General features: G+C 48.1%; 1 protein-coding gene across 2 annotated transcripts; it reads left to right on the forward strand.

The window, feature by feature from the left end:
• Positions 1-349: 349 nt before the first annotated feature.
• YWHAG (tyrosine 3-monooxygenase/tryptophan 5-monooxygenase activation protein gamma) lies at positions 350-43,205 on the forward strand. 2 transcript variants are annotated; one of them, XM_037880237.2, is made up of 2 exons: positions 350-622; positions 39,770-43,205. In XM_037880237.2, exons 1-2 carry the CDS (start codon positions 536-538, stop codon positions 40,424-40,426), a joined length of 744 nt encoding a protein of 247 aa, XP_037736165.1. In that variant the 5' UTR covers positions 350-535; the 3' UTR covers positions 40,427-43,205. The 2 variants fall into 2 exon arrangements, with proteins under 2 accessions (XP_037736165.1, XP_037736166.1); XM_037880238.2 differs by lacking the exon at positions 350-622 and adding an exon at positions 28,800-29,165.
• Positions 43,206-71,389: the final 28,184 nt, after the last annotated feature.

Genomic DNA, 71,389 nt, shown 5'->3' on the forward strand with positions numbered 1-71,389 from the left:
GTGGCGGGTTACCCCGCGTGGGGGCTGCTGGGGTCCCTGAGCCCCGGGCTGTGGGGGGAGCGGCTGCAGCCGGTGAGTCAGCGCGCGGGCCCCGATGCCGAGCCCCACAGCCCGGGGGTGCCACTGCCAGGAGAGAGAGAGAGAGAGAGAGAGAGAGAGAGAGAGAGGGGCTGTGAGCGTTTGGAGGGGGGGGCCCTCCCACTCCTCCAATGCGCCCCTGAGCGGGGTGCGCTGGGAAATGGAGTCTTGCGCTGCAGGCTCAGGCTGAGGCCCGCGAAGGGGGGGCGGGGAGAGAACTACAACCCCCACAATGCCCAGCGCGGGAGAGACCGGGGCGGGGCCGGAGCGAGGCGCGCGTGCAGGGGGCGTGGCCGCAGCGGGGTTGTCCTGGTCGCGGGCGGCGCGCGCACAGCAGCCGGGTGTGCAGCCGCCGGAGCCGGAGCCGCCTCAGCCGGAGCTGCCCCGCCGCCGCCGCCTCTCCCGCCGCGCCGCTCCGCCCGCCCGCGAGCCCAGCCCCGCCCGCCCGGCCGGGAAGATGGTGGACCGCGAGCAGCTGGTGCAGAAAGCCCGGCTGGCCGAGCAAGCCGAGCGCTACGATGACATGGCGGCCGCCATGAAGAACGTGAGTCCTGCCTCCCCTCCCCCCGCGGGGCGCGCACCCCCGGGTGCGGGGCCGCCCCCGCTTTCCCCCGGGGCTGCGCCCCCCCCCTCGGGCGGGGCGCCCCCGAGCCTGGCGCCGAGGGGGCCGGGGGCTGCCCCGAGGGCTGAGCGTGGGTCGTGCTTTGGGGGGGGGGTCCCCCGCTAACGGGGTTCTCCCCCCCACAAGTGGCCTGCCAGGGTTGTGCCCCCCTTTGCTCTTCCCTTCTACCCCCCACCCCCCTTTCTGGGCGGGGCTGCCCCGCGAGGGTCCTTGTACCCCTTCCCGGGGCGGGGGGGGGGGTCGCTTGCCCTCCCTCCCTCCCTCCCTGTTTTCGGGGTTCGGTCTGCGGGGCTGGGGGTGTCGTGGGGCAGCGGGGGCATGCCTCGGAGAGGGAAACCTCCACGCCTTGCTCCTCGGTGGGGGGCTGATGGCGAAGCGATTCCGTCCCGGGGGGGTGCGGAGGGCGGGTCGGAGGGCTGGCTTCCCCAGCGGGGTCCGAGGAGCCCGGGAGCTGTGCCGGCGCGGGTCGCTTTTCCCCCTTTCTCGCCCTGCCTTGTGTCTGGGCGGTGCCGCTCCCTGCCGGCTTTTCCCATTAACTCAGCTCGTCTGCGGCCCCCCCCCCACTACACACATCCACCTCCATCCTCTGCCACCTCCCTTACCCTGCTTCTCCTGGCAGGTCTCAGGGAGCCTTCTTCTGGAACCTGAGATCTTTGGATCCTACCTATAAAAACCTCATCTTAGAGATTGACGCGTATGTTGTCTCTAGCACCCGATCTCACTGTTTCATTTAAATTGCTTTCTTAGAGGTCGCGGTGCTGCTCAGGGGAATTCACGATTGTGTGTGTAATTTATAAATAATCACACTGAGGGACTTTTATGCATGGCTTTCCCTGTAGCTGTTAAACATCTCTCAGTTTCTCTAATGCATCCCTTTTTCATGTCTTCTGTCCTGTATTGTCCTGTATTTGGGAAGAGCGTATGCCTGTCTCTTCAATGATCTGAGTTTATTTTTATTACATTTGTTTCAAGATTTATGGATTTAGCCTTATTTTCGTTTTACACTCTTAAAATAAAGACTGCATTTATCAGACTGATCTGATTTGTGATACTTAATGTCCCTTATTAATAAATGCAGACATCATTTGGAAATCAATAAGTAAGAAATCACTCTGATCTGATCTTGCAAACAAAGCAATCGTGGGAGGTAGTATCAAGTCATTCCAGAAGATTCTGCATTTGTCATATTGCAGAGAGGCTAGACTGGGTGGAGGGAGGGAGGGGTTGCTTTAAAGGGGAAAACTGTTCTTTATATTTGCCTTGTTAGTCAGGTCTGAGCCTTTAAGAGAAGCTGGGGTGTCCTCCCTTGCTGAAGAAAAGTGAATGCTGATCTTGGAATGTCGCAGTCTGTCTAGGATGCAGCTCTCTGCCTATATTGCACCATTTTGTCAATAGTCTTCAATTTTTCAAATAGACAGAGTTGTCAAAACCTGACTGAGAATGGGAAAGGAGGAGATATATCAAATGAAAATATGGAAAAATCAGAATAAGATAATAGCGTGACAGTACTCAGGGATTCTAATATCTGATGTTCCTCTCTACTGCAATATGAATTTTATACAGTTCTGTCTCTATACTGATCGCTTCAGTTATCAGTTCAGGGCAGCTGCTTGCTATGAGTGCAAGTATTAAACCTTATTTTATATGGGTAATGTATCTATTACTATTGCAAAGCAGAGTGTAATATGGCTGAGGACATAACAAGGAGTAGCCTTATTGCAATATTTCCATTCTTGCAAAAACTTGACTAGCACACTTATACCAGTTCTAGATTTAAAAGAAAAATTCTCATTTAATCAAGGAGAGGGTGAATCTTCTATTGACCATCACTGAAACAGCAATCTGGGATAATGCTGCATCTCCAGTTGATGCAGTTCAGCCATTAGAAACTGATTCACACTAGGACTGTTTGTGCTAAAGCCTCTTACTTCAGCAAACAAAAAGAGGAGCTTTGTTCTTACAATACTTGTAAAGTACTGCTTAAATTTGAGCACAATTCCATCAGTGGATGTGTCACATTTAGTTATGCCTGGTATTTGTCCCATCCCATCCCCCAACTCCAGTTGTGCAGGAGGCTTGTGACCTCACGCTCATTTCCGTAGCAACACATATTGATGTCTCTCAATGAAAGAAGCTGCAATGCACCCAGGTGGTAGCAAAGAGGATGCAAATTGCATATATTCAAGGTAATGCTGAAATGTAATAGTACAGTGATCCAACTGGCTTGATATTCCCTGCAGAAAACTACTATTAGGTCTTTTTCAGTTGTCCTTCCACAGTTGGTGCCTATCACTTCCTGACAGGCAATTAACGAGCTTTATTACATCAAAATTTCATATTTGCTTCCTGTTGTACAAAGCAGTTTTATGATAAGACGTTAAATATTTGCAGTGGCTCTTCTGTTAGCGGAAACTCTTTAAGGAGAGAGCAATAGCTAAGAGTGAACAACAGATACTTGAAGTATAATTGCCTTTTTAAAATGATAATTCAATTTTTGAATTGTCATCAGTAACTTAATGACTGATTGTATGTGATGCAGCTTCCAGTTACCTAATTAAATGAGCCCAACACATCCTTTTGGGAGTTCTTAAATGCAGTCATTCTATTAAGGGATTCAGAATCAGTTTGATACAGTAGAATTCTTCTGTACTCTTGAAGCCTTCTGAAAAGACTTAAAATAGAAAAAATGTACTGAATGAAAATGCAGTCATCTTATTATTCAGTGTTTCAACACTTGACTTTCTAGTAGGAACCATCTTTATTAAAAGCAGGATTTTTAACTTGCTAAAACCATTTAACCCATTGGTGCACTTAGGGCATATGCAAACAGAACTTATTAGTGATTCTGTTTAAGCAGGTTAGTAATAGTATTTAGTCTTTGAGCTCATTAGGCTTATTGAGATGTCCCAGTAAAATGGAGTATACTGTGTTGCATTTGCCATGGAGGATCAGGATAAAACTATATTCTTATAAGGCTCTTGATCGGTCTCTCTCTGGAGTAGTCTCTGTATTCTTCTAACTATTCAGTCAGTCATAATGTCAACTTATAGCTTGATTTCTAAAAAGCCAGCTAGAGAAGGTTGGTTGTTCTCCCTGAATAGGCTACTAAGACTCGGAACAGATCGTCAGTATGGGCACTTAGGAACCCTGTCAGTGCCTTAAGTGGAATGAGCTTTTTTTGTCTGAATTGGGCCTCTAGGAGGCTAACCTAACTTACCTTAAGGCTTACTGTTGTACAGCTGCTTATGCCATGATGGATCGATCAGTACCCATTAGGTGTAATGGAGTGGTGATGCCTTTGCAGGCTTTTCTGAGGTGGAGTCTTTCCAGCCATCCAAGTCATGTGATGGTTGGGGAATTGTCTGCTTTTGGGTGCGTACATCTATACTACAGTTTTCAGCCTGATCATTCCACCTGTCCTGCCAGACGGGAGTGTCTTTCAGTGAACACTGACTATCTGTAAGAAACTCACTTTTGAAGGACAGTGTTTGGAAGCATTTTAAGGCTTCAGGACTGTGGTCTTTGTATTCTTCAGTGTTCTGTGAGCAAAATTTTTATAGGGACTGCATTTATGCAGCATGTAATAAGAGCAGTCCAAACTATCTCCCTGGTTCTGTCTAGCTTCAGTCACTTCTTGTCTCCGATAACATTTTTAATCTCCCAGGAAATTCAGTTATGCCATTTTAATACTGAATCACCTTCATATTTGTTACATTAAGAGAAATTTACCTGTCTTCACTTACTAAATTAACAAATCCAGCAATAGACTTTTCAGGGGATGGAAAGTTTGGGGAAACTAATAAACCCTATATGAATGTTTCTCTTAAAGCAGGTGTCCAGAATATTATTGTTACAAGAAATCATTAAGCTGTGTCTAAAACTACACACACAAGTTGATAGAAAGAATGGATTTAGGGATGGCTTTAAAAGTTTTCAGCAAATGTCTCTTGTTCGCTGATGACTCCCTGGTTACTTGATTGCAGGTATCTAAATGTCTGTATTACATAATAGTATTAGGCTATAGTGTGATAGTCTAGTGGTAATCTATAGTACTATAACTGTACATGCAGCATTATACAAATAAATACTAGAGATTACTGCTGCTTGGAGCTTACAATTGCTACTGGATCAAGAACATAACACTAGTAGATCAGTGTGTGGGTAGGACATCAGTAAACATGAAGTACAAATTGTTCTTGGGGAGAGGCTTGTACCTATGTACCTGCTGTACTCAGCTTGAGTGAATAATTTCCAAGTTTCTCATTGGTCCTGAAGAGCTCAAATTTTAATTGTGCAACAAGTGTTTGGCTTATCGGAAGGCCTCACGGAAGAACAAAAATACTAGAAAGGGATATGGAAGAGTGGTTGACTAATATCATAGAGGCTGTTCCAGTCTTAAGGGTCAACATGGAAAAAACATACTAAGTGTGGAATGACTAGGCAGGAGTAAATTGGTAGGCATGGGGAAGGAGAAACCTAGAGCCAGTATGTGCTCTGGAATGGAGCTGTGCAGAACCTGGACTGTGAGGGTGACTAATTTTTAAATCTTTTTGGCTTCACCAAACTCAAGGGAAGTGAAAGAATGCAGGAGGTGATTTTAGCCACACCTTGGAGGGGAGCACAATGAGAAGTAGGGAATTCAGAGGGGAAGTGGCTTTAGAGGATAAAACACGAGGTGAAATAGGAACTGTTCGTGGTATCTGAGTAGCATCTACTGACGTATACTGAAGCAGTAAGATTATAATGCATAGGCACCAGGGGCAGAATCAAGGTTACAGTATAGCAGACAGCAAGTAGTCTTAATATGACTTCTAGAGAAATCTAGACCATTATGGTTGTGTAGCTAAAGTCTTAAATGTGAAAGAGCCAAAGCTGTTTGCATAGGCACAAGGGGCATAGTTAAAGTTCTGTGTATTGCAACTCTTCCCTGTAACCTTAGCGTCTGTTAACGTGTACTAGTTTGTTAGGATTTTGTGAATACCATTGATCTTTTTTTATACACACGGTATCCACAGCATTCATTGTGGATAGCTCACCGGTGAGTGAACTAATGTTACTATAGACCATAGTTGAAGTTCTCTGAATTCTGCAGATGCAAAAATCCTCTTGTGGCTCTTTTTGCTGAGATGATACAGGTGTTGGCCATCTTGGTTCCTGTCTGCCACAAGAAGGAGTCTTTCAGCAGGCATGCATCATAACTGAGTGAGGTTGCTATGAGCCCTAAGAAGGAGCTTCCAAATAGTTAGGCTTCTGACAAGGCACTGAGCTTCTGAGCCTGATATGCCAGCAACCCACTCCCTGCGAATTGTAAGTTTATCTGAAGGCTTCACTTCTATGCAGCTGTCTTTTTTTCTCTGAACCCCTTTGAATTTCTGGTCCCATCTTTTCCTGCTGTTGCCTTGCATGATTTCAGTGCAGCCACAAAAGGGGTCATGGTACACTGACCCTAAATGCTATGGCAGAGCTACCTAAGTCTTTATGGAACTCCAGTATTGGATGCTATGGCAAATTGGGCAGCAGCCTGAACTGCGTGGGGCATAATTTTACTGAACTAGCTAAAAATGAAGAAAAATCACTTTCTGAATGTTTGGCGACCTATTTTATGCAGCTGCAGAAATTGAGAGACATGTTGGTGGAATCTGCGTGTGGAAAGCTATGCCGTAATTATAGCCTCTTTCACTTCCTGTTTTTTGTGCACTTACATTCGTAATACTGATGGTAGACTGACATGAAAAAAAAGTCCTGTATCTAGATGGGATCTGCTAATTTGTTATGTAATTCCCTCAAGTTGTAGGCAATAACACTCATGTAGGTGGTAGTTGGTATTGCTCAGACAGTTGGAATAAGTTGTAATATGGAAAAAACAGGTGGGGCAACACTCAAACTCTACAACCTAATTAATGAAGTATTTGTTTGCTTTAATGTAGCAAAGACGTACAAAAAGAAGCAAAGTAGCCCAGTAGAGCCACAGACCATCCTACTGTCATTGAATCATAGAATGTCAGGGTTGGAAGGGAACTCAGGAGGTCATCTAGTCCAACCCCCTGCTCAAAGCAGGACCAATCCCCAACTAAATCATCCCAGCCAGGGATTTGTCAAGCCTGACCTTAAAAACTTCTAAGGAAGGAGATTCCACCACCTCCCTAGGTAACGCATTCCAGTGTTTCACCACCCTCCTAGTGAAAAAGTTTTTCCTAATATCCAACCTAAACCTTCCCCACTGCAACTTGAGTCCATTACTCCTTGTTCTGTCATCAGCTACCACTGAGAACAGTCTAGATCCATCCTCCTTGGAACCCCCTTTCAGGTAGCTGAAAGCAGCTATCAAATCCCCCCTCATTCTTCTCTTCCACAGACTAAACAATCCTGGTTCCCTCAGCCTCTCCTCATAAGTCATGTGTTCCAGTCCCCTAATCATTTTTGTTGCCCTCCGCTGGAAGTTTTCCAATTTTTCCACATCCTTCTTGTAGTGTGGGGCCTAAAACTGGACACAGTGCTCCAGATGGGGCCTCACCAATGTTGAACAGAGGGGAACGATCACGTCCCTCGATCTGCTGGCAATGCCCCTGTGTATACATCCCACAATGCCATTGGCCTTCTTGGCAACAAGGGCACGCTGTTGACTCATATCCAGCTTCTCGTCCACTGTAACCCCTAGGTCCTTTTCTGCAGAACTGCTGCTGAGCCATTCGGTCCCTAGTCTGTAGCGGTGCATGGGGTTCTTGAGGGTTAGTCTATATTTTTATAACATTAAAATAGGTAAATACAACCCATGGGTTAGTAGTGATCTTGTCTGTGCCCAGTCCACAGATAATGTGGTTGTGTTACAAGTCTGCTTGAAAGCCTGGCTCATAGCTCAGGTAGAGACAGACTTTTAGTTTTGGAGTCCTAGGGTCTACCAAGATGTTTGCCTCAGCAAACATAGCTACTCTATTGCATGTCTGCCTTAAGTACTTTGTTCAAAGCTGCGTACTGTGTGGCTAGTCGACACTTTGATTTTTGCCCATGTTCAAATCCTTTTCCAGGTGTACTAACAGCTCATTTCACAGAATAGGTAACCACACACCACTGCATAAATAAAATGGGGGCAGGAAATCTCTCTACATAAAAATACAAGATCTTAAACTGGCCATCTTCAGCAGCCAAAGCCTGGAGTCTTCTACACTTGCTTACCTCCCAGCAGAACTCCCCTGACTTTAGTTATTTAACATGTACATCTTGGGAAAACCTACAGATTTATTTGCAAGACGGAAGAAACACACTGGGTTTGCCTTTGAAGACTATACCTGGCTGCCATACTCAGCAGCACTTCAGTACAAGTAGCTCAGCTAACAGTAATATTATAAAACAATAAGTGGTTATGATAGAGTTCATAGATTTTGAACCTGAATAACATTGCAGCATAGCAAGGCAGGGCTAGATGTAGACAATGTTGCCTTAGATAAAGGAGACTCCGCAGGTAGTCAGGTGCTGTTGGTAGTGACTGGGTGCAAGAGTGAGGAGGCTCTGTCAAGGTGACTGTAGCATTACTCATGGGACTTGCTGCATCAAATCACCCTGCCAGTTAAGGATGGCTGGTTTACAAGAACTGGAGACTCTTGCAGATCACTGCAACAAGCTTCACCATGACATGCATATAAAATCACTTCTTGGTGTATGGACCATGTGAAGATGTGGAGATCATCCCAATGTACCCCCCGCAGTCAGGTGCAGGCCGCAGGTGAACCCTGCCTCTGTTTTCTTTCATCTGGGTATAAACAAGTCCAAGCAGGCTTTCCAGTATTAAAGGGCTCTCTTTAGAAGGTCATCTTACTTAATGGAAAATGACAACACAACAACCAAAAGCTTTACTCAGTTACTCCAATGACAGTGCACCAACCTTGATCACTCTTAGGCTGGATTCCCTGCCTGGAGCTTGGGTTTCAGCTAGGCATTCAGCCACATGCCAGTCTTCCCCTACCAGTGTGTTTTGCTGAGCAACTCCCTAGTAGCTCCTCGGGGTTCCACACCCACTTCATTCTCCTGGACTGCTTTGGTCCCTTGTCTTGGGAGCACCTTCTCTCTGGACCTGTTGCTCTGTTCTACAGGGAGACACCGCGGCGAGTAGTTTCCTGACTAGCTCCCCTGAGGAGGAACCTCTCTGCTCTGGGGCTAAACTGAGTTCTCATAAGGGGATAACTCATTGGTTTGAGCATTGGCCTACTAAACCCAGGGTTGTGAGTTCAATCCTTGAGGGGGCCATTTAGGGATCGGGGCAAAAATTGGGGATCGGTCCTGCTTTGAGCAGGGCGTTGGACTAGATGACCTCCTGAGGTCCCTTCCAACCCTGATGTTCTATGATTCGCTGCCCAGCTGGTTAGGCAATTAACTATCCATAGGTGGATCTGAGTTGGCTCATTCTCCTTAGAGCCTGTCACAGGTCAGCTGGATGCTGCTCTCCCCTCCCTACCCATCAGACTCTTTTTGTCCTTGCCGTAGTCTTGACTGGCATACTGGTGGCACATTGGTGCATATTCCAGAACAGCGAAGTTACAACAGAGGTTGCTAAATGCAAATCAAGGAAAAATGTACGATCAAACACTCAGTCCTACAAACAGCTATAGAAACAGCTATCTAAATTGATCACAGAATTCCTTATGCAACCTTAACACCCTACTTCAACACAGACTGTTAAACTGAAAACTCCCTGCCAGTGGACCACTAAAGCACATCCTATTGAGTCTTCATGCTATCTTGAAACATGCATTATTTGACACCTTTGCTGCTGTTGGTTTGTCTTATCTGGCTTAAACTGAGGACTCCATTTTGCCCCTTGGCTTTTGGCCAACCTGGTTTCACTAGCCACAAAACAGGCACTGTGGATGATGCCTACAAGAGAAGTTAACGTCCAGTACCCTGCTGAGAGACCTAATGTACACCACTCTAAGTGCAGGAAAGCTGCTCTTCATGTTGCTAGCATGTTGTTTGTAGACCCTGCTTGTGGTAGGGCCTAGGTGGTGTCAGGCAGGATAAGGGAAAGCATCCAGTTTATCTTGGGCTCAGCTGCTGGGACTAGGAATCCTTCTCTTAGGCTTCTGTCTTCCCAGTTGTTGTCTCTTTGGCGAAGACACGTCTCTTGCAGCTGGCTGAGGGTTTTCCATGCTGCACAGTTGCCTTCCTGCACTGCGAGTACCCCAGCAAGTCAGACCATGTAAGCAGACCGGCTTTGCTTTCACCTCAGAGGCTATAAACAGCATAATTGCCCATAGCTATAAGGTACCACACAGCTCTTTCTAAGCAAGCATGTTTATTCTTAAGGTGAAAGCATTACAGAGAAAATATAGTAAAACAATAAAGAACCTACATGCATGCTAATCTTACCAGAGATTGTCCCACAAGGACTCTGGTAGGAGTCAATCCTTCAACCCCACATAGAGGATTTTCCTCTTGTTACAAGTTCATAACACCTTTTGCTCAGAACAGAAACCCATCATGAATCAGAGTCCTTCCTTTATACAGTTTGGGCCTTCAATCTTGGATCCCTGGGAACAAGTAATCTGTACACAATGCATGTCTCCTCAAGCATAGCTTCAAAAGGTTGGGTCTGAAGGTGGGAATTTGCATTTAACTCCTCCCAAGTATGTCCTGGGAAACCCACTCAAATGTTCATTCTTGTCTGGCACATTGGGTCCCAGAATTTAACATTTAATCACGTCTCCCCACTAGATGTTGCATACAATGACAATAACAAACATTTGCATTTTTCATACTAGGTCACGCTAGGGGGAATCTTACAGCTTTCTTTGTCTTTCTGCTTTGCTTCTCTTCAGAATACTCCTTTACCTGGACTTTCATGTCTCTTCCTCCCTACCCATGCATTTTTGGATGTCTTCAGATCCCTTCTCTCTACTGCCACGCAAAGCTTTCCTAGATGTGGAAGAGTGAAAATGGTTCAATCCTGGTCAGTTTCACCACTGCTGTTAATGCAGTCTAACAGCATTTTTGAACAAAAAATAGCAATATTGAGGGAGTCTTTTGTTTAGTCATTTGTAATTCTCACAGTGTATTTCCTCAGCATCAGTAAAAAAAAAAAATCCATTCTTCTGTTATTTGGTGCACTGGATAGAGAAGAGGAGAGACTCCTCTTACTGTGATCTTTTTCTTGAAGTGACAAGGAGCAGTAGAGTGAAATGAATTAGGTGGCTCAACTTTAGAGCTGTTTTGTTGGGAAGCAGTGAAACTGACCAAGATCATGCTTGTTTCAAGCTGCTGCTGCTCTCCAACTCATGGGCCGGAGGTCTGTTACTTGCTATGGACAAAAGGTTTTCAAGACCTGATATTTATCCAAGGACTTGATGTGCTTCATAAAGCACAAACGAATTCTCTCAAGGCAATAAAATGACTTTAGAGAGTGAACAGGCGCAGGAGGGAGTTGGCGGCAATGAATGTAAACCAGTATCTGAGAAAATGCAGTGCAAAATTTCAAACTAACTAGAACTTTCTGCAGTTTGATCATAAACCCAGTGGATATTGGTAGCCAAAAGCTAGTATTCTGATCTTCTTTTGTGGTTCTTAAATCAAGGTCTGATATAAATAGTGAGACACCTCATCACTGCCATGGATCTTTTGTTCTGTCTTCAAGGAATATACTTCCATAAAGACTATGGGGAAGCGACTAAAACTGTCAAATAGTTTTTAAACTTGGTATCTTAATGATTCTCTGTTTACATAAATCAGGCAGCATTCCTTGTTGAGTTTACTTGGGGTTTGGGTAGAACAGGTAATATTCTCAAGTGTAAAGTACTCAGATTTTCACACTGAGAACCTACAAAAGAATAAGAGGAAGTATCTGTTAGTCACTGTTAGTTCCTGTCATGTGGGGGTGCTCTTGATTTCTAGTCTTTAGCTTTAGTAAGTGTCAGGGATTAACAGTTAAAGGCACGTGTACAACTGTTGGGCTTCAGCAGGTGGAACGAGGCTCCATGGGCTGTCATGTCATCCTAAGTAAGGCTATTGGTCGTGGTCATGAGTTCATAACAAAGAAAGCTACCCTTTTCTATATGCTGATCCCTTCAGAAGAAGGCCAGCTGAGCAAGCCTCTGTGAATATTGACAAATTAGGCTTGCTGTAGCCGGTGTAGTGGAGTATAAGGGTTCTTAATTTATGCTACTTTAAGCATGTTCAGTTCTTTTTACAAGCAGCTTCATACTAATTAAAATGTACCATGATTCTTCCTCTGTCACTAAAAACTGATTAGTATGGTAATACTAGTCAGACTTTTTCCCATGTGCCATAATAACCAGCCTTAAATATAGTTCACCTCTGAATGAATGGTCATAAGAACGGCCATACTTGGGTCAGACTAAAGGTCCATCCAGCCCAGTGTCCTGTCTACCGACAGCGGCCAATGGCAGGTGCCCCAGAGGGAGTGAACCTAACAGGTAATGATCAAGTGATCTCTCTCCTGCCATCCATCTCCACCCTCTGACAGACAGACAGGCTAGGGACACCATTCCTTACCCATCCTGCCTAATAGCCATTAATGGACTTAACCTCCATGAATGTATCCAGTTCTCTTTTAAACCCTGTTATAGTCCTAGCCTTCACAACCTCCTCAGGCAAGGAGTTCCACAGGTTGACTGTGCGCTGAGTGAAGAATAACTTCCTTTTATTTGTTTTAAACCTGCTGCCCATTAATTTCATTTGGTGGCCCCTAGTTCTTATATTATGGGAACAAGTAAATAACTTTTCCTTATTCACTTTCTCCACATCACTCATGATTTTATAGACCTCTATCCTATCCCCCCTTAGTCTCCTCTTTTCCAAGCTGAAAAGTCCTAGCCTTTTTAATCTCTCCTCATATGGGACCCATTCCAAACCCCTAGTCATTTTAGTTGCCCTTTTCTGAACCTCTTCTAATTTTCTAATGCCAGTATATCTTTTTTGAGATGAGGGGACCACATCTGTACGCAGTATTCAAGATGTGGGCGTACCATGGATTTATATAAAGGCAATAAGATATTCTCGGTCTTATTCTCTATCCCTTTTTTAATGATTCCTAACATCCCGTTTGCTTTTTTGACTGTCGCTGCACACTGCGTGGATGTCTTCAGAGAACTATCCACGATGACTCCAAGATCTTTCTCCTGATTAGTTGTAGCTAAATTAGCCCCCATCATGTTGTATGTGTAGTGGGGATTATTTTTTCCAATGTGCATTACTTTACATTTATCCACATTAAATTTCATTTGCCGTTTTGTGAGATCTTATTGAAGTTCTTCACAGTCTGCTTTGGTCTTAACTATCTTGAGCAGTTTAGTGTCATCTGCAAACTTTGCCACCTCACTGTTTACCCCCTTTCTCCAGATCATTTATGAATAAGTTGAATAGGATTGGTCCTAGGACTGACCCTTGGGGAACACCACTCTCCATTCTGAAAATTTACCATTTATTCCTGCCCTTTGTTCCCTGTCTTTTAACCAGTTCTCAATCCATGAAAGGATCTTCCCTCTTATCCCATGACAACTTAATTTACATAAGAGCCTTTGGTGAGGGACCTTGTCAAAGGTTTTCTGGAAATCTAAGTACAGTATGTCCACTGGATCCACCTTGTCCACATGTTTGACCCCCCTCAAAGAACTCTAATAGATTAGTAAGACACGATCTCCCTTTTCAGAAACCATGTTGACTTTTGTGCAACAATTTGTTCTTCTGTGTGTCTGACAATTTTATTCTTTACTATTATCTCAACTAATTTGCCCAGTACTGACGTTAGATATACCGGTCTGTAATTGCCAGGATCATCTCTAGAGCCCTTCTTAAATATTGGCATTACATTAGTTATCTTCCAGTCATTGGGTACAGTAGCTGATTTAAAGGACAGGTTACAAACCATAGTTCTGCAATTTCACATTTGAGTTTTCAGAACTTTTGGATGAATGCCATCTGGTCCTGGTGACTTGTCATGGAAGAGCAGCTGACATACTAGATTTCCATGGTTATTAAGCGAACACTATTTTAAAAAAAAAAAAGTATTGTGGTGTTAGCATGAGTGTGCTTGAGTTTCTTGGTTTGATATTTTGAGTAGTTAGTGTACCCATGATGCTTTCAGAAAGTAACAAGGGTCCAGCAATTATACCATACTTTGCTGGCTCACATGAACTTGAGGTCGCCTGTTCTTTGGAACTTAATGTTGTTCCAAGTATTTCATTCCAGTCCATATGAAATGGTATTTCCTTTGCCACTTAGATACTCTGTCTTCTCCCCCCCAAGAAGGTGAGAAGGTTGTGAAAGCTTTCATACTGGACAATGGATTGGAAACCTAACATAAAATATTTTGTTAGAGATTCCAAACAAAACCCGTTTAAACCCATGTGAGGTTGTTGACTAAGTGATTAATCTCTTGCTTGATTCTGGTGAGCCAAGGTTTCTTGCATCTCTGGCAGCCAGGGTCTCTGTAACTGAGGTACATTGCTTTAAGCTGGTGGCCATCTTTCCAAAAAGGGAAGGAACCCATTGTAAGACTTGTTAATATTAGAGGGGACAAACTCCTGTGTGTAATGCATAACTTGACATGATGCTTAGACAATTGAAATTAAGAATGGCATTTCTGCTTTACTTCTGCTCTTGTTATGGTTTCAGGGTGTTTCGAACCTGATTGTGGCTGTCACATCTTTCCAGAGTCAGTCTTAACATAGTGATTGGTGTGGACCTTTAGGTCATCTGTTCTGTGGTCACCAGGCTTTGGCCATTCTCCTTTGCCAGAATCTTAGCATTCAGTTTTTAATGTCTAAATGGACACCCTTTTCCCTCTTTTGTCTTGAAAGAGATGGAAGCTGGTCACCTTTGTCTCCAAGAACTGTCCTCGGTGGCTACTCAGTATCCAAAAGGAATACTATCAATTTACTTTTTTAAAAACATTGGCTTGTTTGGATAAGCCAGGGTTCTGAGAGGATCCCTTAAATGGGATTTTTTAAGTCTTGCTTAAATAAAATTTTTGGTCCTTGTTTAAGGGAGAGTTGGGTGGCCTGAAGAACACTACTACAGAATCTCTGGTCCACTCCACCCCCTTCCTGTCTGCGCACACATGCCGCTTCCATTTTGCTGCTGTTAATATTGAATGCTATGTTATAAATCCTGGGGAAGAGCATATGTATGACCCCCTCTCCGTGCTCAGAACAGTGAATGAATGCCCAGAGCATGGGGATGGATGAATTTCATAAATTTGCATTTGGGACACAAACCAGCTGAAAAGTGAATATGCAAGGAACTGTTTATCAAGGAGTGCCTTCCCCACAACACACTGGCTTATTCTTGCTGAAGAAATTCAGTCTCTTAACTTCTTTCCAGTCCAAAACTAATTGTTACACTAATTAGCATTCACCTCCCTCGTTATTTCTGTATTCCCTTCCTGGATGGTAAGTGTACCCAATGGTATGCAAAATTAATTGTATCAAATGACTTCTTACACGTTTATACTGAGTTATTGTTTAGAAGCAACAAGAGTGGTCTTAGTGTGGCAGTCTCTAAACTGCTGGTTGATTTTAGTAAAAAGCCTTAAAGGTAAAAAGGTTTCTTTTGGGGGAAACTGGATAACTATACAAAAGTAGGGATTTCACTGAGTGTCTTCAGGGTTATTGCCCCACAGCTGCATACCGAGTCATTGCATGTACTTGTACTGATCTGATGTCATCACTGAAGTGCTTGAATGGGAAGTCTGCGTTGGGGTGGAGTTGAGGCAGAAAGTAAGTTGGTGTTTCAACGTTCTGTGGCTCCTTCAGGCTTTTAAAAATGTGGACTGTGCAGTTCTTTTCTTGATGTTTCACTTGTCTTTGCAACCTCCCATAACGCTTAAGTACCACTGCCTGTTACTGGATGGTATGGTGGAGTTGCCCTAGTGTAGGTGGAAGCGTTGCCTTTTAGTAGCTGTAGTGTTAGGGCCTATGCCCTGATGACTACAAATATGGAAGCTTAATGGGGTACTTCTAAGATTCCCTGAGCTCTTTTCCTGAGTAAGGATCAATAGATATTTTTGATACAGTTGCCAGTACATACTAGGATGTTTCGTGCGAACAGCAAAGCATCCAATCCTGAGACTAATCTGAAGGATTCAGAAAAAATGAATAAAATGACTGTCATTTAAAAAAAATCCCTGCTAACTTTCAGCTATTCAGCTGTTAATCCTTCTGAGGCTTAGTTCACTGTATATTAAAACATCTCATATGAATTGCAACTCACAAGGTCTCATTAACGAGAGAGCCCAACTTTTGACTTCTGAACACTGAGAACATACAGCTTGTATGTCCAATTAATGTTTTCTGGCTCTCTCAACTCTCTATTGGGTAAAGCTACAACCTGCTGTCACAAGTGGTGCAAGACTGCGTCAAGGCTGGAAATAGGACAGTGACATCATGCAGCTGAAGGCATGGTATTGACAGCATGGCTAAAGAGAAACTCCTCTGTGGAGCAGCTGATGGCAGAGGCAGCTGCCGTGACACAGAAGAAAATTGCCAGAGTGAGGAGGCAGAGACAGCGCAGCAGGGATGTGGTTAAATTTCCAGGTGTTATGCCACGCTTAGTCTGGATCCGTAAATGTGCTCAGCTAGTTGTTTACCAAAAACGAGTTTGTTTCCATGTCCTCTCACTACATAGAGATATTTCAAGTATTAAACCAAAGTATTTATCAACAGTGTAGTGATTGTACAATTTTTCATTCTGGGTCACTTAAGAATGGCAGCTACAGCGCCTGGCTACAGGAAAAACTCGTTTTAAGGAGACATGAAGTATATATAATTGCTTTAACGTGGGTGCCTCGTGGGTTATGTTTAGGACTTCTGATTTTAGTTTTAACCAATAGAACGCCATGATATTAAAAAACGAAATTGGTATTTATCGAATAAACACCAGAAATGTTTAAGGGGCTTGTCTACATGGCGCAGTAATGTGGACTGGGATGTGATGTCTAAAGGACGCTAACACGTGTATGTATTGGCCTGCGTAGACCGACTCCTGCACACTAATGGTTCCCTAGTATGCTTTAATGCAGTGCTGTTTGAACTGAGCCTTGAAAACCCTCATTTTTTGAACATCTACATAAAACTTGAAATGGCTAAAAATAAACCAGTTAAGAAACCCCCCAAAAACATAAACCTGTTATGTTCTCTCCTCTCTCAAATGTTTTCAGCTATTTATTTTGAATGCAGAACTTTAATAGTACAAAAATTCTCTACTTGCCTTTAGCCCCACATTAATTTATCTTGCCTTCATGGTATTCCTGTTTGCATCCTCTCCAGTTATGTATCGTGGCTGAATTTCACCAAAGCACCTGCCACCCAGCCATTTCGCATGGAGGTATTTCTTTGATTTGGCTTTTAGTAGGCGATAGCAAGCCTCTAGACTACTAGGTTAGGGATCGGTCTCACTAGCAGATGCTTCACCATTTGGACAGTAGTGGTTCTGGAGTATCTGGAAGTGCTTTCTTGAACTGTCCGTAGTTGATGGGTAATTTTGGGACAGCTACAATAGTGCTGCATGTTTGAACATGGGCATGGAAACTACTTTAAGTCGACTGTACCACTAGAATGGGCTAACACTTAAATGTCAGCCGCGGCTGACAATTCAGGGCCAGATTCTAAGTTGAAGTAAAGTAATACAAGCTGCTGAAGTTGTTGTTGCTTTGTCTGTTTGTGTCAGCTGGAATCTGATCCATAGGGTGAAACCCTGGCTCCACTAAAATTAATGGCAAATGGCAAAACTCCTATTGACTTTGGTGGAGCCAGGATTTCACCCTGAGGAAGACAATGAGTTTTGCAATTGACTTTAGTGGAGCCAGGTTTTCATCTAGTTTTTTTCAAGGGCTCTGTCATGTTGATGACTAGCAGAGAGCATCAAATCTTTGAGGAAAGACCTTTTTGGAGTTTAAAAAAAAATTTGAGGATTCAGTCAAGTGGCTACATCAGTGAAGGTTTAGCTAACTTGGCTTTTTGTTTAAGCCAGAAGGATCAACTCCAGAACTAATAGTTAAAACTAAAAATGCAGACCAAGTAAATTCTGGCAACATCTGTTCACAGCATTTATGCCACTGTAAGAGAGTTTGAAAGCATCTACACATCTGCAGCACAAGTCTACAAGATAAAACTCAATTCTTATTTGCCTATTACAATAAAATGTCAATCTAAAGTACTGTAACACTCTTTTTGCTTATCTCTAAATGAAGTTCCTTTTTATGACCAATTTAAACAGACAAACTTAGTGTAAACACCAGAAAATGTTGGCTGCTGTGCAGGTTAAATTAACTACCTCACTAAACTAAGGGCACAGGGTGAACTTTCTCCAAGTTTCATCCTACATCTTTTGCTGCAAAAAATAAAATGCACGCAAGCAACCCAGGATACCGAAGGTGACAGAATGTGGCATGCATGGTCCTGCGGTTGTGGATATGGATTCTTAAGTGCATGCTAGCTCAGGGTTTAACCAAAGTCTATTGCCTTAGATGTACTGTATTACAGAGAGACAAGGTGGGTGAGGTAATACCTTGTCTTTCACCAACAGAAGTTGGTCCAATACAAGCTTTTGAGCTGCACAGAGCTCTTCATGTATGTAACTTAAGGAGGACTGTGGCATTATATACTGAGAACTTAGTGTCATCGGTGCTGAATTGATAAACTTGGTCACAGGTAACTTGATTTGAACAAGGGACCAAAGGGGATCCTCAGTTGTCCAGGCCCACTCTTTTAAGCGGTACAGAAACATGAGAGAGAGATCCTACTCAGAAGCAAGGGTTCGTCTATTCCTCTCTTCATGTAAAATAAGGCTAACCTGCAGGAAAAAATGCAGAGGTAAATGAACATGGGCACAATATCCGGAAGAATGGTTATGCAAGACTCTCCATACGTTGGTGCTGATAAAATGGCCATTGGAAGAGTGTAAACCTTGGGATCTCTACAGTCCTGTGCCAAGTAGTGGGCATAGATCAGATATCAGAGGATTGACTTCAAGAGTAAATGAATTTCACTTAGGCATTTCTAAGGCCTGGTCTACAGTACACGGTTATTTTGGAATTAGCAGAGTTAATTTGAAATAAAACTGATTCCGTCCACATGACCAAACCGGTTTTTCGATTTAAAGGGCTCTTTAATCCGATTTCTGTACTCCACCTTGGCAAGTGGAGTAGTGCTAAAATCAAGATCGCAGTTCCGGGTTACAGGTACTGTGGACACAATTTGATGTTATTGGCCTCCGGATCTATCCCAGAATGCTCCCTTGTGACTGCTCTGGACAACACTCTCAACTCTGATGCACTAGCCAGGTAGGCAGTAAAAGCCCCAGGAACTTCTGAATTTCATTTCCTGTTTGGTCACCATCAGCATAGTCCACCATCACAGGCGACCATGCAGAGTCCACCATAACAAGAGACCCCACAGTCCCGGATTCGCAGACTAGCTCCAGCATGGTCCAAATGGGAAGTACTGGATCTCATTTAATGTTGGGGAGATGAATGTGTTATGGCAGAACTACGTTCCAAAAAAAGAAACGCAAATACGTACGCTAAAGTTTCCAGAGCCACGATGGAAAGAGGCTACTCCAGGGACACAGAGCAGTGTTGTACAAAAATCGAGGAGCTCAGGCAAATGTACCAAAATGCCAGGGAGGCAAATGGGCACTCTGGGTCACAGGCCCATACATGCCGCTTCTACTGTGAGCTGCATGCAATTATGGGGGGTGACGCCACCACTGTCCATGGACACCTGCAAGGGGGGAGTTGCACGGAGCGAGGAGGATGAAGAGGACAGTGCACAGGTGGCAAGTGGGGAATCAGTTTCCCCCCAGCCAGGAACTATTCTTAATGCTGGACTCAATAGCTTCCCCCCACTCCCAGTGCGGGCTCCCGGACCAGGACCCTGCTGAAGGCACTTCTGGTGAGTGAGACCCTGATCGGAGCCATGCGGTGGGGGGTGCGGGGAACCCCAGCCGTGCTGGGCTGTTCCCGTTTAGTTTAAAGGGCTCATCCCAGCTCAGAGCCACACAGGGGAGCGGGGGGTGGTAGTGGTCATCCCAGAGAACGTGCAGGCCCTCCTTTTATATGGCAAACCCACCAGGCATTGCTTGCTATGGGAAAGGGGGCCTGGCAGTTTGAAAGCATTGAAATGAATGCAGAAGAAGCAGAACCCCGCGGGCCCCTAGGGCTTACCGTGGCTGCCTGCAAGCTGAATTCTGTTGCCCGGCTGCGTGTGATGGCTTATTCACACCAAAGTGGCAGACACTTCAGTATAAGAGGCAAAATGCGACCTTGTACAGAAAGAACATGTGCTGTGTACTATGAATTGCATGTTTCACTGAGAAAGTGTCCCCTTTGTTCTCTAAAATGTGTCTTTTAAAATACTACCCTCTTTTTCTCCTCCCGCAGGTGCAAGTGTTTCAACATGGCCCCTATCTACTCTGTCCCAGAGGCTGGTCCATATTAGAAGGTGAAAAAAAATGAACTCGGGACAACATGTTCACCGAGCTCATGCAGTCCTCCCTCACTGATAGGGCCCAGCTGAATGCATGGAGGCAAACAATTGTGGAGTCCCGTGAAGCGTTAAATGAACACAAAGAGGAGGGACGCACATGATGAGAGCAGGCAGGATGCTATGGTCAAGCTCATGGGGGAGCAGACTGACATGCTCCGCTGTATGGTGGATCTAATGCGGGAAAGGCAGCAAGACCACAGACTGCCACTGCAGCCCCTGTATAACTGCCCTCCCTCCTCCCCAAGTTCCATAGCCTCCATACCCAGATGCCCAAGAACATGGGGTTCGGGGGGAGGCTACGAGGACCCACACACTCAACCCCCAGAGGACTGCACAAGCAGCAGAAAGCTGGCATATCCGAAATTTTGGTTTGGTTTCTGGACTTGTCCTTCCCTTCCCCAGCACCCCCCCCCCCTTCCCTGGTCTACCTTCTGATTTCTCTCAATGTGTTGTGAAACAAATAAAGAATGTTTTTTAACAATTGTGACTTTATTTCCATTTATTTATTTTTATATAATAAATAAAATATAGGGGGCAGGTAACTTCAAGAGAAACAAACACAACTGTCACACCATACCCTGGCCAGTCATCAAACTGGCTTTCAGAGCTTCTCTGATGCACAGCGCACCCTGCTGCGCTCTTCTAATCGCCCTGTTGTCTGGCTGTGTGAAATTGGCCGCCAGGCGAGTTGCCTCAACCTCCCACCCCGCCATAAATGTCTCCCCCTTACTCTCACAGATATTGTGGAGCACAAAACAGGCAGCAATTAGAATATTGGTTGTGCTGAGATCTAACCAAGTCAGTAAAACTGCGCCAGCGTGCTTTCAAACGTTCAAAAGCACATTCTACCACCATTCTGCACTTGCTCAGCTTATAGTTGAACTGCTCCTTACTACTGTCCAGGGTGCCTGTGTATGGCTTCATGAACCATGGCATTAAGGGGTAGGCTGGGTCCCCAAGGTTAACTATAGGCATTTCAACATCCCCAACAGTAATTTTCTGGTCTGGGAAGTAAGTCCTTTCCTACAGCTGTTCAAACAGACCAGAGTTCCTGAAGATGAGAGCGTCATGCACCTTTCCTGGCCATCCCACATTTGTCGGTGAAACATCCCTTGTGATCCACCAGTGCTTGCAGCACCATGGAAAAGTACCCCTTGCAGTTTACGTACTGCATGTTCCGGGGGCCAAGATAGGAACATGCGTTCTGTCTATTGCCCTGCCGCAGTTAGGGAACCCCAGCGCATTAAAGCCATCCCCAGTGGTCTGCACGTTTCCCAGAGTCACTACCCTTGATAGCAGCAGCTCAGTGATTGCGTTTGGCTACTTGCAGCACAGCAGCCCCCACAGTAGATTTGACCACTCCAAACTGATTCCAGACTGACTAGTAGCTGTTGGGCGTTGCAGTCTTCCACAGGGCTATGGCCACTCGCTTCTCAACTGTGAGGGCTGCTCTCCTTTTGGTGTCTTTTTGCGCTTCAGGGCAGGGGACAGCAAGTCTCAAAGTTCCATGAAAGTAGCCCTACACATACGAAAGTTTTGCAGCCACTGGGAATCATCCCATATCTGCAAAGCTATGTGGTCTCACTAGTCTGTGCTTGTTTCCCGGGCCCAGAATCAACATTCCACGGCATGAACCTGGCCCAATGCCACCACAATCTCCCAATCGCCACATGCAGTGCTTCAAGGAATGTCTGTGTCCCTGTCCTCATCACTATTGTAATCGCGCTGTCGTCACTTCCTCGCCTGGTTTTGCAGGTACTGCGCATACTGCTGGATAACGCGCGAGGTATTTACAATGGTCAGAACTGCAGTGGAGATCTGAGCGGGCTCCATGCTTGCCGCGCTATGGCACCTGCACGGGTAATCCTGGAAAAAGGGCACGAAATGTAGGAAAGCAGAAGCAACGGAAGAGGTGCTGTTCAGTTCACAGGAGCCGGAAAAAGGTGGGAAATGGTTGTCTTCTGTAGCTTTCACAGAGGCGGGAGCCCAGGACAGACAACATGGAGAAGCTCGGTAGTGCGGCAAGAGCAGGAGAGCAGAGTTGGTGGCAGAAGCTGTGCTGCTCGGTTTGTGATGGCCGAGCAGAGTTCGCAACGGAAGCAGTCGATGAGGAAAAGAGAGAGAGTAGATAAAAGACTAGAGGAAATGCAAGGTGGATTCATAGTACAAGAAGAGAAGCAGTACACCGCACTGCACCGTCTGCTGAAAGCAGTGGGACATCTGCACGCCAAAAAGGTGCAAAACGATTGTCTGCCGTAGCTTTCACGGCGGGAGAAGCGACTGACGACACACATCCAGAAACACTCGCAAGAATGTTTTAGCCCCATCATGCACTGGGTGCTTAACCCAGAATTCCAGTGGGCGGTGGGAACTGTGGGATAGCTACTCACAGTGCACCGCTCTGACATTCGATGCTAGCCTCGGTACTGTGGAAGCACTCCACTGAATTCACGTGCTTTAGTGGGGACACGACTGAATGTATAAAAGCGCTTCTGAAAATTCAAACAGAATAATTTCAAAATTTCGTACTGTAGACGTACCCTAAAACAGTGAGCATAATGTGTAATCTGTTTGCACCTGTGCTGAGCAGGTTTGTACCATTCTGATTTGATAGTTGTGACCGGGGTCCTAGGGGAGCCAGCTGAGGTCACTCAATTAGGGTGAACTGCAAAGAATGGGGCAGACAATCCCCAAAGCCTGTGGATATTCCAATACTTAGATTTACCAAGCCACCACAAAAGAGCTTCTTTATTACTTCACTGGTTGCCCAGAAGCCAACACAGTTCCCTTAAAGTAACCCAGCCTCAGGCCTTCACCCAGATACCCAAGTCAAGAATGATGAAGATTACTGAAAATCCTTTTCATTTTATAAAAGAAAAGGTTCTACCAATCCCAAAGGATCAGACACATCACCTCCCAGGTTAATGAATATTCCAGATCTTACTCAAATACACGCTTACAGCCAATTCTTATTAACTAAACTAAAATTTATTAAAAGAAAAGAGAGTATGGCTAAAAGATCACTATACAGACAGACATGGGCTCAATTCTTCAGGTTCAGGTTCATAGCCTAGATGGGGAGCTTTGTAGTTGCAAACAGTTTTTAGAATTTAGTCCATAGGTCATAGTCCAGTGTCCAATATCTTATTCAGGATGTTCCAGTTTAACTGGGATCTCAATCTTGCAACTCAGACTTCCCCTGATGAAGCTTAAGCAGATCTGAGAGAAAAAGGATTGGGACCCAAACATCTTTTATACAATTCAGGCCGCCTTTGACAGGTTGGAGTCCCTCAGTGAACAATAGGCCCTCGTTTCCTAAGCATCACCTGGTGATTATTCACACAGATTAACACAATTGCCTGTTTTTCCACCATTTGTGGATGATTTGCTGTACACTTCAGAGAGATGAATACAGTGGTTTCCTGTGTTTACAGCTCACTTGATCTCTGAATTAACAGAATACAGGGACTGTTTGATTATATTATTGACCTTTACCAATGTATATGTAAATACACAAAAACACAAACATTATCTTCCCATGTTTTTAAGGGTTGAATTTGAGTCCTTCATCCTGAAGGATGCTTAACCCTTTCTGGTCATGCGTCACAATAGCATTTTACAACCACTCTGCACAGATGTAAATGAGTATCGTAGGTGTAAGGCGGTGAAGAATCAGGAGTGGGGGTTCTGAGGACGACTGCAGCAGGGTGTGAGTAAAATCCGCATTCAATCCTATGTGACTGCATGCTGCTGCAGGCACAGCCACAAAAACACTGCTGTGCAGGAGCACAATATGAAGTAGGTGGCAGGCGAGGCATACATTGTTTCTTTCTAAGGTGCTCAAAGTGCAAATTACGAAAGGGCTCATAGTTACAATTTGTGCCTACTTGAGTGTGGAGCGGGTTTCTGCAACTACTTTATGCCAGACTAGTCAGGGTGTGTGTGTAAGAGCAAGAATTACGATAATGAAACGCTGAGATCAGTAAACCCTGGATTTAAAAGGGGTCCTGTCCTAATCTGAGCCAAAAACTAACCCGCCTCTAAAACTGTTAATCTGAAAGCCTTAAACCATGAATCCCCTTTCTTGAAAGGTGGGAGGAACCAGACTAGCACTCCCTTTCAGGTAGTGCCGGATACAGTTGATGCCCTAGAAGTGTTGCTGGTCTCTGCTGTCTGGCATCTTTGCACGTCATGATGACAGTGCATGGACTTGTCATGTTTAATAGAGCAAAGGACAAGAATCTAGTTGCTAATGAGTAGGAATTGTCAAATGTGTTAAGTGCAGTATGTATATTCTGCTGTGTTTTAAAGTGCTGAACAAATACTTATGTTCTCCTGTGAGGTAGAACACCTCATAGGTGTTCAGCTAAGATTAAAAAGCTAAGTGACTTGCCCACGGCAGGCAGTAAATCAGTGGCAGAGCTGTTGTGGGAGCAAGAATTGCTCTTGTACAGTGGTTTTCAAACTGGGGTACCCGAGCTCTCGGCAGGGAGTATGGAAGAAAAATCCTGTAATGGCGGACAATGCATTTTATTTAGTAAGACTTGGCAATCTAATCATAGGTATATTATGACCCTATCTCAGATGGGGGTATGCGGTAGAAAAAATTTAAAAACCACTGCTCTAGTGCCATATTTAGTCTACTAAAATTTGTCAGTTATAGATATTTTTACATATCGATAGAGCACAACTGCACTTAAGCAGAGTTATTTCACCTTGATTTCCTCTGTACGACTGTCTTTAGTGTTAAGAATTAGATTTAATGCTTGGTCTAAAGCATTAAAACAATGGCAACACAAGACTCATCTCTTCTGGATCTTCAGGATCTAGTCTAAACTTAAATACAGGTATGATTGGAAGTTTATTAAGTCAGACGATTGCTAACATGTTTCAAACTTGAAATTGTAGTCTGTTTTGTCTTGATGATGTCCTGTGGTTGCAAAACAGAAATCCAAGGGCTGCAGTACATCTTCCTTTTCAGCATGTATTTTGCACATTTCCCTGTAGTAGTCATAGTAGAATAAAGTACATCTAGTACTCAGAACCTGAGAGACAAACTCCTATTTCATAGGAGATGGGATTGTGCTCTTCTCCCTAAGAAACTAGCTTTTTAAAGAACCTATTAGTTAACCTAGTAAAATATTTTCAAACTTTCGTTGTTCATGCTTGTAAAGCTACTCATAGTTCATATGTTGAACAAACATCTGACTCAGTTTTTATTTAAACAATTATATAGTTTAACTTACATTTTAAGCTAACCTTCAAAGCCCTGCCTTGATTTGCCAGTGGAGAAGCTGCTTGACAAGGCCTGGACGTAAGAATGAAACATGGTTAAGAGATTAATGTGTAGCTGCAGGGAGCTGCTATGTGCATTGGGGAGATTTCTCCCATTTCATTCTGCAGCAGTCACTTGTCAATTGCAGGCATAGCAGTGGTTTTCCCAAGCAGGAACAACTGAGGCAAACTTACAGGAGTTGCCCTTGTTCCATCCTGCTGTGGCAAAGCTGGGGATGTTATAGATAGCACAATAACAAAGCAGAAAGTGTCAAATGCCAGGAATGGAGAAAGAAGATGAGCAGAGTGGGTTGGAGGGAAATGAAGATGGAAATAGTCCCAGTAAACCAAAGCAGCTTCAAATTTACCTGGCACCTATGAGCCAGAAGTAAAGTTCTGAAATGGGAAGAGGAAGGTGGATGATCAGGATTCCTGCATTGAGCTTATCACCAGGTTGCTGTCCTTGCACTCTACTGGGCTAAACTGTCATACTTGTCTCCAGCTTAGGCCTGGTCTACACTGAAAACTTAGGTCAGCATAGCTGTGGTGTGAAAAATCCACATCCCTGAGCACCTTAGCTATGCCAACCTAACCCCCAGTGCAAACATAGCTAGGTCAATGAGAGAATGCAGAAGAACAGCCATATGGGCCAGCTCAATGGTCCATCTAGATCAGTATCCTGTCTCCAGACAGTGGCTGGTGCCAGATGCTTCAGAGGGAGTGAATAGGACGGGGCAGTTGATCGAGTGATTCATCACCTGTTGGCCAGTCCCAGCTTCTAGCAGTCACAGGTTTAGGGACACCCAGAGAATGGGATTGTGTCTTTGACCATCTTTGCTAATAGCCGTTAATGGACCTATCCTCCATGCTTCCACTGACCTAGCTATTGCCTGGGGAGCCAGTGTTTCTACAGCAACAGAAAACCCCTTTTGTCGCTGTAGGCTTTGTCCACACTACAGGATTATGCCAGTGTAGTTGTGCTAGAGCTATGGTGCTATAGTCCATGTAGTGTAGACGTGGCCTTAGATGTCTAAACTTTTCAAGCTCCAGAGGAGAGTGCTACTGTTCGTTAACCTTTTAAGGACTGTTAATGCTCTGATGGAAGATACCATTTTACAAATGTTAGAATTGGGCATGAGGGTAGACAGGGAAAGTGCTAATATCTTAATGCTAGACAGGGTGGATTAAAAACTTAATATTTTTTTTAAAAGATATACAGTAGTAACTTTAGGCTTTAGCATAGGCTATCACAATATATTAAAAGCATGTAACTTAAATTAAAAAAAATCAAGCAGTAGATGTTTGCCAAACTTTATTTAAAAAAAAAAAAAAAATCAGACCACTGAACTGGTGGAAGTCACTGGCTAAGCACCTGGAACCGGAGTTTGTTGAAGAGCTAACCAGCTTTTGACAGCAGTAGCTTCTGAAGATTCAGAGAATATTTTCTTCATTTCAGTTTATTTAACTAATTCAAGTCAATAATTTAATTCAAAGGTAAGAAATCAATTGGTGGTTGAAAATGCAGGAAAGCTTGTTTTCATCTTCCAATTTATGAATAATAAAAAAAAGACCAAATATGAGAATAAAGAGATACTTGTTCTAAAATCTTGAAAGACATGGTGACTACAAACATCAGTTAAATTAACTACAGATGATACTTCCTTTTTTTAATAAATCAGTTAGTGTTAAACGCCAGACGTGTTGATAATCTTCTGTATATATCCAGCACATTTGTGTTTAACTAAAAATGCACAAAAACAATTGACAGCTTCTATTAATACTCTTCAAATTTCATCCAAATCACAAGTAAATCTACCAATTAGGAAATGCATTAACCATTTTCTAACATAATAAAATAGTCAAACTATATAATTGCTTAAATAAATATGTTACAGTGTATACAGGTTAGCAAAAAGCACTGAATTTAGGATAGAAGCTATATTTAGCTGCAACTTGTGGTTTTAGTGTCCATCAACCAATGAGAATCCACTTCTTTTAGGAAAATAACAAGTGCAAATGCAAAACTTGATTAAAATTGATTATTTAAATCAAGTTTTCCTGCTTGCTGATTTAAATCATGATTAAAATCAGTGATTTAAATCATTCTACCCTGGAGCAAGACTTTCAAAATTGAGGTAAGTTTTTCTTAACTCTTACAATTAACTTCAAAATTGGCTAACTTCCATGTTCTTAAATCTGCTGTGTCCTGCTTGTATCTGGCTTGACCACTTAAAAATGACAGAGAATTAGGACAAGAGGCCAGATTTCTTTTTGGTATTACATTTAAAAGCACATTTTTCAGCAATTACTCCAAAAAATACAGTGATCATGATCTTGCTTTGTATCTTGCTTTGCTATGTTTCAGGACATTAGTCAGTGGTGGTCCCACCCACTTTTATGATGAGGAAGAAATTCTTCTAATCAAATGCCAGTGTTTCTTCTTGCAACTCAGTAGATCCCTATGCTGTGAGGTGCCACAAACCTGAGGACGTTAAAGTCTGTCTCTGGACTTGGACTCGAGTTCAATTAAAGGGAATCCTTTATAACTAGGACAAAAAAGGAAGAGAACCTCTCTAAAACCCACTTATCAGAATTGAGAAGAATACTGGTTTCCTTTTAAATGAGAACACTTTTTTAAGCTCTGCTTCTTGGTGATAGTGCAGTGAAATGATAATATGGTGGTCTCTTTCCCATCAGCATTAGACTTCACTACACATTCATAGAAACTAATGATTAAAAAAAGCTTAAGATCATCTGGTCTATTTCCTGCTACTGCAGGATAGTTCCCTACTGTACCTAGGTTCAGGTGTAAGGATGGGTTAGCTTCAGTGCCTAATTTGGCATGAAAGAGGTGCTTTCAAGCAACTTTTTTACATTCATAACTGATGCAGCAAGCCTAGAGGTGCTGGGGCTCAGCCCTGGCACAAATTAAGCGCTGGTTAGCTTGTAATGAGACTAAGGGCTTGTCTATTTCTTGCTCAGGGATATGAACCCCCCCCCCCCTCCCCCAGCACTGCAAGTTTCAGCGCTGTAAATTGTCAGTATAGACAGTGTGCCAGTGCTGGGAGCCGCGTTCCGAGCCCTGGTAGCTACTCGCCTCGTGAAGGTGTTTTGTTTTTTTAAGAGGGTTTGGAGAGCTCTCTCCCAGCGCTGCACCGCGACTACACAAGCCACATTAAAGCGTTGCCAGTGAAGACATGCCCTAAATGCTCTAGAGCTGCTGTTGCATAAAGGGTAGAAATGCGACGCAGGCATGTGCTTCATGATAGCCATATCTGAGAATGAATAACTGAGCCCTTCTCTTCCTTTCCAGCTAGCAGATAAGTGTGCAGATAATCCACCTTCTGTAGACAGCTAGTGGAGACTTGAGTGATACTGGGAATGATATGATTAGATTTCGTTCTGTCTCCATCAGATGGCAGGAAGGAACTAAACCCAGTTGTACTAAGGTAGAAGAACTTCTGGGGAAAACTAATGGACAGGGAGGTAGGGAAAACTTCCTCATAACTTTTCAGACTACAAAACAAGGTACAAATAGATCCACTTAGCTTTTTTTAAGGATGAAAGCTCGCTTTAGGACAACTTTACTCATGTTAGCCATCAGCAATATTTACTGTTAGGTGGACAATCATTTGAAGATGGTAGAAGCACTTGGAGGAGACGAAGGTGATCAGAAACAGCCAACATGGATTCACCCAAGGGTAAGTCATGCCTGACCAACCTGAATGCCTTCTATGATGAGATAACTGGCTCTGTGGATATGGGGAAAGCGGTGGACGTGATATACCTTGACTTTAGCAAAGCTTTTGTTATGGTCTCCCACTGTATTCTTGCTAGCAAGTTAAAGTGTGGATTGGATGAATGGACTATAAGGTGAATAGAAAGCTGGCTAGATTGTCCGGCTCAACAGGTAGTGATCAACAGCTCGATGTCTAGTTGACAGCCGGTATCAAGCGGCGTGCCCCAGGGGTTGGTCCTGGAACCAGTTTTGTTCAGCATCTTCATTAATGATTTGGATGATGGGATGGATTGCACCTTCAGCAAGTTCACGGATGACACTAAGCTGGGGGGAGAGGTAGATACGCTGGAGGGTAGAGATAGGGTCCAGAGTGATGTAGACAAATTGGAGGATTGGGCCAAAAGAAATCTGATGAGGTTCAGCAAGGACAAGGGCAGAGTCCTGCACTTAGGACGGAAGAATCCCATGCACTGCTACAGGCTGGGGACCGACCGGCTAAGTGGCAGTTCTGCAGAAAGGGACCTGGGGATTACAGTGCACGAGAAGCTGGATATGAGTCAACAGTTTGACCTTGTTGCCAAGAAGGCTAATGGCATATTGGGCTGCATTAGTAGGAGCATTGCCAGCAGATTGAGGGAAGTGATTATTCCCCTCTATTCAGCACTGGTGAGGCCACATCTGGAGTACTGTGTCCAGTTTTGGGCCCCACACTACAGAAAGGATGTGGACAAATTGGAGAGAGTCCAGCGGAGGGCAAGGAAAATGATTAGGGGGCTGGGGCACATGGCTTATGAGAAGAGGCTGAGGGAACTTGGGGTTATTTAATCTGCAGAAGAGAAGAGTGAGGGGGGATTTGATAGCAGCCTTCAACTACCTGAAGGGGGATTCCAAAGGGGATGAAGCTCAGCTGTTCAAAGTGATGGCAGCTGACAGAAGAAGGAGCAATGGTCTCAAGTTGCAGTGGGGGAGGTCTAGGTTGGATATTAGGAAACACTGTTTCACTAGGAGGGTGGTGAAGCACTGGAACGGGTTACCTAGGGAGGTGGTGGAATCTCCATCCTTAGAGGTTTTTAAGGCCCGGCTTGACAAAGCCCTGGCTGGGATGATTTAGTTCGGGTTGGCCCTGCTTTGAGCAGGGGGTTGGACTAAATGACCTCCTGAGGTCCCTTCCAACCCTGGTATTCTATGAATCTATGAACCAAAAATCTAGATCATGTGAAAAATTGAGCAGGTTTAAATACCTTGGCAGGTTCTTATTGAAGGAAGTTTTTTTAGACTCCATGGTACAAGATTGTGAAAGGGATGGAGAGTAAAATACAAATCTGTTCAGTATATGGATTTAAAATATATATGTGCAAAGACTACCTATTCTTCCAGTTTGTTGGTATTGTGATGTCCAACTTGTCATGTTTCAAGTCAAATAGCTCTCCACATCTGATTAAATGAACTAACGAAAGTTTTTTGGCAACAGGATAGTTACCTGTAGCGAGAAGGCTAAAAAAATGCATAAAGTATAAACATCCCGAGACTAGATTCTGTTCTTTCAGCATTTTTAGTTTATTTTGGGGCATTTGCTAGTGCTCTGTGTGGTCAATTTCCCTTGTTTTTGTAGAGGTCCCATACAGCAACAGGGAAGAAACATTTTTAAGGAGAACTTGGCATGGGGCTTGAGCAGGTGACAATCTCAAGTCCTAAGACTACAAACACTCCAGAAGGTTTATATCAGCAGCCCTCTGACCAGGGGAAGGATATTCAGTGAATGTTAAGGGAGATCAGAGCCAACAAAGTCTAATAAAATTACGTATGACTTCATGTTTGTGACTAGCCCCGTGTCAAAGTGGGACAAGGTTTAGAAGTAGTTTACTTGATACTTTATATGATGGCTTCTGGGAGGACTTAATCTTTTGGAGAACCAGAAAGCTGACCTCATAGGACTGCAAGGTGAGCTTGTCTCTGCCTCTCTTTTAGGAGCTTCACCTCACATCTGAGCTGGTAACTGTAATGTAAAAAGAAAAGGAGTACTTGTGGCACCTTAGAGACTAACAAATTTATTGGAGCATAAGCTTTTGTGAGCTACAGCTCACTTCATCGGATGCATGCAGTGGAAAATACAGTGGGGAGATTTTATGTACACAGAGAACATGAAACAGTGGATGTTACCATACACACTAACGAGAGTGATCAGGTAAGGTGAGCTATTACCAGCAGGAGAGAAAAAAACTCTTTTGTAGTGATAATCAAGGCGGGCCATTTCCAGCAGTTGACAATGTGTGAGGAACAGTAGGGGGGAAAAATAAACATGGGGAAATAGTTTTACTTTGTGTAATGACACATCCACTCCCAGTCTTTATTCTAGCCTAAGTTAATGGTGTCCAGTTTGCAAATTAATTCCAATTCAGCAGTCTCTCGTTGGAGTCTGTTTTTGAAGTTTTTTTGTTGAAGAATTGCCACTTTAGGTCTGTAATCGAGTGACCAGAGAGATTGAAGTGTTCTCCGACTGGTTTCTGAATGTTATAATTCTTGACATCTGATTTGTGACCATTCATTCTTTTATGTAGAGACTGTCTGGTTTGGCCAATATACATGGTAGAGGGGCATTGCTGGCACATGATGGCATATATCACATTGGTAGATGTGCAGGTGAACAAGCCTCTGATAGTGTGGCTGATGTGATTAGGCCCTACGATGGTGTCCCCTGAATAGATATGTGGACACAGTTGGCAATGGGCTTTGTTGCAAGGTTAGGTTCCTGGGTTAGTGTTTTTGTTGTGTGGTGTGTGGTTGCTGGTGAGTATTTGCTTCAGGTTGGGGGGCTGTCTGTAAGCAAGGACTGGCCTGTCTCCCAAGATCTGTGAGAGTGATGGGTCGTCCTTCAGGATAGGTTGTAGATCCTTGATGATACGCTGGAGAGGTGATGGCTAGTGGTGTTCTGTTATTTTCTTTGTTGGGCCTGTCCTGTAGTAGGTAACTTCTGGGTAATGTGACACTTGAGGCCCCTGAAGTCTGCCAGAGGCCTCCCAGCACTCGAGCTTGTGTAATCGCGGCATAGTGCTGGGAGAGAGCTCTCCCAGCACTCTACAAAACCCATCTCCAGGAGGGGAGTAGCTGGTAGCTCTGGGAGCACGGCTCCCAGCGCTGGTGCACTGTCTACACTGGCACGTTACAGCGCTGAAACTTGCAGCGCTCAGGGGAGTGTTTTTTCACACCCCCGAGCGAGACAGTTGCAGCGCTGTAAAGTGCCAGTGTAGACAAGCCCTTAGTGTTTAGACTTGTGCTTGTCAAGAGTTGTATGTCCAATAAAAGATATTACCTCCCCCACCTTGTTTCTCTATTATCCTGTGACCAGCACAGGTACAACAACACTGCATACAAAAGTTGTATGCACACTTAACAATTCAAATTCTTTTATCAAACAAATTTTAGCCCTCCAACTCTAAAACTACCCTGGTCTAGAATGCTTCCATCTTGTACGAACAAATTTTGTTATGGTAAGAAATGTGTTTAGAAGTTGGCTCTTTGCATCTTGGGAGCAGAAATTTTCAGTGCTACTAGCAAGTGTCACTTATAAATTACTGTGCCTGATGCTGGTATCAAGAAATTCTTAAAGGTGGCCTGCGATGGACTCTAAAAATAGGGCTTGTCTTCTTTCTGCGGAAAAGGACCTAGGGGTTACAGTGGACGAGAAGCTGGATATGAGTCAGCAGTGTGCCCTTGTTGCCAAGAAGGCCAATGGCATTTTGGGATGTATAAGTAGGGGCATAGCGAGCAGATCGAGGGACGTGATCGTTCCCCTCTATTCGACATTGGTGAGGCCTCATCTGGAGCACTGTGTCCAGTTTTGGGCCCCACACTACAAGAAGGACATGGATAAATTGGAGAGAGTCCAGCGAAGGGCAACAAAAATGATTAGGGGTCTGGAACACATGACTTATGAGGAGAGGCTGAGGGAACTGGGATTGTTTAGTCTGCAGAAGAGAAGAATGAGGGGGGATTTGATAGCTGCTTTCAACTACCTGAGAGGTGGTTCCAGAGAGGATGGTTCTAGACTATTCTCAGTGGTAGAAGAGGACAGGACAAGGAGTAATGGTCTCAAGTTGAAGTGGGGGAGGTTTAGGTTGGATATTAGGAAAAACTTTTTCACGAGGAGGGTGGTGAAGCACTGGAATGCGTTACCTAGGGAGGTGGTAGAATCTCCTTCCTTGGAAGTTTTTAAGGTCAGGCTTGACAAAGCCCTGGCTGGGATGATTTGATTGGGGATTGGTCCTGCTTTGAGCAGGGGGTTGGACTAGATGACCTCCTGAGGTCCCTTCCAACACTGATATTCTATGATTCTATGATTCTCATGCTCCTTCATGGAATATAAAGAGAGCCCAAAACATAAATATAATTTATTTGGTCTTGGCTTTTCATGAGCTCGTCTTGGAGCATTTGTTAAAGATTTTAACCTCTTTATCCCACAATAGACCGCATTTATCTGCAATATTGGTGACTTGACTTCAATAGGCATTAACAAAACCAAACATTTTCAGCAGCCTGACTACAAATTGCCTCTGGATTTCTCAGCTCTTGCTCATGTGACTCCTATGTCATTTCACTAGCTCCCAGTCACAGGGCTGGCCTATACAGAGTTGAAATTGATGTAGTTATTTTGGTGCTGTGTGCACCTTTTGTTTTGGTGTAGATCTGTGTGGACATTCTAATTGTAGTTTAAGAACACCTTATTTTGATGTAGCTGAAGTTGGTAAAGACTCAGGTTTAACTGATATAGGACATCCTTAAACTAAAATTGGTGTCTACACCTACACTTAAACAACCCTTTTGTTATGGAATTACAATCCAACAAGTTGTTATGGTGAAAATCTGTGTAGACAAGCCTGTAGAAATGTAGTACTTGGTTTTCAGGGTAAAATGACTTCATAAAAAATCAGAAACTTAAAGCCATATCTACACTACCACTTATGTCAGCAAAACGTGTGTTGCTCAGAGGTGTGAAAAAACGCTCGCCTGAGCGATATAGGTGGTAGCATGCACAGTGCTATGTCTGTGGGAGAGCTCTGTCCCATCAGCATAGAGCGGCTACACGAGAGATCTTACAGCGGTGCAGCTGTGCCACTGTAAGGTCTCTAGTGTGGTCGTAGCCTAAATCAGGCCTTTATGCATCAAAGAATGCAGCTGATTTTGGGAAAACTTGATAAATAGGAACATTTTCACAATCTCCGTATTCTCATCAGCTCTAATGAAGAGGCAAAAGGGCACAATTCCACTTTTTTCTTCTTTCAGATGACCTCTTACCCCATCTGAAAGGCTTTCAATTTCTAGGAAAGGCTTTTTCTCCTTACTCTTTTTATATATAGTATGACTGATCTCAATAACTCCCCCTGGGCAAAGGAGTAGATTTTTCCCTTCCAGATCAGAAGTTGGCATCTCTGCTGTCTGATCTGCCATGTGTAGGGTTTGATATTTGCTGTTTACTGTAGGTTTATACCTGTGGTAACACATCAAGTAAATACAGAGCTAGAAATTTAAATGAAGCAAAATATTGCACCTTCCATCGAGGGGGTGTTGTGAATAAGCTTAGGTACCAGTGGCATTTCTGTTACCTGACCCTAAAGCCCTGATCCCTGGTCTCATTCCTTACTCACTCTGAAAATGCCATATACAGGAACAGCAAAGGTGGCCGGGTTTGTTGCGTAACAGTAAAAATGCAGAAGAGAAAAAGAAATGAGTCCTGTGCTTGAAAGCTCTTTCTAAAACTGTCACTGAAGCTAAAATTGTTACAAGCTTCTTGAACTTCAGTGGAAGCTCAGTTAAGCTTCTAGTGATTAACTTCTGTTGGAGTCCAAAAGAATTTTTAACTGTGCAAAATTTAGACACACATTTGTTAGATCTGCACATACCATGAAAGCATTGGTTTGCCTGGAACCTTGACACTGAGATGTGAATACTATCCAAATGCCTATAAGCCAGTGCTAATATAGTCCTGGTTAATTAACACTGTATTTTTAAAATGGGCCAACTCAAATTCACATCCTGTGGATCATAAGGCTATGGCACAAACTTTCAGCTGTCGGCCCTTTCATTAGAAAATGGGGGAGCTATTGTTTTCACATCTGTGATGTATAGATATTATCCTGCTATTCTAAACTTCCCCAGATTAGTCATTGCCTCCTATTCTCAGACCTGGTCTACACCTAAAACATAGGCTGACCAAGCTACGTTGCTCAAGACTGTGAATTTTGCACCCTGAGCACCCTAGCTTGGTCAGCCTAACCTCTGGTGTACACGTGGCCAGGTCAACAGAAGGATTCTTCTGCCAACTTAGTCACTGTCTCTTGGAAAAGTGGATTACCTACATGGATGGAAAATCCCCTTCCGTCGGTGTAGGAAACATCTACACTACAGCGGCGTATCCACAGCTATGCCACACTGTCATGTAGATGTACACTCAGGATTTCATGGTTTCAGTTGTTTGTGAGGGAGTTAAGACTGTCTGAACTCTGATTCATGAAACAAAAGAAAAATCTCTTGGAAAAGGATTTGGAACATGATCTGTGCGATTTATTAGCCAGCCCTCACCCTGGTCTAGTGAGATTTTAAATTACAAGGAGTGAAACACCAGACATGTCTTTTCTGTCCAGCCCTAAGTTAAGTGTCTTGAATCTGATTCGTAGATTCCAAGGCCAGAAGAGACCATGGTGATCAGCTAGTCTGACCTCTAGAACACAGGCCAAGAGCTTCCCCAGAATAATTCCTAGAGCAGATCTTTAAGAAAAAAATATTCAATCTTGATTTAAAAATTGTCAGTGATGAAGAATCCAGGCCACTCCAACCCTGGGTAAATTGTTCCACTGGTTAATTACTCTCACTGTTAAAAAATTGCACTTATTTCCCTGTCTGAATTTATCTAGCTTCAATTTCCAGTTATTGGATCATGTTATACCTTTCTCTGCTAGATTGAACAGCTCTCTATTAAATATTTGTTCACCATTATGATACTTGAATCAATCCTTGACCGTGTTGTTTTTTTTTGTTAAACTCAATATGTTGAATGCTTTGAGCCTGTCCCTATAGGGCATGTTTTCTAATCCTTTAATCATTCTCTGAACCTTTCTTGAACATCCTTCTTGAATCGTGGGCACCAGAACTGGACACAGAATTTCAGCAGCAGTCACACTAGTGCCAAATACAGAAGTAAAATAACCCCTCTACTCCTATTTGGGATTCTGGTGTTCATGCTTCCCAAGATCACATTAGCTCTTTGGCCACAGTGTCATTTTGGGAGCTCATGTTCAGCTGATTATCCACTAGGACCACCATATATTTTTCAGTCGTTGCTTCCCAGGATAGCATCCCCCATTCTGTAAGTGTGATCTACATTCTTTTGTTTCTAGATGTTTACATTTAGCCATGTTAAAACACACTGTTTGCTGGCATCCAGTTTACTAAATGATCCGGATTGCTCTGAATCAGTGACCTGTCCTCTTAATTATTTACTGTTCCCCCAGTTTTTGTGTGCTTTGCAAACTTTATTGTTCAGACCTTGAGTTCTATTGAAATTCATCTTGACTGGTATCCTATTAGCACAGGCTCAAGGAAAGCCAGTATAATAATAAATTTGCTACATCTGCCTACAAAATAAATAAATGTCTGCTACAAACCATAAAAGATGGAAATTTCCTGGTAGCTTGAGAATTGCCAGTTTCACTTCTCATATTAAAAAAAAACAACCCAGTTATCAGTAGTACAAGTTTATTTTGTGATAAAGCGTGACAAGTGAATGCGACAGAGTTCAGGAATTATACATTTAGTTATAGTAAATACATGCTGACAACCTATACTGACAACTTCAGTTAATTCCACTTGGCAAGTTACAAACCTTCCTTTCAAATGCCTGTCACAACTTGCGTATGGAGTTCATTTGGGAATTTCTCTGAGCACTCTGCTGACAGTGCAATGGTGCAGTTCTAGTATTCGTGTTTTAAACATTCTGTGACCGATTAAATGTCCTGTAAGATCACATCACACAGAATTCTGTAATAAAGATAAATACAGTATTTCACAATTGTAAGTGAACATTAATGCTGCAGGCAGGTAAGTACTTCCTACTAGAAATCTTTTTTTTTTTATGTCCTGGGAGTACTTTCTGTTCTAACAAGTTATTGTAACACACTAGCAGTGTGACCCTTAAAGCAATAGGCAGTGGTAAGGCTGAGAGTACATCTGTCATTTAAAGAGTATAAACCACGTAACAGCACATTAATTATAAAATACAAACTAGAAAATCAGAAAAGTTACAAACTAACGGAGAAACAAGTGCCTGCGAGTAGGGAAATGCATCCAAAAAATCTTAACTCTGCTCTACAAAGATGCCATTCTTGTTCCTTTCTAACCTACTCTACGGTATTTTGTTTGGATCAAGGACTGGGCTTTAGAACTCCAAATACAAGACTTCTGCAGAGGCTAAGTTAGTATATGTGAACAGTATGAATGGGGTATTAGAGATACGTTACAGAACAGTATGAATTTGCCTTCATGCATGTGTCAGGTACAAGCAAAAGGCAAAAGTTAGTGTGGGGATATTAAGTGCTATAACTACACTACCTGATTGTAAAAAGCTTGAAGATAGGGACATATACAAATGCAGAACTCTGAGCTTATAGTAGAAGTGAATCTTAATGCAGAATAGAAATGATTGCCCTTAAAGTACTAATTTTGGCTAATTGGGAATCACTTAGATTGAAAGATGTTTGGGGCAGGGATTGTGTCTTGTGTTAGTACAGTGTCTAGCACAATGGGGTCCTAGTCTGTGGTTGGGACTGCTAGTGCTACAGTAATAATTTTCAAGTTATTTTTGTGGCTTACGTGGCTAGAAAGGCCAGAGTTAGTACAATCGCTATATACCTTAAGGTGTTTATCGTCTCTGAAATGAAACTTTGGGTGTTAAGGTGGCCTCGGTCTGACTTTCTGAAGTGTTGTTGAAAGCAGATATTATTTGGATGCTTTGAATTCTATATGAAATGCTTAGTTTGGGGGGCAGCAGGAGGAAGGTGGTTTGGGTTTACTAACAGGATTTTTGATGATTACAGCATTTTACACAACTTTCCCCTGCATATTGATTCAGTAAGAATGAACGCTATTTTGTTTGCTGAAATAGATCATATCTCCCTTGACCAAGTGGGGTTGTCTGGGCACACGTAATCTTGAATTAGTGGTGTAAATCATGTTCATTCTCCGCGTCTGCCAGCAACTGCTTCAAGTAGCTACATAGATTGAAATATGGATGCTTATTGGCGCGCCGTGCTGAGAGCTGCTACAGGGATCAGCCTAACTGACATGACTACCCAACGCAGTTACATTTGCTAGCTTAGTAAATGTTAGTACTTGTGAAAGGTGCTATGCCTGCAGCCATGGAGACTGTTCGTGTTGCAGTTGCCTGTGCTGACTGTTCTGCTGAACATCCTTGTGTTAGCCTGGACGTGTTGCCTGTAAGTAAGAGGGAGTTTCTGTAACCATTCAAGCACTTCCCTCGCTGCTGAAACCCTCAAGGGTGGTAACTAGTGACAGTGTGATAGCTTTGATGATGTAGGCACTGTTCTGTTGGGAACTGAAATGAGGTGTCAGGCTCAGATATGACACTTACCAGCCATAAGAGTGATTTGGTAATGATTGAAGATTATAATCTTGGCTGGATGTAAACTGGCAGTCTGATAGCAGAGTAGTTCCACGTTTCCTTACTATTCCTCTAAGCCACCCCATTGCTGTGGCAATTAATCTTTTAGTGGTGTATGTATCATGATGTCGGGAGGTTTGTACACCTAAACTCTCCCTACAACCAGTGAAGACTATCTCCTGTGTAGGAAAAAGATAGCACACTGCTACCATGTGAGCTTTTGACTCGTCACAGAGATCAAAGATGTAATGGATGTCTTGAAGAAATCTGTCTAAACTCAGTTTGCCGAAGTCTCTGGACATCTCAAAAGCAGACACCCAGCCTCTCAGAAAACTGAAAAAATCAACATTCATTATCTCGTTTTATAGCTTTAATTCATCTTATTCAGCTAGTTTACTCACTGTCCTAGGAGTACAAGCATCTCTTCACGTTTTGCTATAGCTCTTACTTTCACCTCTTCTGCTTCTTATTGAGGCCTGACATCCACCCAGTTGGTGTCTATCAAGGCATAATTTAAGTACCATCTTTTCCTAACTGGAAAAATGCTAGAAAAGTGATGAAATTTTGACATAAATAAGTTTTGGGTAAAGCTGCATAGCTTTAAAACCTAATATCTATGTTGATGGTACATAACAAATTGCTTCCTGGCTGTGTTTGAAAGCTTGCAGAGTTTGCAATCCTTCCCCTCTGCCCCTCTTCAAACCCTGCTCCATCTGTGGGGTGTAACTTCTGATATCTGAAGTAAAATGAACTGGAAACTCATCGACTAGCACCTTGTTCAGGCCACTCTTCTAGAGGTAGCAGGCGAGAGCAGCAGAATGTATGAGGTAGATATGGGATTAAATACAGTGTAATTTAATCCAATCCTTTTTTCTCTCTCTCCCTTCTCAATGCAGGTCACAGAGCTGAACGAGCCACTGTCCAATGAAGAAAGGAACCTGTTGTCTGTAGCCTATAAGAATGTAGTGGGGGCACGGCGCTCTTCCTGGCGAGTAATTAGTAGCATTGAGCAGAAGACCTCTGCTGATGGCAATGAAAAGAAGATAGAAATGGTACGGGCCTACCGGGAGAAAATAGAGAAGGAGTTGGAAGCTGTATGCCAAGATGTGCTGAGCCTGCTAGACAACTATCTGATCAAGAACTGCAGCGAGACGCAGTATGAGAGTAAGGTCTTTTACCTGAAGATGAAAGGGGACTATTATCGTTACCTGGCTGAGGTGGCCACAGGAGAGAAGAGGGCAACGGTGGTGGAGTCTTCGGAGAAAGCCTATAGCGAAGCCCATGAGATAAGCAAGGAGCACATGCAACCAACTCATCCCATTAGGCTTGGTCTGGCACTTAACTACTCAGTTTTCTACTATGAGATCCAGAATGCGCCCGAGCAGGCATGCCACCTGGCCAAGACGGCTTTTGATGATGCTATTGCTGAGCTGGACACCCTCAACGAGGACTCCTACAAAGACTCCACGCTCATCATGCAGCTCCTCCGTGACAACCTAACGCTCTGGACAAGCGATCAGCAAGATGACGATGGTGGAGAAGGCAACAATTAGACCCCCAAATGGACTGGCAGCCGCACGCTGATGCTACTACTGCAGTCTTTATTTTTTTCCCACAAGTGGGGGGGGTCGGGGTGGGGGAGGGGAAGGGAAGGGTAACCTTCCCAGGGAGGCCCCCACGACCTGTCTTTGATTGCCTCTTTGACGTTTTTGCCAAAACACCACTAGTGGAAAGTCAGGCTGCCTGTGCTGGGTATGGAATGGCAGCCTCACACTGGCATATGGACTGTTCTGTAGATTATTAATACAAGTGGAGCTGTCTTTAATTTAACTTTATTGCTAGAAATAAAAGGGTTTTAAGATGAAATAACTTGAATGAAATGGCCCTCACTTTAAAAAATGAAGTTCTGTGGTTCCAGTAAGGTTTATGTGCATGTGTCTCCTCCGTTCAAGTGCCGTATGTTTACCATGTCGCAGTGCATCCCCAGGGTGCGCTGTCCCTGTCATGGCATAGCTTACAATCCCAGACTGAAAAGACTCACAATTCAGGGCTTTGAAAGCCCCAGGATTTAGGCCATTTAACTTTTCGTTAAGGTGTTTATTAGGGTAGCTTACAGTATTAACACTAAATTACGATTTACAGTATTTCTACATGACAGCCATATGTGACATCAAGCCATTGTACATTTTCTTTTGCTAACTCTCTTGGCTTGCCATCCTTATCCAGTCCCCTGTGGACTGGCTTGGCTATCCGTTGTCTCCCAAGGCCAGAAGACTGCCTGAGGAACATCAAAGCTGCTTTAGTTTTTGATCAACAAATTAACAGATGCTTGGCAAGCGGCTGTTTAAACTGAGTCCACAGCAAAAGGATTAAGAACTTAATTAGAAAGGGGGGAAATGTTAAACTAAAACGCCACTAGATAAAAAGAATTCAGGTCTGTATGTCATGTACTGTTTGGTATTTCAAAGACCATCCTGATTTAAGGTGCCACAGCTCCTTCCTCAGGGATTACACTGCCATTTCACTTTTCCCTGACTTTCTCCCACTGTACCATGAGGTTTGTCAGCAGATCTCTGTAGCGCCCAGACTCCTTGTTTTGTCTTCATGGCAGCTTGGTGTTCATTCTCCTGGGGAAGCTTGTGGTATGATGAGTGAAACCTCAGGAGTTTAGAAGTTCATTTGGTAGAGAAATCCACAAAGGAAGAGCTACAATCATAAACATTTCTATCAACTCTCGGGAGCCCTGTAAATTAGTTCTCTTTTAAAATACCTGTTTTCCAGGTCTGTTTGATTTGGCTGGGAGAAAATAAAGCTTACCAGGTAATATTTACCCCCATCTGAGTAAAGATTTTTTTTTTTAACACGATTGTTGGAAGTTCACTGCCATTTCCTTCTGATTTTGCAGATTGCTGAACTTCGTAGATTTTTAACTAAAACTACGCAGTAGAAGGAAACTGCACTCATGAATGTCCTATTAAAACAGGCTTTCATTGTCCTGTTCGGTAGTCACTGTAAACAGAGCATCTTGGTGTTGCATATACAGTACAATCAGTTTTATTGTACGGTTGGATACAGTCTGGCTTTATTGGACTTAAAGAGCTTTTTTTCGTGATTTGACAGCAAAGATAAGAAGTCATCTTTAAGAAAGTAGGTTAAGAGGAATGACCAACATGTAGCTAAAATTCATAACCAAGAGTGACTTTGCAATTATATTGTCAAAGCTTTTTTAATGGAATTTACAATGGAAATCATGCAAAGATATGCTCACTAGAAATGACCATCTGCACATGTTTTAAATGAATGTACTATATGCAACATCACAACGTTTACACAAAGTGACTTCAAATGAAGCCCACCTCTGTAAACTTAAAATAGGCTGATTAATGATCCCTACTGGAAAGGTCAATAGGAAGAGGCTTGCAGCTTAGGTAACTGACAGAAACCTACAGTAAATGCCATGGACTGGAAGATTTATTTAGGCTTCTTAACTTAATTTCACTTCATGTCCAGTGAGCAGTGTTGTCCCTGCCTGTATAATTTGAAAGTGATTTACTGGAATTACAAAACCTATTTTTTATTTCCGCTTTTGCTCTTGCTGCTTTAGAAAATGTACGCAGGAAAGATCGCACAAGAGGGCTAAAAAATGGAGCGGGGATGGGGACGGGGACTTGATTTTTAAGCAGCTTGAATGGTTTCTTTCATTTTTTTAAGAAATGCACTTGCCTATGATACTGTCTCTCCAGTGAAATGATTACTGCTCCATTACTCTATTGATACAATATTGTGCATGCTAGTGTCGTATTTCTATACAGTAGCTTGACATTTATTAACTTATACTGTAGATGTTATGTATTCCTATGACAAACTAGTCTTAAAATTTTTTTTTAATTTTTTTAATTTTTTTTTTTCTTTTGGGGGTAAAGTTTGCTCTACCAAATAGTATCGTAAGAAACTGATCTGTTCTGGATGTTGCTATAGTGACATGCAATTATATATGATTTTGTTTTAAAAAAAGGAAAAGCAAAAGAAACACCAGTGTTAGCTTAATCTTAATGTCTGGTGTATGTCATGGTGAAATTATAACTATTACAGTGTAGGAGAACAATTACTATGTTCTTTGAATGAGCCTTTGTTTGTGCTTTTTGTCATGTTATGCAGTGAACTATTTTTAAGGTCTAATCAGTGATTATTTTTCCAACTCCGTGTTTCTGTAAGGAATTATTTCACTCACGGACCATTCTTAGCAGTTTTCCTCAGTGATGGAATATCATGAATGTGAGTCATTATGTAGCCGTCGTACATTGAGCAAATAAACTTACAGATCTGATGTAAGTGCTACTTAATTGTATTGCATTATGTGTTTGAATTTCTTTTGTTCTTTGGCTCCGCTGGGATGAGAACTTCACTGTCCAGTTGATCTTTTTAAACTGTGTACTGGGGAACTTGTTTGTAGTGTTGTAGCCGTCTTGGTCCCAGGATATTAGAGGAGACAGTGGGTGAAAGAATCTTTTATTGGACCAACTTCTGTTGGTGAAAGAGGTAAGCTTGGGAGCTTACACAGCTCTGCATAACAAAGTTGGTCCAATTAAACTATTTCCTCACCCACCTTGTGTCTACTGGGGAACTTGGTATTTACTCTCACCTTGGCCATTTAATCGTCTGACAGGTACCAGTTTCTAAAGCGCCTGTTCTGGGGAATGGAAGAAAGACTGGGTACATTGTGCAACAAGGGATTAGTTGAGTAGTTCAGACACGTCACTTAAAGCAGATCACTAGAGATGTGGAGTAGCCAAAGATACTCATCTTTAGTATCAGCAAAGCAAATGGTTTAGAAGCTGCTCTGACGTGATGGGCTCTTAAATAAAGCTAAACGTTGCATCTGACAGTCTGAGAGCCTTACACAGACTTTCAAGTACAGAAAGTGCCTATAGCCACCTTGAAATTTCTGGGCAAATGTGAGCAGTTCATATAAGTAGAACAGGGAACATTAATCTGAGTCTTGGTGTGAAGGTGGGCTGAAACCTCACAAAGAAGCAGTCTGGCAAAATTATACTTTCCATCAAACGTTACCTAGGGATCTGCAGTGTCTGTTTAGAAGATACCTAACTGTATCCTCTGGAGAATACAGCAACATTACTGAAGATGTCTAAGACCCGAGACCCATGCAAATCTTTTTTTTTCCACTGCAGTTCAGAGCCAGGTACACCAGTCCCCATGAAACCCTGGTTTCAGAAAGATATCGGGCGTCTGAAAACAGGGACAGTTTTAGTATAAGATCTGATGGCCAGAGATCAAGTTGAGTGTTCAGTTTGATTTTTGCTTTTCTATGGACGGTAAAGACACGTTCAGCTGGAATAAGACAATTCAAACTACCATGAGATGAAAACATTGGTATATTGAAGATAAAAGTGTCTTGGATACAGCTGTGGTAACCAGTACTTCGGTAGTGACCACTTGCTGTGTGGAAGTAGGAGGATATTAAGATGTAGATGTCCACAAATAGTAGAACGTTTGCTGTTGTAATGGCTTGTTTCTATCAGATCAATAGTTTCTCAGGACACCTTTTGGACTAACAAATTCTACTTTCAGCCTGTTTCATCTGAACATCACAAATTAGTTGGCAGTATGGCCAGTGTTCATATGACTACTATTTTAAGGTCTGGAAGTAAAGAGTAGCCTCAAACTGCAAGCAAAGGAATATTTTTTTTAAAAAAGGCAGCTCTAGAATATACAACTCCATGTACTAGTTGAGCTTGGCAGAATACATTTGGAAGAGCAAGTGCCTTGGAATTTGGGTTTCTAAACAGGCTTCCCCTATCCTATCAATGTTCGTTCAATTTGACAACTTCAGTGTAGAAAAGTGCCATGTCACTTAGATGTAGGCCAGAGCCAAAGTGCCACGAGCTAGCCTGTTTTCAGAGTCTTAGCTGACTGCCCAAGTACTGGTCAGCTGTTTGAACACTTTGTATAGAGCCATCTGTTTCCATGGTGACTTAAGCATCAGCCCCTTGCTTCACAGAGGTTGACCCCACACAAGACCAGGATTGAGGGTGTAGGGTTATTCAAGGGAGAAGGAATTGCTTCAAGAATTGGGTTTGAAACCTGCTTCTAGTGTGCGAGGAGTTTAGCCATGCTGGCAATCTGCAAATGCTGGTCCTAATCCAAGAATTGGTGGCGGTAGGGAGATTGGGGAAGGTTGTGGGTGTTTCAGGTGTCCAGGTCTGGTCCATGTTTTGCCAGGATAGCTGTGTGGGCTAGGAGTATGGAAAAATTCAAACAACCCAGGTGACATAGCTATGCTGGAAAAGCCTCCAGTGTAAATGCAACTAAGCCACCGCAGAGGGCATCTGGCATAGTTAACCTCGTTTTGGGAGGTGGTGGTACTATGGTGGCAGAAAAACTCTTGTCAGCATATCCTGCATCTACACCAGAGTGCTATGCTGGCATAGGTTTTGTTAGCCACTGTGGCTACAATGAAGTTCCACCGTAGCTAGTGATCCTTCCAAAATGGAACCGGAGGGGGAGCTTGAGTCTTCTGTAGATTGGTTACTCTCCCTCTTTGTCAGGGACTGTCCAAAGCCAACCACCAGCGTTTTGTGCACCCTTTGTGCTGTGTAGGCACCTTGATCAATGTCAACAGGAGTTTGCTCTTGCAGTTCACCTTTCAATACTTCATTTAATGCTAGGAGAGTCGCTCTCATAAGGTGGATTCTGTGTGCAAGGAGGATTCTGCCCTCTGACGGAACAATGCTTTGGTTAAAGTCTCTCTGTGCAGATGGGTTTTAAGATTGTGGCTGCTATTCTTGAAATCACACTCTATGTAAAAGGGGGGGGGTGTGTGTGAGAGCAATTCCAATCTTGGTCTCACTGGTGGGAGGGGGGTGATGTAGAGCAGCTAGTAAGACTCACTCCAGACTCCTCTTTCCAGGAAGCAAGCGGGAGGCTCTCTAAACCAAGATGGCTGCTCTATCAGCAGCTCCTTATCTGCCATGGGGGGATGGATGGTAGGAGAAGCACCAGCGCTACCAAGCACATCTGGTAGCCGTCCCTCCAATCCTCACTCAGATACAGGGTTGGGAGCAGAAAGCAACAGACTTGTGGGGGTGCCTGGAATGTGTTTTGGCCCTGGTCTCTGTGCTGCTCTCCTGATGGGGGATAGGGGACTGCCCTACCTCAGTGATAAGGACAGAGCCTCATTCCTTTTGACAAGAGCAGGAAGGAAATAAGAGTGTGGAGGAGGGGCCCTACCTAGCACTCAGTAAGGCCAGCTGATCTGGATTAGCTAGCTTTCTGTTCACTTCTCCCCCCGCCAAGTGTCATGAGTGCACAGCTGTTCTTTCTACCCTAACTTCCCAACACCCTGCTTCACAGGTAGCAGCTGCTGCTTCCTCCAGAGGTGGTAGCCTGCTTTATCTTTAGGCAAAAGCTGCCTCCCACTTGCTTGTCGCAGCACAAGCAGCTGGGAAGCCCCTCCCGCTTCTCAGAAAAGTAAGCATGTGTCCTGATCTAAGTTCAAAAATAAGATGGAGGGCTCACCCTTATTTAAACGGGGGGTGGGGGAATCCTTAGCCCTGCTGTATAGATTTTCTCCTCTTTGACTTGATCTGTTTTTATGTGTAGTTATTAACACTTTGTTCCTCCAAGCATCCATGCTCAGTTGTCGGGTCATGCTGTGGGTTAATAGTCGTGTTTCCCCTTAAAATTCTACCTTCAACTCCTGGCTTAGGTCAAAAGCCAGATGGCCTTTGCTCTTGGGCCTGAGCTCAGAGGGGAAAGAAAGAACCTTGTAGCCTTAATGATCTTGCTCTGCAGTTGTCGTCCCCCCATCTCCTCTCTCTCTCTCCCTCCCCCCCCCCCCACACACATATTAAAAGCCTTGTTACACAGGCTCCTGGGGCAGAGGGAAGGCAGCTGTACTTCCTTTCCAGGTTTACTCACCGTGACTTCCACAAATATAGGGGTCCCAGAGGAGTGGGGGTGGAGCAAGAACCGTTCTAGTGCGAAAACAGACGTCGTGTAAATAAATAGCGACACGCATTCAACAGTAATCTAGTTCTTAGCTGCCAGCCCCAGATTTTTCCACTTTTCCAGTTGCTGGCTGTGACGGTGCGTGTGTGGTATCTAAAAACCCTCCTTCCCTTGAACCTGCACGCCTACCATGCGTGCCTGGGTTGCCTCCTTCGCCCTGCCACTGAGCTCCGTGCCCAAGAGGGTACCGGCCGTACAACAAATACGGGCTCTGCAGAACCACCTGACCTCCACCCAGCAGCTACGCGGGAGGTGACCGGGAGATGCAGTCGGGGCTCCCTGTTTGTAGAGCTCTGTTGGGTTGAACCTGCGCAAACGTCTAAGTGCCTAAATCTTTCTCGAGCTGCTGGCACCTTTTAACGGTTTCTGGATAACCGCCTAGCCCATGAAATGGGGTCCCTTGATGTCTATACAAGGAGCTGGTGCTGCCTTGTGCATCTGTTTATGGGGTTCCCCTGCCCCAAAAGAAAAAAAAAGCAGATACGGGCAGATGATGGTTTCTGCCTGAAATGTGGGTTACTTTCCCTTTTCACCTACTTGTGCACTCAAACGCTCAGGGGCCAGATCCTTGGCTGGTGACTTCCGTGGAGCTCTGGTGATTCCCCCCAGCTAAGGCTCTGGCCCCTAGGAAGGATTCAGAGGCTCAAGATGGATTAAAACCTTACACAGTTCTGGTGGCCAGGCACCTATGGAAGAATCAGATTGTTCCCTCTGCATTTATGGATTCCATCTTGCCAGGGCAAGAGGGTTTTAAAGTGGAGGAGGATTTGCTTGGCCTGGATGCGCTGCTCCTGCAGAGGTATCCCATCCTCCAGCAGCTACTGCTTCCTCTTGACAGGGCAAGTGTGTAGGCTGCCCAAGAAAATAGAAATTAGCACCTTTGCGTCCACCTCGGCCACAGCTGCTTGCTGTTTGAAACCCGAGTGGAAAAGCTACTGACATGCATGCCTAACTTTAAGCACGTGAATAGCCCCACGGACTTCAGTGGGCCTGGTGCTTAGTCAGTAAATCTGGGCCTGAGAGAATCCTAGAAATGCGGGGCTGGAAGGGAGCTGGAGCGGTCATCTATAGAGTCTGTTCCTCCCCTCCCTCCCCAAGTGAGCCCAGACCGTCCCGGACCACGGTTTATCCACCCTGTTCTTAACCATCTCCACTGACCGGCATGCTGCAAGCTCCCCAGAGCTTAACTGTCCTTAGAGTTAGAAATTTCTTCCTACTATCGAACCTAAATCACCCTTGCTGCAGGTTAAGCAAATTCCTTCTTGTCCTACCCCTGGTGGACACGGAGAACAATTGATCACCATCCTTTTTCAAACAGCCCTTCACGTAATGAAAGGCTATTACCTTCCCCCTCTGCCTTCTGTTCTCCAGATTAAAATGATTGGACGTGGTGGAAATTGTGGCTCTAAGGGCCTGCTCCTGGGGGTGAAGGGGGCTGCTACCTTTCATTGTCTTCTATGCAAGCTGGGAGCATTCAGCCAGCCCTAAAGTTAGCAGGCCATCTCTGATGGGGTTAGGGCAGGAGTGGGCAAACTTTTTGGCCCGAGGGCCACATCGGGGTTGCAAAACTGTATGGGGGGCCGGGTAGGGAAGGCTGTGCCTCCCCAAACAGCCTGGCCCCCACCCCCTCCCACTTCCTGCCCCCTGACTGTCCCCCTCAGAACCTCCCACCCATCCAACCCCCCCTGCTCCTTGTCCCCTAACCACCCCTTCCCGGGGCCCCCGGCCCCAAACCACCACCACCCCGGACCCCACCCCCTATCCAACCCCCCTGACTGCCCCCCAGAACCGCCTGCTTCTTATCCAACCCAGCGCTCCCCACCCCCTTATCATGCCGCTCAGAGGAATGGGAGCTTGCAGCCACATGGCCTGCCCAGAGTGCTGGCAGTGTGGTGAGCTGAGGCTGTGGGGGAGGGGGGCTAGCCTCCCTGGCCAGGAGCTCAAGGGCCAGGCAGGACTGTCCCACGGGCTGTAGTTTGCCCATGTCTGGGTTAGGGTGACCAGATGCCCCGATTTTATAGGGACAGTCCCAATTTTGGGGTCTTTTTCTTATATAGGCTCCTATTACCCACCCCACGTCCCGATTTCTCACACTTGCTGTCTGGTCACCCTAGATGGGGTCAGGATCAGGAGGGAAGATGTAACCAGCCTGCGAGGTATGCTAGTCAATCCCTGGAGAGACAACCGGGCGCTTGAGGGCTCCATCCTGCACTGACTTGGGCCCTGACTCAGCAAAGCATTTACATGCACGCTTCCCTTCCACTGAAGTTAATGGGACCGAAGCACCTGCTGCAGTGCTTTGCTGAATCGGGGCCTTGGCCGAGAACCGGCTGTAACCCAATGAGAGCCACCCCCAGCTAAAGCTAAGGAACGGTTCAACCTCAGACCGCTCCCGTGGCCATGCCCCTCTGTCCGTTGTGCTGGGCCATTGCAGCTGGGTGGTGCAAGCTGGGTGGCTGGTGCTCGGCTTCAACAGCCAAAGCCTTGGAGAATGGGGGCTTGCGAAATAAACTACCCGCAGCCCCGGAACGCCACATGTTTGCAGTGTCGACATTCTTGGGTACTTCCTCTGTGCAAGTGCTCGATCCAGAGAACTGCTGAGTATTCGCCCCCCCCCCCGCCCCCCCAGCCACCAGAACGGGAAGCGAGACAAACCGAACAAGGTGCTGCTCTGTGTGACATCAACACTGGTCAGCTCTGAGTGTCAGTGTCCCACTGGGACATGACAAATAGTCATGTTTGCTCTTCGACTGACCGCCAAGCAGGGGAGCTCAGCATTTGTTAAATAACATTTGGCTTTCGTTTCAAGTCTTACTGGTTATCAAATATACTTTTAAATGAGTCGTTGATTCCCTGGCCAAAAGCAACTGTTGTGATCATCTAGTCTATAACACAGACCACAGAACTTCCCCAAAATAATTCCAGGGGGCAGGGATTGTCGTCGTCTTTTCAGTTTGTACCTCACCTAGCACAATTGGGTCCTGGTCCATGACACTAGGGGATCCTGTTGCTACTGTGATACAAATACATGATCATTCTTAGGACATCTTTATCCATCATTCATGTCAACACGCATTTTGAAATGACCCACTAAATAAGAGAGTATATTATTCCTATAAACAGACTTTGCTTAGCTTAAGCAGCTCAAAAATGGTCTCTGTTCCTGACCATTTTAGCTATTTGATGCTCATTCTTTTGAGTATGAGGATGAAGACTTGAAGATTAGCATGATGCATGTAAGAATCCACGAGGAGTAGCACCCTGTCAGATCTGGCTGTCGTCGTGTTTGGTTGAAGAGTTAGAACTGATAGAAACTGATTTTTCCCCATTGTTTAGGGGAGAGAAATAACGAAATTGTGATCTTGACTTCCCAAGCCTGTGTCAAAGGCTGGTGAGTATCTATCTAATCTAGGTTTCAAAGTAGCAGCTGTGTTAGTCTGTATTCGCAAAAAGAAAAGGAGGACTTGTGGCACCTTAGAGACTAACCAATTTATTTGAGCATAAGTTTCGTGAGCTACAGCTCACTTCATCGGATGCATTCAGTGGAAAATACAGTGGGGAGATTTATATACACACAGAACATGAAAAAAAAGGGGGTTTATCATGCACACTGTAAGGAGAGTGATCACTTAAGATGAGCTAGTTAATCAGTCATGCAGCTTCTTTACTCAGCTCAAGATAACCCTGGCCCTTATCAGCACCATAAAGAGCCCTCGTCCTCCTAAAACAAATACTGAGAAGCAGGGGCCCTAGCTAAGCACAGGTGCCTGTATGAGATTCCTTCAACCTCTAGTCCAAGGCAGAAGGGGAGGAGGTCAGGTTTAAGTCTGAATTTCTTTGCTTTTGATTGGTCTGTGTCATGGCCCTAAGTCTGGAAGCTCTTTGAAAGCAGCTGTCCTAGCAGGATCCCAGCTTCTTCAGACGGCTGCCATTGTAGCAAATCCCCATTCCAATCACACCAAGCGCTGAACGGACCATTTCAAGGTTTCCCTTTACTGTGGAATCAACGACTGAGCTCGGCCAGCAGGAATTCCTCCCGTCTTGAGTCGGACTCCTCTTCCAGCCCCTGCATTCTCTGCTTCTCGCCTCCTTCCCAGAATGTCTTTAAACATCCCAGAACTGTGTGCGCCCAGCAGCGCCTTCAACCCCCCCCCCCCCCCACCCTCAGGAAAAGCCGTGTGTGGAAAGGCAGGTTCCCGCTGTACCCCTGCCTTGCTCTTCCAGCTGAATAGGGTCTGCAGGGGGCTTGGGAGCCCCAAGTAACCCACCCGTGATCACATGGAGCCACCGCTGGGGTTCAACAGAGCTCAGCACCCAACGTGGGCCCAAACCTTTTTGCTGAGCCCTTCTGAAAACCAGCCCCGCACCCTGTTTCCCCCAGCAGATGACCCAGCGGCAAGGGCTACCCGAGGGCTTGGCAGGGTCCAGCTTCCAAACAGGGGGTGCTCCTCTCGGGAGGCTTTCCCCAGATGTGGCCATTAGCTCCGAGTGCTCCGTCGGGCTGGGGCCGGGTTCCTGGACCGCTGGTGGTAGGCAAGGGAGGAGCTGAGGCCTGAGTTTGCAGGGAGGGCGGGGAATTCCCCCCTCCCAGTGCTCCTAGAGGCGCACAGAGCAGGGCTTGCTGGCCACACACAAGCTGCAGAAGGGTTGAGTCACCTCAGTGCTATTTGCCTTCCTCCCCTCCTACACCCAGCCCTCCCATGCATTTGCTGCACTCTGGCCAGCTGTGTCGAGGGGTGTTAACCGAAAGCGCCCAGAGCCTTCACCCAGCCGGAGACGCTCGTCCCCTTGGGCCTGCCCCGCGAATCGTCGGCCAGCTGGTGGAAATCGGCCTGGCTCCAGGCTCGACAATGATCCCAGCCGTGGGGCTGCACCGTGGAGCGTGCCGCAGGCCGGGCCACACCGGCGCTAAACCGCCGCAGGGCTGAGTGCAGTCGCTGACTGACCGTGACTCTGCTGACGGAGCGGCCAGGTCCAGCCGGAGAGAGGCCAAAGGAAGGAGGTGGCTACTGATTAGGGATAACTGGCTAGTTGTCGGCCTGGCCAAAGCCCAGTGAGCTCCCATGGGCTTTGGATCAGATCCTAGACAGCCACATATGGGGCTGTAAAAGCGGCAGAGTCCTGTGGCACCTTATAGACTAACAGACGTAGTGGAGCATATGGGGCTGGACAATCTAGATTAGATTTTGCCCCTCAGCTTTCGTGGCCAGTCCATGCTAAGAATGCCCTCCCCCCCCCATGACACATTGTGTTATGCTGCACAACCTGCTCGCAGCTCTCTTTGCCAGGGGTGACCACCCAGGCCCTCTCCGGTTGCCCACTTAAAGCCACTTTGGAGTGCGCACTAGCCACTGCGTGGCAGCCTGGCCCCCTGTCCACCCTAGCACAGCTCCTGCTACTGCCTCGTCTTCACCGCGACTCCCATCTTCGCAGGATCTCGCCCGGGCTTGGCCCTTACCAGGGGCCTCATGGGCCGGTCACGCTCTGTCTGTACGGACTGAGGGACGGGACAGAGCCCACTCACCACTCTGGGCACTTTGGAAGCGTTGAGGAGGTACTGGCTTGAGTCCTAAGTGATTAACTAATTGGCTGAGTGACTCAGCTTGTCAGCTGGAAGCAGTTCAGAGAGAGGCAGGAGCAAGGGGGAAGGCTTGGCGCTCAGAGAAGTGTGATCTCCCCTGCCCTGGTAGGGAACGGCTTGATGGCGGTGGGGAACGCGCACTTCCCAAGCCCAGTGTCAGTAAAGCACCTGCTGCAGAGCTAGGCACTGGTGCTCAGGCCAGTTTGCACCAGGAATCCAGGTGGGGGAAGCCCAGCCCGGCCTGTGCCGGGGAGGTAAGATGAGATCAATCCATGTTCCCGCTTAGGGGCAGCCCTTGTGGTTTGGCAGGTGCTTCCCCACTGTTACCCGAAGTGGGCACCCTCTTGCTGTTCCTGTGGCAGTGCCTTCCCCAGGGAATCCCCCAGGTGGTGGGTCATAAAGCCAGGCTCCAGGGAGCCCTCGCCCGCCCCAGACTGACCGCTTACCCCTCTATTTCCCTTCCTCGGCCCAGCTCGGAGCTGCTGCCCCTGGCAGTAATGCCATTTGTTCCAGCAGGGATGGCCTGGCACCATGGCCGTCTGCTGGAGAGAGCGACTCCAGGGCTCTGCCGGCCCCGGACAATCAGTGCACACAAGGGAGAGCCCGTGGCGTACTGCGGAGCCCTTCCTGGCCCACGCATGCTGCCCGGGCAGCATATGGGGCCGTGAAAGACAGGGGGAGGATTCCCCCAGTGCAAGAGCAGTATAGGGCCCCTGCCAGCAGCTGCATAGTGCTCCCACCCCGGCAGACCACGGGTGGGGGATCAGGGTTATGCCTGTCCTGATCAACACCAGGGGGTCCTGTGTCTGCCCTGTCAGTCCCTCCAGCTGCTGAGAACATGGGTGGTGCAAAGGAGGGGAGTAAGACGAGAGGAGATGGGAAAAGGGCCAGGTTAGCTCAGTGAGACAGCAGGGGCTCCATTGCTCCCACCTTTGCCCGTGTTTCTCAGGAGGGGCAGCTCTAGCTCTTCGCTCGGGGTCCTTTACTCCAAGAGCTGGTCAGGCTCCACACCCAGGAAACTTTGTTGTTTGCTTCTGGCTATCACGCCCCAGCACCGGGCAGATGCGAGAGGAGCAAACCTCAGTCGTCCCGGGCTTCAGTGGAGTCAGCGTGGACAAGTGGGGAGAGCAGGAGAGGGGTGAGGCCTCCCTTAGCGCTCTGGAAGGTAATGTGGTCTAGTGGTTGGGGGAGGAGGGGGCTGTGGCATCCAGTTGCCAGCATTCCTAGCCTTGCCACTGACTCCCCGGGGGTGACGTTGGCCAACCCAGATCCCCGTTTTGGTCAGTATTGAAGCGGGCAGGTCACTGATGTCGGCTCGCTTTGCTAAGCTGGACACAAGCAATAGGGCTAAATGTCGACCGCTAGGAACAAAGGATGTTGGCCATGCAGGGTGTTGGCCAAAGGATGGGGGGCGCTATCCTGGGAAACAGCAACTCTGAACAAGATGTGGGGGCCATGGGGGATAATCGGCTGAGCAGGAACTCCCAGTGGGACGCTGTGGCAGAAAGAGCTAATGCCATCCTTGGATGCATCAACGGGGGAATGTGGAGAAGGAGCAGAGAGGGTAGTTCACCTCTCTGCTTGGCACTGGGGCGACCGTTGCTGGACTCCTGTGTCTGGATCTGGTGCCCACAATTCATGAGGGATGTTGAATTGCCGAGGGGTCAGAGAAGAGCCACACAAATGAGTCCTGGAGTCTCTCCCTGAAAGGCAGGTTTTCTAATCCTTTAATCAGTCTGTTTAGCTTACCAAAGAGACAGTTAAGGGCTGACTTGATTAGTCTGCAAGTATCTACGTGGGGAACAAATATTGAATAATGGGATCTTCAGTCTAGCAGAGAAAAGTCTAACACAATCCAATGGCTGGAATTTGAAACTAGACAAATTTAGACTGGAAATAAAGTGCCGTTAATGGTGAGAGTGATTAACCGAGGGTTGAGGTGGATTCTCCATCACTGATGGTTTTAAATTGAGAAGGGCTGGTTTGGTAAAAGCTCTGCTCTAGGCCTGATCTTGGGGCAGGGCTCTGGTCTGTGGTCAGACTAGAGGATCACAGTGGTCCTTTCTGGCTTTGGACTCGCTGAGTGACTCTGTGCCTCGGTTTCCCCTTCTTTAAAAGGGGGACGATGGGACGACTCCGCCTTGGCAAGCCTTGGGTTTCTGGCGCTGTGGCAGGGTAACGGATGATCCTCCCTTGCTTGCAGAATCTCTTCTGGGGGTAAGAACTTGCCTGCAAGGCGGGGGCGGGTTACAGCCTGACCACACAGCGAGAAACCTCAGGCAAGGGGGAAGCTGGGCAAGTGGCCTAAGGGCTGTGGCTGGAACACAGCTCTCTCTGGACTAGCCCTAGCTGCGGTCACAGGCTCCCGGCCACAATTCAAGCTGGCGGGAGCTTTTTACAGCCGCCAGGCTCCTAGAAACACCCAGCAGCAGCCTCCCCTCCCTTTTGGAGCCGCTGCCCATGTGCCTGTGGCCGCCCAGTGTCCGCTCAGCAATGCTGCCATCTTCAGAGCAATCCCCTGCAGTGCAGCAGGCTCCCAACCCTGCAGCCAGGCAGGGGAGCAGACGGTGGGGGAAGTGGGGAAGGCTGAGCTGGCCGAGAGGGCTGGTTCTCTGCTGGCATCGTGTAGGCCTCTGCAGAGCGTGTGCGAAAGGCACACCCGCCGGGCACGGCTGGAAAGGAGTGTGCCGGGGGCAGACCAGCAGGGAACCAGGGGCAGCGGGTTGGCTGCGGGGCTCCAGATCTGTGCCAGGCCCTGCTGCAGTCTGCGTGGGTTCTCTCTGCCCATGGTCCCCTTCAAAAATCTACCTCGCCTTCGGGGGGTGGGGAGACACCATCACTTTGCGCTTTCATCTGCGTCCCGCTCGTCCTACGCCGGACCCCCAATTGCTTTACCTTGCTTGGGGGCAGCATACAGACCCCTGGATCTAAATGGATCCTGCATGCGGCTGCCTGCCTCACACTGAATCCACTGCAATGGCTCTGATCTCTGGTCTCTCTCCCTTTTCCTGCCTGTGTGTGTGTCTGTCTCTGTCTCTGCAGTTCTCTTCATGTCTTGCTCTCTGGATCTGTCTTCCCAATTCTCTCTCTGTGTGTGTCTCTCTCGTGCTGTGAATCTGTGTCTCTCTGCTTGGTTCTCATTATCTCTTGGGGGGAGGAATAGCTCAGTGGTTTGAGCATTGGCCTGCTAAACCCAGGGTTGTGAGTTCAATCCTTGAGGGGGCCATTTAGGGATCTGGGGCAAAAATTGGGGATTGGTCCTGCTTTGAGCAGGGGGTTGGACTAGGTGACCTCCTGAGGTCCCTTTCAACTCCGATATTCTATGATATGATTCTTTCTTATCCCCTGTCTTTTCTTTGATCTCTTTCGCATTGGGGGGGACACACACACACTAGAGCAATGACCGTTCCTGCCCCCGATCCTGTATGTGCTAATCTCATCCGTGGCTTTGCACAGCCCCCTTCCTCTCCAAATTCACAATAACAACAAAAGCCCCTAGGCTCGTTCAGCAGTAGATCTCAAAGCACTTTACAGAGGAAGTCTGCATCAGTATCCCCATTTTACCAGGGAGCAAATAACTGGGCCTGTCCCAAATGAAGGGGGTGCTGGTGTGGAGCCCTTGGGGCAGTATTGGTGCGGGAGGATGGTGGTTCTGAAACCCGTTGACTTGTGTCACTGGGGAGTGTGTTGCGCTTTAACCATGAAACTTGCATTGGCTCTGGAGTGAGTCCCAGGGCTGGTTCCCCATAGGGACACCATTCAAAATGTAGATGTCCTAATATGCGCCATTGGCTAGGGCCCAAGTGGTGGGAACCAGGAGTCCTGGGTTCAAGTCCTGGCTCTCCCTGTGACCTAGGGCAATTCCCTATTTCCCCGCCCACCCTCTGTCTTTTCTATCTCAGCTGTAAGCTCCTTGGAGCAGGGACTCTCTCGTAACGGTTGTGTCTATGCCACAGCCGGCGGTGTCATTTCCGGCTCCGGTCGATACGCCCGCGCTACTTTCGATCAAGCTAGCAGGCTAAAAAGAGCAGCGGAGCTGCAGTGATCAGGGCAACCCGCCTCTGTGCAATCCTAGCCGCCCCTCCTGGGCAGCGGCTCAAGTGTCCCCCAAGTGGGCAGGGCGGGCCTGTGCCGGGTGCTGGCTACCCTGCTGTTCTTAGTGGCCGGACTCAGTCGAAGCTAGAGCGCCGACCTGCCCCTGCTGGGCGCTCTGTTGTAGCCTGAGCCCCACACCCAGCACCGTGGGGCTGGAGACTCCAGGCGCTGCCAAAACCAGGGGAGCGATGGCTGACGGTGCAGCCTGTTTCTCGAATCCCTTCAAACAACAGACACATCAGCTACGGTGGCCAAAGCGTGTTTCCAAACTGCTCGATAACGGTGCTTGGGTCAGAAACAAACCCAGGTTCTGGAAGTGCCTGCAGTGTTCACCTTCGCCTCTCTTGGAAGGGGCTGAGTTTGCCACTCTTCTGCGCACCAGTTCCTTATCACCGCGTTGGGCCCCTGGGCACCTTTGAGAGTAAAGCACCATACAAAATACCCGCCATCAGGAAAGGAAAGTGATTTAGTTGGGGATTGGTCCTGCTTTGAGCAGGGGATTGGACTAGATGACCTCCTGAGGTCTCTTTCATAGACTATTAGGGGTGGAAGCCCCAGCTCCTCTGGCCCCATGGCGACTAGGGCAGTGCAGCGACTTGCAGAGTAAGGGGCTATGCGGTAGGAGTGAGGATGCCAGAAAAAGTCTGAAAAAGTAAAGCCCAGGGCCGCATGAGGCAGGCGTGGGGAGGGCTTTGCACCTTAAGGGTGGACACGTTACGGGCGTGCTCCCGAAAAGGCATGTGGCCAGTAACTTAGTGGCCCCTCGGGACATGAAGGACGTGGTCCTGCCTCGGAGCAGGGGGCTGGACTCGATGACCTCTCAAGGACCCTTGCAGCCTGACATTTCTACTGATTCAGAAGCAGCAAACTTTGGGGATATTGTCTCAGAGGGGCCAGTTCCCCGTAGGGTCATTTTCTTCAAGTCCCTTCACCTTCTTCAGCCCCGCTGCGGGAACCCAGCTGGCCTCCCCGCATGGCCTCCCCAGCACTGCTGGCTGACTCACCCTCCCCGTGCTGCGGCTTGGGTCTGTGAGGGCAAAGCCTGGAGAGCTCAGTTCCAGGCCGTTCGCTGGGCAGGGGGCCTGGCGTCCCGCCGCCCCCGGCAGCCCCTCCAGACGCGGCGTGCTGGTGTGGCCTCCTTGGCCTCGCTCGGGCGGGATTCCCAGCCCAAACGAAACGACCCCTTTTCCCATAGCTGCTCTGCTGTGGCATCCAACATTGCAGGAAGGCGATGCTCTCGGAGAGGGGCTGGAAATTAAACCGGGGCTCACGCTCCCCAGCCGTCTGGCGTGGGGACGGGATGCCCAGCAGCCCCTTATTCCATCGCTCTTCTCCCTTAGGGTGAGCACCCGTCCCGCACGGGGCAATGTATTCAGACCGAGAGGTACCATTTTAAGCGTGAAACTGATGCCTACAATAAGGTCGTATGCGTGGGGGGGAAATCCACCATCTGCAAAGGGAATTGGCGTTTCCCTTAAAACAAAGCATTGGCCCTTGTCTGTCACCCGGCCTGTGCTTATTTCCCCCCAACCAAGGCGGTCGCCCTAAGTGGGGAGCCTGTAAAATAAACCCTACAGCCACCCTCCCCGGCCACCTGGCAAATCCCTGCAGTCATCGGTAGCTACTTACCCCTTCAAGGACCGGGGCGGTTCCAATCTCTGTGTCTCAGGCCTTGTCTCTACTGGTAACTGGGCTGGGTAGTGATGTGGGTACTTATAGCGGGATAGCGATTCCAAGGATGGAAAGGGGAATAAGCTACAGCAGTCAGGGCACCTTTTATACCAGTGTAACGGTGCCCACACTAGGGACTGCTTTGGTATATCCATTGGACATCACACCCTGAGCCGGTTACAGCCGTACAAAACCTGCCTGAGAGAAGGGGACGGTATTATGTTGCTCATCAGCGTTATTGTCTCAGGGTGGGTTGACTTGCTGTTCCTCGGGCCGTGCGTTCGTCCCCTTATTCCCGTGGTGCACGAGGCTTTGCTTTTTGTGTTCGGTGGGTGGCACCTTGACGCATCTGAGCACTCTCCTTGTGCGTACAGTGGCCTGATCTGCGCACGGTGCTTGTACCGTTCAGCGCAGCTGGTGCTGATCGTAGGACATGGAAGCCCTGGCTGAGATCAGGCCCCCAGTGCGCTCGGTGCTGTACATACAGATAGCAAGGGACAGTTCCTGGTCCAAAGAGTCTAAACAGACAAGACGGCAGGTAGGAGAAAGGAAGGATCCGTATCCCCTGGTCCCAGATGGTGAGCGAAGGCCAGAGAGACGAAGTGACTGTAAGAAACTGTTACCTTCCCAACCCGTCTCCTTCCTTTCCCCCACTTAGTGCCGTTAGCTAACGAAGCAGCCGGTGGCGCCGACGACGGGAAACGAGACCCGCCCACGGTATGGACACGACGTCGTCCTCTCCGTCAGGCCCCTTAGTTGTGTTCCATCCCCCCGGGTGCACTTATTTTAATTGGCAGCAATCGAAAAAGGTTGCATGGCTGGGTGCACTGATGTAACTGACTAGACGGCGTGTGCTGTCAGGGGGGAGAGCCCTGATAACGGGAATGTGGGGAACTGCCTCCCTCCCGCTTGGACCCCTTGGTGCTGGGTTAAAGGGCCAGAGCCACGTTAAGGGATCCTAAAAGCCTCCCATCCACCCAGGTGACGATTCCCCGGTGCAGGCGTTGCGGAAGGCAGCAGTAAGGAGCCTTGGGGGTCTCCCTCGCAATCCCTATGGCAGGGCTGGGGGGAGGAGCCAAGCAGGGCGGGGCTGGGACAGGCAGTGCTGCAGGGGATCTGTCTAGAACAATAGCTGGGAATCGGCAGGGGGTGAGGATGCCTTGGCCATGCACCCACGTCCCTGGGGCACCCCTGTGCCAGCACTGGGAAGAGGGGGTGGCATTGGAGCTGCTAGGCAAGAGGATTCCTGCAGCCGCCCGTTACGCCGGGCTCAGGGCTGCATTACGCAGCTGGAGTAGCGCAAATCAACTGGGACGCCCAGGGGCCGCGGGGCCCAGCATCTGTTCCCCTGCAAGCCCAACCAAGGTGTCCTGCGGCAGAGCGCTGCCGGGGAACTAAAGGGCCTGGCAAAGCATTGTGGGATTGCCCAAGGTGGCTCTGGCCCTCAGCAGCCCTGCACTGTATCGGGGTCTTCCACTTCCCCTTGCCTAGCACGGGGAGCCCCCAAGTACCTGCTGGTGCTGAGGTGGCTGATCTGTGACGAAACCGAGCTCCAGCTGAACTGCTGCTATCCCGTTCCCGGCATCCCCGTAACGGCATCCACTCATCCCGGCAATTAGGGGTTACGTGAAGTCCCGGTGACTCGCCCAATATCGATTCGTCCCCAGTGTAAATCCCTTTATGTGACTCCTCAGCCTCCAGCCTTTCCAGCGAGTGGGATAGAGGGGGGTGGCCTGGGATGGGTAGGGAGTGGGGCAATTCCCGCCCCCCCTGGCCACTCGAGCTGAGCAGTGACGGATTACCCTGCACGTTGGCAGCAATTGTAGATGCCCCAGCCAGGGGCCAGGACCCATTGTGCCAGGCGCTGTACGGTGCCTGGAACAGAAAGATGGTCCTTGCCCCCCCAAACTTCCAATCTCAGGACCGCTTACAAGCGAACACTCCGCAACGTTTCTGTGCCGCCATCCCCAGGGTGGTGGGTAAATAAATGGCACCAAATTCATTCCCGCTTACGCTCTAATCTGCTGCCCTGTAACCAGTCAGAGAGCCTCTAGGACACCCCCCTCCTCACCCTAATTCATTCTTTGCCTTCCCTGCGTCTGCCATCCCCGAATGCTTTGGGCCAGACATTTCCTCCTTTGCAGGACACTCACCCCTGTAGTAACTGCTTTGGAGGTGCGATGCCCTTTTCTCTGGTTTCAGTTTAGCCTGGAGACCATTTCGATGGGTATCTTTGGATTTAGACTCATAGACTCATAGATATTAAGGTCAGAAGGGACCATTATGATCATCTAGTCCGACCTCCTGCACAACGCAGGCCACCGAATCTCACCCACCCACTCCTGCAAAAAACCTCTCACCTATGTCTGAGCTCTTGAAGTCCTCAAATCGTGGTTTAAAGACTTCAAGGAGCAGAGAATCCTCCAGCAAGGGACCCGTGCCCCATGCTACAGAGGAAGGCGAAAAACCCCCAGGGCCTCTTCCAATCTGCCCTGGAGGAAAATTCCTTCCCGACCCCAAATATGGCAATCAGCTGAACCCTGAGCATGTGGGCAAGATTCACCAGCCAGATGCCCAGCGTTCCCTTCCTTCCCACTGCAGATTGCCGGCACAGTGGGGAATTCCTGCCCAGGGAAACGCAGGCCAGAACCTCCCCCAGTCTCTGAGCCCCGCCGCTTGGCTCCATGGGATTCCTGATGGCCGGGAGGCTGCGTACGATGGTCATTTGGAACCGTCAGCAACAGCAGGGTCAGTGCTGGGCCCTGCTCTTACAGCATGAGCCCCCCACCTGCTACAGGTGAGTCTCTTTCTGAGACGGCTTGATCATCAATAGGTCTCTTTGCCTCCGTTCAGTTGACCAGGCATCCGAGTACTTCCTTCACGCAGCCTCGTGGCATGAGATTGCGAACAGCAGATCCTGGGCATCCTCGTTCTACACGTGGGTCAGGTCCTGGCTGGTCTTCAGCACCCAGGAAACAAGCAGTTTAGTGGGGAACAACCCACCTCTGCCCTGCCCGGCTCTGACATCTGCGTAGTGTCTAATGCACCGGGGCCTTCAGCGACGGACGAGCATCCCGCCCTTTCTTTAGGCTCGTTGTTCCCAGTCAATACCTACATTATACAAATCTCCCAGCTCACACCTTTCTTGATCTATTCCTCCCCCTGCCCCAGATGCGTATGGTCCCATCCCCGAGTCATCTCATTCCATTTATTATCGTTACGCACGAAACGAAAAGGGCGTCTGCTGTGTCACCCCGAGCTCGTGCCTCTGTGCAGACACAAAGCATCGTCTCCTATGAGTATTTGCACTTCGCCGTCCATCCCCATTGCAGGCGAGCACAGACCGAGCCCGTTTCCGAGCAGCGAGCGGGCCATAGCCCCCCTCCCCCATCAGAGCTGACATTAATCAGCCCCTTCGTCGGAAGTCTTGGCAGAGCAAATTGATTTGCGGGGCTGGGAGGGGGGGGAAGGAAAGGCTCATCCCTGGGAGAGAGATGCCGATCGCGTCTCTGAGGTCACAAAGCAGGGGTAGGAATTGCCTCCGACAGGGGAAACCCTTCAGAAAGAGAATGAGGAACGCCGGGGCGGGGCGGGGCGGGGGGTTCATCACCTGTCTCTGCGTGTCGTAATATGAAAGGCTTGGGACAACAGGGGGCTGGAGGAATGGGCGGGGATGGGCCTGGCACCGGGGCTGCTGGAGATCTGCTGAGGTGGCTGTAGAAATCCAGAGCTGGGGGCTCCGTGCTGTCTCCAGGGTGAGGAGTGGCTACCTCGCCCAAGCAAAGCCCCGCGGGCCCTCCCCCCTGTTTGGAGGAGCTCCGTGGGGATGGAGAGGGGGGAGTCCTCCGTCCCGCCCCAGGTGGCCTCTCCTATTAGCCCTGGGGCCCCTACAGCTGCCTGGCCGGTGGCTGCGAAGGTTTGCCCCTAGACGTACGTTGAGCCTGTTGTCTTGAAATCAGAGCATGCTTTTGCAGCATGCAGCCAAGATTAGAACCTGGGACTTAGGATATAATGATAATGGCGCGATGGATCTGCAAAGCAGGAGACAGACTCCCCGCTCCATCGCACATCCCCTTCCTCCCTCCTGGCTGAGCAGGGACTGCGTTTCCCATCGGCCAGGTAAGGAGAAAGGTCTGGGCTCAGTTTGGGACTGAGCCCCGTGGCTTCAGGGAGCCAGAGAGAAGCCCCAGGAATTGTGGCTCGAGCCGCGTGCGGAGTAGGCTGTGATGGCAGGTCCGTGTAGGACTTATGGGGGAGCCGCCGGGCAGGGAACTGGGGCCCACCAGGGCTGGCTCCTGCAAGGCCTAACTGCTGCAGCACCTCATAGAATCATAGAATATCAGGGGTGGAAGGGACCTCAGGAGGTCATCTAGTCCAACCCCCTGCTCAAAGCAGGACCAATCCCCAATTTTTGCCCCAGATCCTTAAATGGCTCCCTCAAGGATTGAACTCACAACCCTGGGTTTAGCAGGCCAATGCTCAAACCACTGAGCTATCCCTCCCCCCAACACTACACTGCTTGCCTCCAAGATGCAGTACACCAGGCATGCCACTGGCACCCAAAGGGCTTGGGGTACAAAGTTACCCCAATCATTTCAACAGTAGATTTCTACATGGTTTACAGAGGTCAGTATCACTATCCCCATTGTACAGATGGGAACACTGAGGCACAGAGTGGGGAAGGGCTGCTAGGCCAAACCCTGAACTCCTCACTTAGTTTCTACTTGGTCCCATGGGCTCCAATGGGAATCATGCCTGAGTAAGGACTTCAGGGCCCGGCCTCGTACCTGTCTGTGTCTAGCTGATGGCAGCTGGGTGGCCTTTATTAAATGGGACGGTGACTCCGGCAGCCGCGGCATCCATCTATCACCATCCCAAATGGCACCCTGGTGCTCTAGTCACTGGCTTCCTGTACGTCCCTGGGTCAGTCCCTTAGGCCTTGTCTGCATGTGGGGGATTGTCTGCGTGTGGCATAGCTAATCCAGATGTTTTCAAAAGCGTCTGTGGTCCAGCGCATCAAAGACATTTAGGCCCCTAACCTGCCTTGAATTAAATTCCAAGAAGAGCTGAGCCTAAGCAGTGTAGGTGACTAAATCTCCTTGGCTTACAAGTGCCTAATGGCCAGGTTTGTAAAGGTATTGAGGTGCCTAAAGTCCCCTTTGAAAATGTTAGCCTCTGTGCCTCAGTTTCCTTGGGCTCCTGGGATGGGCGGGCCAGGGGAAGTGTAGAATACCAGAACTCAGATTGGTCTTTACTGACCTGTGGGAACAGGGGAAGGCACTCGCAGAGAAAGGGGGCCAGGAAGTGGGGGAAAGGGTGACACAGGCACACCTTTCCCCCACAGATCCCAGGAGCCCCCTGCTGCTGTTACACCATTTCCCATCGCCAGCGCGTGTGGGTCCCACCCCCCGTCGCAGACTGCAGGGACCCAAACTAAAGCCATAACCCCCTCTGCATCTAACCTCTGGATTTCATTCAGTTGCTCCTACTTCCATTTCCCTCTCAGCCCTATGCCGATGGCTTCTCCTTCCCGCTCCACACCAGGACCACCCCCGATGGCCATTCTCTTGTCCCAGTGCCCTCCCTGACTCGCGCCTCGTACCCGCTCTGCTCTGTGCGGCGCGTATCTGAGCGGCGTGATCGAGCGGGAGAGACGCAGGCTAATGGGAGTCTGCGCACCGCCCTGGGAGCCAGGCGTTCCTGAGGGCTAAACCCATCTTGGGCACTGAATCCTTCCGGGGCCGAGGCCAAGTCATGTAACCGCTCCGTGCCTCAGTTTCCCCACCAGGTGGATGTCAATACTGCTCCAACTGCCAAGGTGAGGCTCAAGCCATGTCTGCCTTGAATATGACTGTGAGGGCAGCTCCATCAGCTGAGCCTCTGGTGCATAACTCGGCTGAACCCGCCCCAGACTGAGCTTCCGAACTGACCCTCCGTGCATTGCCTCCCCACAGATGCCGCCTGCTTCTTCTCTTTGCTGGCCCGTCCTTGGGGAATGCCGCGTGCCTCGTTGTGGACCCACTTCAGCTGCTGAATTTGCTCTCTGCTCTGGTAGAAGGGGCTGAAACAAGGCGCTGGAGACATACGTTGCCCCAGTTCTCCCAGCCTCTTTCAGCAGGAGGCGACCTCACGGTTAATGTGTCTGAACGTTGTGACTTCGTCTGCTCAGTGCTGCAGTTACTTAGCTTCCGTAACCACTTTGCTTGATGCCCAAGGGGCCGGATGTTCTGCAGAGAGCCGAGCTGGAACAAACGCATCCCATATCACCGGGCTAATAGCCAGGCCGGGGGATCTTGCCAGCCTGCTGTGAGCAACAACCAGACGGATGCTACCTCCAAGCAGTGAGATGCACATTGCAGAGGGGGCTGGTCTGAGACAAGCTAGAGCAGCTAGGAAGGGTGGCCCAGACTCGTGAAGCCTAGGGTCAAACGTATGCTCTGCCACTGACTGTCTGTGACGCCATAGGCCGGTCACTTAGCCGCTGTGCGTTTCGGTTCCTCATCTGCCAAGGGAGGATAGCGGCATTTCTCTACCTCCCGGGGCTGGGCTGGAGATTCTGGGCTGCTCAGGTACCGCAGGGATGGGCTGAGACAGGTGGGCAGCAGAATTCCCAGCAGGGCTGGCCCATGCAGGCCCATAGTTAGGGGCCAGATGTTCAAAAGAGCATGTTGGGCGCTGAGCGCTTTTGGCAAACGTGCCCGTCAGTGTCGCTCTGGGAGCTGCTGGGCCATTTTCCCTTGGGGAAATCTGCCCCTTAATTAGACTGGCGCCTTTATCGCCTGTCTTTTGGGGAGGGGGGGAAGGAATACTATTTCTGGGCTTGCGGTGCTCTTCCCTGGCCCCCATCCTGGCCACACGCAAACCCCTCCTGAGGTCAGTGGGGTTTCCAGCCCGGCTCGCTGGCCCAGCTGGGGGTGGGTCAGTGCCTGGGGGACAGGTCCCACTGCAGTGCGCTGCAGCGGGGCAGAGCTGCTTGTGCCCAGCACCAGGGGGTGAAATCCTGATTCCTTTGAAGTCAATGGACAAACTCCCCTTGACTTGGACGGGGCCAGGACTCCCCCCCTGTTGCTTCAACATCCCCCAGCGATACCTGCAGCAGAGGGTCCAGCTAAGATCTCTAAGGGAGGGCGCTCCCACCGGTGAATGGGGCCATCGGGGAGGGCAGGGGGTATTCCCCTGCCTCTGGGGCAGTCCCGCCCCACCCCCACAGACAGCGCCCGGCTACTGCGGCGCCAGGCACTATCGGCTCGGTTTTCAGATGGGATCTGGGTCCCCAAGGCTCCTCTGGAGCCTCCCCGCCTGAGCTGCTTTGGAAATCCGGCCCGTCGCTCGGCGGGTGACTCGCTGAGGGTTGCAGCACCGCCCGGTGCGTCTGGGTTTCGGACCTGTTCTCACCTGGGGGCTGCCCAGGACCTGTGCCCTGATCTGCAGCACATCACAGCGTGTGTGTCATGCGTGTGCGAGCCAAGGCAACTGGAAGCCTTGATCCTGCTGCCATTGACGTCAGAGGAGTTTTGCTATTGACTTCAGTGGGAACAGGCCCTAGGTGCCTTCCCCCAGGTCGGGGCTGGGAAGCGAGTCACATTGCAGGACAGAGCCCACGGAGCTGCCCCTTTGCCCTCTGGTCTGCCCTGCCCAGCCGGCAGCTATGCTGTTCCCAGCATTATTATACGATGCCGATAGATTGGGAGACAGGCCAGCGTTGCTGATCTCCCCTGTCTGATAGTTAGTAGACACCAGGTCTGGGTTTGTTACACTCGGGCCCCCTTTGGGTAGATCTACATTGCATGGTACAGTCCGGCTCAGACTGAGGTTTGAGCCCAAGCCCCCCTGCCGTCCACACACAAATCAGTCTGACTCGGGTCAGCAAGCACCCAGGACCCGGGGCCTAGGACCCACCCAGAGGGGTGAGGCCGAGCCCAAGTCCTGCTGTGACTCGGGTCCAAGCCAGGTCAGTGTGCAGTGTGGACGCAGCTCAAGCCACTGACCTGAGTGAGAAAGTCTGCGTAGTGCGGTACAGATGCCTTAGCATGGCTCTGAGACCCGGGTCCATAAGAGCTGCCGTACCGGGTCAGACCACGGTCCGTCGTGCCCAGGGTCCTGTGTCCGGCAGTGGGCCGTTCCAGAACTTCCCAGGGGGTGTACAGAACAGGGCAGTTATGGATTATCCACCCCGATTCCACTCCCTGTGTCTGATAGTCAGAGGTTTAGGGTTGCCCCGAGCTGGGTGATTTGCAAACTCGGGTTCACAGTGAAGTGTGGACGCGCCAATGCAGGCTTGGAAATGAGTCTGCAAGCCCAGGTCCCACAGACCCGGGTTGACAGTGCAGTGTAGACATACCCTGTGTGCGCTCTTGGCATGAAGTGGGTGGAAATGGCTGCTCTGAGCATACCCCCTGCACAGGGTCCTCCCTGCCTGGCATGAGGGCTCAGCACCAGCCTTGCTCCCACGCCCTGGAGCAGCAGGCAGATTGTTGGTGTGGGTGGCACTGCACTATGCTTCTCAGGACCCACAGCAGGAATAGCCTTGAGGCTGCTCTATCTTACACCGGGGCTGAGGATAAAGCCACCTTAACGTCTCCACCCCGGCCCCAAGCACAGGGATGGAGAACCTGAGAATCAGGCCCCTTGTTTGTCTGACTGACCCACCTGGCTGCTGTTGGGTGCTCAGGGCACCTCGAGGCACAAAGCACCTGTCGTGATAGAACATGCCAAGAACATTGAACCCCCTGTCCGCAGGGCTTCCTGTAATGACCCCTGCTCTAGGTTGGAGAGAACCCGGGTCCTTGACCTCTACCACTTGACTAAAATCACCAGTAGCAGTAGTAGGTTCTTATCCTAGGTTGGCCCACCACTGGAAGGGGAATGCAGTGTGGTACAACCTCCCTCGGGCAGTACCACAGGGTCTGAGGTCTACCGGAGTTCAACCCCACTCTCCATCTGGGCGGCTGCTTTGTAAAACCCCCTTCACTCCAGGTCATCACTAAGGATATAACCCTGACCCTTAAGCTCTGGCCTCTACCGCTTGAGCTACAGGGGCAGCTCCCTGAACTGGCAGCAGTACTAGGCTCTTATCCACTGGTGTTCTGACACTTTTAGCCAGTGCCCGAGGGGAGGTTAGCTGCAGCTGTCTGAACAATCCCTCCGCCAGTTAATTGAATCCAATCACATCGCTGTGCCCTGGGGAAAAAGCAGAACGTATGGAGGTGAGGAATCCCCGCACCAAGACGCCCGTCTAGAACTGGGCACTCATGGGCCCAGAGCCTCCGCTGGGGTCACACACTCTTCCCCAGCTCCCTGTAAGAACGGGGGACAGTGCAAACCTCATGGTCCCTCCTTAGGTCACCCCGAAATTCCCAGTCTCTCTCCTCAGGCCCAGGAGCTGCTCAGGGTGAGGTGGGTCAACCACCCTCTTTGTGCTCCTGGTACCACTGACCCTGGGGGCCCCCGTTTCCCACAGCTCTTTGGCTCACTATGGCAGGAGCCTTTGCACCCACTGGGGCATAACCCCCACCCCCAGCAGTGATCTCGGATCCAGGAATCTGCCCCAGCCATGAGAGAGGTTTGATGTAGCACCCCCAGCTGGGAGAGAGGTCCAAGAAGCCCTGCTAAGCAATGAAACCCCATTCCTGCACCCCTTTCGAGCAGCTACCTTCTGTGGGGTCCCTGCAGCAGCAGAAGCAGGTTCTGCGGGGACCCTGCCGCAGGTGGGGGTGCGGTCAGCGGGGATCTGACCCTGGGGGGTGGAGGGGTTGTTCTGTGGGGATCTGGCAGCTGCAGGCAGAGCTGCAGGGTTCAGCCCTGCTGGCCAGCAGCCCGACGCGGCCCTGATCTTCCAAAACCAGGAAGGGACTCGAGAGCGTCTCCATTTTGCCAAGCAGGCTTTCGCGCTGAGGGTTCGTTCAGCACAGCATGATCCAGACGGGTACTGCAATGCAGGGGGAGAGAGAGGAGGACGTGTTTAGTGCTTGGAAAGAAAAGGGGTCCCTGAGGGCTGGCTTGGAGAGGAGAGGGAAGTAAATGCACACGGCCAGTGGAAGGAGTGGATCTGAAGCTACCCCGGGGCCCTGGCGCTAATTCCCACCGGCGTGATGGGAGCCGGCTGCCCAGTGTGAATGGGAACAAAACAGCCCAGTAGCCATAGGGGGACTGCCAACGAGACCAGCTGGGCCAGGCAGGCTGCCAGGGAGGGGGAGGAGGGGTACGTGTGTGACTCTCAAAGAGCTGGAGCAGCTTGGAGTACTTTACAGGCTGGGAGAGAACAAGCCCCCGTGTGTGTGTGGGGGGAGGGGGGGGGCGCTGGAGGTGGGGGGGGGTCCCCAGGGGAAGGTTTGAAAATATCTGTCTCCACTGGTACCCCTCTCTCGGATCTAGCTCTGTGCCTGGTTTACATGCTATTCTCTCTCCATGGTAGGCATTTCTGTAGGGCCAGCTTTTCACGGGCCGTGCTGAGCTCTGGCCTGACCTCCGTTCTTTTCCGAGCCCAGCTGATCCAAACGCGCCCCCCACCCCCCGAGACGTGTGCAGAGCCACTGAATGAACCTCGCAGTCACGCCTTTGCGATCCTTGTCCGCTGCTCCCCCAGCCACCCTCCCTGGGTTTCCCCATCAGGCGGCCTGTGGCAGCATCGCCGGTCATGGTGGGGCAGAGGGCCTGGGCAGTTCATTTCTCTGCCAGGCGCCGGCACTGGACGGGTGATTATCCAGGGCTCATATTAATGGTCAGAACAATCAGACCCAAGCTCTGATTCCCGGCTGTCCCGAACAGCTGTTAGACCGGTAGCACTTTGCACCGTTGTGACCTCACACGGCCCTGTCTCATCGACCATGACTCCCTTTCCGAGAGGATTCTGGGGAACAAAGACCCTTCCCCTCTTCCCCCTTAATGTGCACTGATGGCCGGGAAAGTCTGGTCCTGCAATGAGCTCTGCTTCTCCCGGGCTGGGTGCAGGAGAAGGTCCCTGCCCGCCTGGAGCTCACTGATTAGCACAGGGAAGGGATAAGCAGGGTAACTGCATTGCCAAGGGGCTGGATTCATTTATTCTATCCGCCTCCCTTGGGCCGTAATTACTGCCGGAGCTGCCAGGCCAGGCACTGCAGTGCAGTCTGCGAAAGGGATGGAGGGCAGCGGGCGGGTTTGCCCGGTTGCAGAGCACAGATCAGCGTGACAGCCAGGGAACGGAGGCAGGAGGAAGGGGCAGAGAGAGAAAGGAGCATCCGTAAGGAGCTGACACCTGTGCCAGCCTCGCCTGCCCTGCCTTCTGGTCCCTGGGAGCATCTCTGCTCAGCGGGGAAGCAGGCTGAAACCACCCCTGCGTGACCCCGCTCCCCATCAGGCTTTCCTCTGGGGAGAGTCGCCCAGCGCCAGGATGCAGGCACAGCAAGTGGGTTGGCAGCTGCAAGGGCAGCAAGCTGTGGGGAAGGAGACTGGGGACAGAGGGAACACGCCCCGGAGCCTAGGGCCTTTGGGGAGCGGGTCAGCTCTGAGAAGCAAATCTCGGTGGAAAGCCAGACGGAGAGGCCATTCTGTCGATGAAGAGATGCAATGCTCTGCTCTGATTAGCTGGGGTATTGTAGGGAGAGGACTGAGAGCCCTACAGTGATCCTTCCGGGGCTTGGGAGACCTGGGGTCAAGTCCCTGCTCTGCCCACAGGCTTCCTGCATGACCTGGGGCAAGGTACTGACCTGGACCTCAGTTCTGCACCTGTGAAATGGGGATACCGGCCCCACCCTGCCTCCCAGGATAAAGATACTGGGGAATGTGAGGCAGTAGGGTGCTAGGGTGACAGGGGCCATGTAATTACCTCCAATAGGCTATGTAGCACCTAGAGGCCCCAGCTGAGATCCAGGCCCCACCGTTCTAGGTGCTCCACACACACCTAGCGACAGTCCCTACGCAAAGAGCTTACAAAGGAATGGTTCTTAGCCTCATTTTACAGAGGAGAAACTCTGGTGCAGAGAGCCTGTGACTTGCCCCGGGTCCCTAGGAAGCCTGGGGACTTGACAAAGACCTTCTGAGTAGCTGTTACAAGGACATCCATCTTCTCTAAGCAGCAGATGCCAGCCTGCCTGGGATTCCCAATGTTTGTTCATTTGTTCTTTCTCCCTTTGTCAAATTCTCTCTCTGCCCATCACTGTGATCTCTAGGCATGGGACCTGATTTCATACCAATGGATTCTCCTCCACCCCACTGCCGGAGATTAGAACATCAACAGGGTTTAATTCCAAACGTTCAATGACACAGTTGTCGGCATTTTGGCTGGACGAAGAGGAGACCCGGGGGACGACATTGCTGTCAGCGGTTTTCACTGGTTCGTGGCGAACGGCCCAAAATTCAGAAAGTGTCGACGCAAGTCCAAATTCAGAAAAAAGCCAAAACAACCCCCAACTGTGCACATGCGAATGACTGACCCACGTTCTTTGCCCCGCTCAACAGCAGAGTGGCATTTGGAGAGTCTGTCTCAGCTAGGAGAGAGCACACCTCGAGCTTGCCTTGGTATCATCCACTGCTGGCTGCACCCCACCAGACAGGACCCAGAAACCAGCCGTCGTCCTTGTGGTGATTATGGAGTCGGGTGTCAGGGGATGAGGGCAGGAGAATTCTGCTGATGCAGAATAGCAGAAGTGATGCAAGTTTTGTCACACTGTGTCAGAGAGCAGTGGGAATGGAGACCTCTGTCCACCAGGGACACAGGTGGTGTCCCTGGCCCACCTGGTCCTCTTGAGACTGTCAACAAACACTCCAGCCGGGGCTTGTCCAAGAGCTGTCTGCTAGGCCTGGACATGGACCACCAAAGGGGCATCCGATGGAACCAGCTGTCAGGGAAGTTGGGTGCCTAAGTCCCTTAGGTGCTTGTAATACCCCACCCTCAGCAGCTGTTAAGCTGGGTGGAATTCAAGCTGGGGAAAGCAGAGATAAAGAGCTCTGCCTTCCCGTGCCAGTTCTCTGAGCCAGCCGCCTGGAGCCAGCGAGTGCAGTTATTGTTCATTGGGATTGTTGGTCATTATTTAGACGGTGGTGCACCAGGGGATTCCCGATGCACTCCCTGCTCTGTAGTGAATACAAAAACCAGACAAAGGCTGGGATCCAAGCTGCAAACGAAGCAAGCAGGGGGAGATATAGATGCCTAGCTGGTTACTGA

Source organism: Chelonia mydas, chromosome 17, assembly GCF_015237465.2.
Source record: "Chelonia mydas isolate rCheMyd1 chromosome 17, rCheMyd1.pri.v2, whole genome shotgun sequence".
In the NCBI taxonomy this organism is placed as follows: Eukaryota; Metazoa; Chordata; order Testudines; family Cheloniidae; genus Chelonia; species Chelonia mydas.

What these genes read in the sequence shown, in the direction of transcription:
- YWHAG (XM_037880237.2), top strand. Translation starts at nt 536, where the DNA reads ATGGTGGACCGCGAGCAGCTGGTGCAGAAAGCCCGGCTGGCCGAGCAA. An exon ending in TGGCGGCCGCCATGAAGAAC is followed by an intron (nt 623 to 39,769) that starts GTGAGTCCTGCC and finishes TTCTCAATGCAG; the next exon opens with GTCACAGAGCTGAACGAGCC.